We start from the raw sequence: 71,401 nt of genomic DNA on the forward strand, positions 1-71,401 counted from the left end.
CGCTCTCCATAGACAGACTGGAGAGCAGAGTGCCGACCACCCTACTAAAGCCAAGGTTAGCGGAGTAAAAGTTTGAGTAAAACGCCACCCACCTTGATTCTTTCAGCGCTTGCCACAGTCTTCCCTGCTACCACTTCAGTCATGGTGATCTGCCGCTGCTGTGGGTACTGTTCTGACGTTCTCATATGCTTTTCTGATTCGAAGTGACTGTTGATTGTCAACTTTCTCTAGTTCCCGAAAACATTGGAAATTGTTTTGCACGATCGTTAGCTGTTATTTTAGTTGGCAAATGATATTGATTTCTGTTCATTGTTAATTGTATTGGTCAAAATTGAGGGTTCTCGCATAATATGCCCTGATTGGTTGATTTTACATTGAATTATAAGATCGCAGAATCCTGGAGGGACTGATTAATAGGCTAGGTTGTAGCAACCTGATGTAGCAAGCTGATGGGTATAGGGACAATTTGAGTATCATGTAGTAGCCTAAACCTATCGACGTTACATTGAGCTAGGACCTAGCTATTAGGTGAATGGAATATGCATGACAGCCATCCAATAGGCTGTAATAGAAATACAAATAACGCTCATAATTTTTTTTCAAAATCTTAAACGGCACCAACCGCAACTGAGTTGGAACCGCCAATCGGATGCTTCACATTTATACATCCAGTGAAATATCTGTCTAATTTTTCTGTTTGTGGTAGCTATATATCTAACTATCTCTCTGTACCCATTTCTGATGATCCATTGATCTCATCTATGATGTCTTGATGGCTGGTGTCGCCAGCTACATGCCCTTTTTTTTTAACAAATTGTTAGGACCAATGCGAGTAGAGCTACTGAATTCGGACATCATATACATATATGGCATTGCGTTGGCAGCCATATTGGACTTTCTATCCATCCCTGGAACCGGGACCACATTCCTCACCAGTGCGGCAGTATCCTCCTCGAGGGTATTCTTTCAAAGTGTATGTCAGATACTGAGTGTTGATAAATAATCATTAGAAATAAGACATTCTCCTCTTTTCTACTGTATGTATGTTATTCATAATTAATTAATTATGTGGTTGCTAGCTACATTCATAAAAACATTGAAATAAAAAAATGGCAACATATTTTCGCGGACCACCTGCAGTACCTCTAGGTGTCCTCGGACCCCAGGTTGAATACCCGTGCTCTATAGTATTGGCTGGCTGAAACCAATCACAGTATATGACGGCTGAAACTAGGAGACCCTGCTGCCGTAAGGTGTTTCCGCATGTTCATTAGAATAAGTTGTTCCCAAAAAGGAGTTGTTGAATCTTGTCCATAAAGGATATTGCACATATCACTTCCTTCTTTTTCATCCTCTATTCTAGCTGCCACCCGGAACATATTGTACAGTTGCACAGATACAACATCGGCTGTGATTCGTTTTTATTAATTTGCGAAAACATACTGTTTCAAGCCTCTGCCAAGCATTTTATTGCCTATTGTTCTGAACGAACGAAAGCACAGGACACCAGCGGGAATTATAGATACATTATGGCGACATCAAAGGATTGTTTTCAAAGTAAGTGTACGCCGCCCCATAACAATTTGATTTTCATGTAAATGTTGGCTACTATGGTTTACCGTATGGTGAAAAATGTATTTGCATGCTTGTTTTCGCATGCCTGTGCGTCTGTCTACTCTTGTCTCCAATATGTGTGTGCCAACTTTGCGTTGATGCGCGTGCATGTGCTTGCGCCACCAAACAATGTCCGTCTGTTTCTCAACGTTCTCTTTTTCAAACTGCTGTTTTCTCTCGACAGCTATCCTCACAATGCACAAGGAAGCACTGCTGGGCCATAGAAAGCAGAAGTCAGAGGACACATCAACCCTTCTTGGAGGCCAGTTGCCAAATAAAGTTGTGCATGATAATAATTACATTCCGCTCATGACTACTGGTCCTGATGTGTCAGAAAAACAGATGCAAGAGAATCCACAGTCATTTCAACATGCCATTCTAACTGCTTTGCCTGAAGATGGACACCAGCTGAAACCTGTTATAGTGGTTGGTCCAGCTGGAGTTGGCAGAACCACTGCCTTGGAGAAGCTAATAGTGGACTGGGCCACTGGCAAACATCTCCAGCACTTTTCCTGTGTCTTCCATTTCACGTTCAGGGATCTGAATGCCCATAAGGGGGTGCTGTCTCTGCAGGCATTGCTGCTTCAGTGCTACAGTCACCTTTCCCCTGAGTCCCTGGCTCTAGTCTTGCAGAATCCAAAGTCTCTGCTGTTTCTGTTTGATGGGCTGGATCAGTATCAGCACAGCCTGGACCCCCCCACATCCCTGACCATCTGCTCGGACCCTCACCAGCCAGTCTCAGTCTCTATGCTAGTAGCCAGCCTGGTGCATGGACCTCTGCTGAAGGGGGCAGCCATACTGCTGACCTCAAGGCCTACCGCAGCCAGTCTTGAGTCTCTAGATGGCTACTGCGTGGAGCTGTTGGGGTTTCTGAAACCCCAGAGGAAGGCCTATTGCGACAGGTTCTTCTCTAATCCAATTGTAGCCAGTCAAGCGTTTGAGAACATAGAAAGGACAATGGGGTTCTATGATTTCTGCACCTCTCCTAGATTCTGCTGGACGACGTGTTCCATTTACAAGTCTCTAATGGAGGCTGGAGAGAGTCTTCCTGAGACGCTAACCCAGGTGTTTGTTTATATCACCGTCCACCTTATTCGGGCACTGTCATTGGACACGACCAATGCCAGAGACCTGGTGACCTCCCTGGGTAGAATGGCTTCCCATTGCTGTCTTGGCCCGGATTCAAACTGCTCCAAAGAAGAAATGGCCTCCACTGGTGTACAACAGTTCCTAACAACTCCAACATCACTGAAAGATTTCCTGCACGTTGATGGTGACCTGGAATCGGACTACTGCATTTTCTCCTTCCACACCCAGAAGATCCAAGAGTTTTTCTTGGCTGCATCCTTCTACTTAGACGAGTCAGAAGCAGTGAGTGTGGAAGAGATGTTGGAGAACCATGAGGGTTGTGTAGAGTTTCTCGACCTTTACCTGGCAGGGCTTTCTGAGCCCTCTCAGAGGAAGCCTCTGGAATCTGAACTGGGAGAGTTCAACACTGACCACATCATGGACTTCAGCAGCTGGTTTAAAAGCACCTCTCGGAAGGCACTGGAGAGCTATCACACAGACAGACACCTCCATTACTTTCATCTGCTCCATCAACGTCGGAATGAGAAGCTGGTGAAGGAGATCATCACTCCGTCTGCCCGTGGCATCAGCTATGGCGTTCTGGGTGTACATGACTGTGTGTCTCTCAGCTATATAGTGACATGTCTGGGGGAATGGGATCAGCTGAATCTGTACAACAGCAAGGATTTAACTGAGGAAAAAGCCAACCTTTTGGTTCCTGCCATACGTCTCTCTCGTAAAATAATGTGAGTAATTGAGGAAACAGAAAATCAATGTGATTTGTTGTCTAGTATTTTGCTGCTAGTAAGTGTGACCCAATTCAGTTTGGTAAATGATATGATACAGTGGCAATCAATACCTCTCGTCTGCGACTAGAAAATAAAACGGAAACCTAAAGCATGTTTTTCAGATCCTACTGCTGTGGGACCACATACATAAATACAAATAATCAAACAAATGATGTATCTACTGTAACGACCCTGGTTTATAAGTGTGGATCGCTATACTACTATTCTACAGCTATACATATTACTGCCTGGTATGGCAACTGCTTGGCCTCCGACCGCAAGGCACTACAGAAGGTAGTGCGTACGGCCCTGTACATCACTGGGGCCAAACTTCCTGCCTTCCAGGACCTCTATACCAGGCGATGTCAGAGGAAGGCCCTAAGAATTGTCAAAGACTCCAGCCACCCTAGTCATAGACTGCTCTCTCTGCTACCGTTACCGGAGTGCTAAGTCTAGGTCCAAAAGACTTCTTAACAGCTTCTACCCCCAAGCCATAAGACTCCTGAACAGCTACCCAAACTATTCGCATTCGTGCTACAGGTGGGTGCTGCTATGGTGACCAGCGAGCTGAGATAAGGGGGGACTTTACTTAGCAGGGTCTTGTAGATGACCTGGAGCCAGTGGGTTTGGCGACGAGTATGAAGCGAGGGCCAGCCAACGAGAGCGTACAGGTCGCAGTGGTGGGTAGTATATGGGGCTTTGGTGACAAAACGGATGGCACTGTGATAGACTGCATCCAATTTATTCAGAAGGGTATTGGAGGCTATTTTGTAAATGACATCGTCGAGGATCGGTAGGATAGTCAGTTTTACGAGGGTATGTTTGGCAGCATGAGCGAAGGATGCTTTGTTGCGAAATAGGAAGCCAATTCTAGATTTAACTTTGGATTGGAGATGTTTGATGTGAGTCTGGAAGGAGAGTTTACAGTCTAACCAAACACCTAGGTATTTGTAGTTGTCCACATATTCTAAGTCAGAACCGTCCAGAGTAGTGATGCTGGACGGGCGGGCAGATGCAGGCAGCGATCAGTTGAAGAGCATGCATTTAGTTTTACTTGTATTTAAGAGCAGTTGGATGCCACAGAAGGAGAGTTGAATGGCGCTGAAGCTCTTCTGGAGGGTCGTTAACACAGTGTCCAAAGAAGGGCCAGAAGTATGCAGAATGGTGTCGTCTGCGTTGAGGTGGATCAGAGACTCACCAGCAGCAAGAGCGACATCATTGATGTATACAGAGAAGAGAGTAAAATGATCTCAACCAGCTTCATGAGGTAGTCACCTGGAATGCATTTCAATTAACAGGTGAGCCTTGTTATTAAGAGTTAATATGTGGAATTTTTTCCTTAATGCTTTTGAGCCAATCAGTTGTGTTGTGACAAGGTAGGGTGGTATACAGAAGATAGCCCTATTTTGTAAAAGACCCTCCATATTACTTTAATCAAATTACTTTTTCATATTACATCGTTACTTTAAGACGTGAAGGTCAGTCAATACGTACATTTCAAGAACTTTGAAAGTTTCTTCAAGTGCAGTTGCAAAAACCATTAAGCTCTATAATCAAACTGGCTCTCATGAGGACCGCCACAGGAAAGGAAGACCCAGAGTTACCTCTGCTGCAGAGGATAAGTTCATTAGAGTTACCAATCTCAGATTGCAGCCCAAATAAATGCTTCACAGAGTTCAAGTAACAGACACATCTCAACATCAACTGTTCAGAGGAGACTGCGTGAATCAAATCAAATGTTATTTGTCACATGCGCCGAATACAACAGCTGTAGATCTTACAGTGAAATGCTTACTTACAAGCCCTTAACCAATGATGCAGTTTTAAGAAAATACCTAAAAAATAAAAATGAAGAAAAAGGTAAGGGATAAGAATAACAAATAATTAAGAGCAGCAGTGAATAACAATAGCGAGGCTCTATACAGGGGGTACCGGTACAGAGTCAATGTGCGGGGGTACCGGTGTCGAGGTAATTGAGATAATTATGTACATGCAGGTAGGGATGTTAAAGTGGCTATGCATAGATAATAACAGAGAGTAGTAGCAGTGTGTGGGGTGGGGGGGGGGGGGGGCAAATAGTCTGGGTAGCCATTTGATTAGTTGTTCAGGAGTCTTATGGCTTGGGGGTAGAAGTTGTTGAGAAGCCTCTTGGACCTAGACTTGGCAGTCCGGTATCGCTTGCCGTGCGGTAGCAGAGAGAACAGTCTATGACTAGGGTGGCTGGAGTCTTTGACGATTTTTAGGACCTTCCTCTGACACCGCCTGGTATAAAGGTCCTGGGTGGCAAGAAGCTTGGCCCCGGTGATGTACTGGGCCATACGCACTACACTCTGTAGTGCCTTGCGGTCAGAGGCCGAGCAGTTGCCATACCAGGCAGTGATGCAACCTGTCAGGGTTTTATTTTTATTTCACCTTTATTTAACCAGGTAGGCTAGTTGAGAACAAGTTCTCATTTACAACTGCGACCTGGCCAAGATAAAGCAAAGCAGTGTGACACAAACAACAACACAGAGTTACATATGGAGTAAACAATAAGCCAAGCCAATAACACAATAAACAAGTCAATGACACAGTAGAAAAAAATAAAGTCTATTTACAGTGTGTGCAAAAGGCATGCTCTCGATGGTGCAGCTGTACAATCTTTTGAGGATCTGAGGACCCATGCCAACTCTTTTCAGTCTCCTGAGGGGGAATAGGTTTTGAATCAGGCCTTTATGGTCGAATTGCTGCAAAGAAACCAAAACCGGCTGTGATTGGGAGTCCCATAGGCCGGTGCACAATTGGCCCTACGTCATCCGAGTTTGGCTGGGGTAGGCCGTCATTGTAAATAAGAATTTGTTCTTAACTGACTTGCCTAGTTAAATAAAGGTTAAACAAATAAAAAATGTGACAGTTAAAATGTGATTCGATTTTCTGTCGCAAACAAATTATCTGTAATTACTGTTCCTTTCCAGATAGTGGAAAGAGACATATTACAGTATGATTTACTGTATGCATGGATGTAGGTTACATTGTATAAATTAATTCCAAAACATTTCCGTAACAAAAATGCCACATTTTGTCCAATTTTAACATAAGTTAATGATATATACCCATTGATTCTTGAAGAATATAAATCATGATTTTAGTTCAACTGTCTTATTACCCCATCAGAACCCCAAATATAAGCTTGTTTTACTCCCATGTTTGTAAACAACAATTGGAAACAAACACTAGCCTCAACATGGTTAAAACTATAATTTTGATATCATGGATCAGTCCTTGTATCCATAGCTCTGTCTATGAATTTGAGTGGTTACATTTCTCTAGCCCCATTCCTCAGCTTTTTACCAACACTGGTCGAGTGGTTGCTTTGTTATTGTTTCAACTGCGGATTTGCCCTTTAAAACATCACCAGAGCTGCATACTCATGCACATCTCTTCATCTGTTTTGTCCACAGCCTGGTTCAGAGCTCTCTTAGTGCTGGGGCTCTCGCTCACCTGGCCTCAGCCCTCAGCCAGGGAAGGACCACAGAGCTGGATATGTCCTACACCCCCATGGGTGACACAGGCTTCAAAGTTCTTTGCACAGGACTTGGGGACTGCAACATACAAACATTAAAGTGAGTTCCATCTTACTTCACAGAATATGACATTTACAGTGTTTGCATCATGCCATTCAAATGTAATGCACAATCTAATATTGATGGCGGTGTTACAGTAAATTACGATTTCAAAATGTTCTCAACTTCAATAGGTTATTGAAGACGAGGTCCCATACTACTCATACACTGAATATAAAGCATTTAAAACATATGACACCATAAACTTAATTATAACACTATTATCACTTCCTTATAACAGGGTTGTATTGGTATTTGGTGCATCGTATTGAATTACGTAATAGTAAAGTCACTTGGTCTGTTTGTTGTATCTAAATGGATGATGATTGGTTTCTGTAGACTTCCAGTGTGCGGGTTAACAGAGGCTTGCTGTGGGGACCTGGTGGCAGTCCTGACCTCAGAGAAATCCCATCTCCGTGTGTTGGAGCTGAGGGGGAATGCATTCCATGACCAGGGGCTCAGGAAGCTGAGCCATGCACTGGGAAGCCCTCACTGCAAACTGCAGGAGCTTCAGTACGTACTCTAGCAAAGATATTGTAATGGTATCATTTTCAAAGAAGAATAAATCTATGATTGACAGTTCAAATGTCATTATTAGCCTGTAATTAGTTGACTGTTTTGTGAAGGTTACCGAGGTGTGAGTTGACAGGGGGGTCCATGGAGGCTTTGTCAACTGCACTGTGCGTTGGCCAATCAGAGCTGAGAATACTGAACCTGGAACAGAACTGCCTCACCGACCAGGGGGTGGATTGGCTGGCCAAGGCTCTCCAATATCCCTGCTGCCAACTGCAAAGCCTGATGTAAGGACCAGATATATAATGGATGCTGTTATTATAGTTATAATAGCTCACTCAAGTCTCTAGGACAAATAAAAACAACACATTGCTCAGATAGGGAGATTTGTGATATGAGATGCAGAGTATCTCTCCTGATTCCCTCTCTGCTCTATCCCTTGCCAGATTGTTTGATAATGAGTTGACAGCTGCATGTTGTGCTGGTGTGGCTGAGGCCTTGCAGTCAGAAGGCTGTAGGCTGACTGAGCTGGATCTGTCTGTGAATGAGTTGGGCCAGGAGGGGGCACTGCAGCTGTGTAAGGCCCTCAACAAGCCTGGACGCCCACTGGAGAAACTGCGGTACTACAGTCCGCAGCATACTTGTTATGTATTGAGTGTATTATCTGTTGTAGTCTGGGGACCCCTTGGAAACGAGACGATTCATGCCTTTGTATCAGAACCAATTAGGGTTTTCTGTTGCAGCTTGGTCCGCTGTGAGTTGACTCCCCTGGTCTTCAAGGAGTTGGGCGTTTTGCTGAGCAGTGGGACCTCTGGACTGAGAACACTGTCTGTGGGCCTGAACAACATAGGAGACGAAGGAGCCAAACACCTCTGGGTCGCACTGGGAGACAAACGGTGCAGTCTGGAGCACCTGGAGTAAGTGAACAGACAGTGTGTATCGCCAGACTGGTTTTGCTTTGCTACGGATCAGTGTAACACTTGAATCCTCTCACTTTGTGTTTGTGATATGTCACATCAAATATTGAGGTATATATCAAGGTTCAAAACTGAGATAATGGTGTGTGTGTTAGTGTTGAGATGATCCAACTGACAGATGCCTGTGTTGGAGACCTGAGTGTGGCGGTGAGGGCCAGTGGCTCCCTGAAGAGCCTGGTCCTGAAGAACAACCATCTGACTGACACCTCAGTCCCAGCCCTGGTCAAAGTCATGCAGGATAGTCGCACCATGCAGGAGATGAAGTGAGTGAGCCAAGTAGTGGTGGATTCCACTGATGCATTGTAGTAGTATTGATGGTTCTCTATACAATAGTATTCATGTTTTAGTGTTCAGTGCGATTTTATATTTTGATAGGACCACACCAGAGGCTAGTGGGAGGAGCTATAGGAGGACAGGCTCACTAATGGAATAAATGTTAGTCAAACATGTGGTTTCCATATGTTCCAAAGAAATCCATTCCAGCTATTACATTGAGCCCGACCTCCTATAGCTCCTTCCACAGCCTCCTCTGTACCACACGCAAGACACGGTTTCGTAATCCCTACTGCTGTTGTGAAATTTGTGCTATCACAATTTGTCATGTGAAAAGTGTAAGGATTCTTGACATTTCCCTTCCTCTCTTTCAGTCTGCAGTATAACAACTTCAGTGAAGACATGTTTGAGATGATGGACCAGTGTGCAAAAATCAAATACTAAAAAAAGTCACACAAAACTTGACTAATTTAGCCTGAGAAGGCTAAATAAAAACCAATCCATTGATAGTATTTGTTCGATCCCTCCATTCTTTCTACTAGTATAGAGTTACATGACAATGGGCTGAACGGTGTCTGATAGTGAACACATGAGGTCACTTGAGTGCCATTGCTATAATTTTGGTAGTCAAAAGATGTTAACTAATGATTTGGTTCAAATAAAGGTTTTTATTGAGAAAAATACAGATAATTTCTACTTTATTTTTTCCCCTCAGATGAGGGGAGGCAGCATATTCAGTAAGGCACACAATCTCTTACAACCATTAAAATACCACCGGTTTCATCTATAAAGCTCTCTCCAAGTAAAAAAAGTGAGTTATCAAAACATTGTAGAAATGAAAAAGCAGTATTTGACCGGTAAAACTATGAAAACTTTCCTCCCCTATTTCTACTATAAGCAAAGGCAAAGTTGTAAACTTGATACAAAGAAACACACAGTGATAAATAGAGGTCCTCAAGGCAGCAAACATTGTACATTTTATCATCGTCTTCACAACCCACACCAGTCCTGAGAGGGTTTGTTTTTCTGAAAGTGAAAGAAGAGTTGAAGTTCAGTTACACAGAGCTGGGACCCATTTAAGTGGCACACAGCAGAGGGGATCCATTTCAGAGACCCCCCGTGTCCAGTTCATAATCACCTCTCCCTGTGTTCAGTGGTCTTTTGTTCCACCTTTGACGAAGCCATTGGTCCCGGTGTCTTTTTTTGGTGATTGCTCGCTACCGTTGGGATGTGACTTGTTCCTGCTCCTGACATTGGTGTCCGTCTCCTCTTCTGAGCTGCTCTCGATGTCACTGCGGTCATCCTTCGCCACCTTTTAAAAAGGGACAGAGTTTGTGCTCAGTAACATAATGAATAGTCTGCAAAGGAATCATACAAGGAATCAGATCATCAACATATTACTGTTTTTCCTCCCTAAACCTGAATAGGTGGTCTGTAAAAGGACAAATGTTTTGATATTGGCAAATGTTTATTTTTAGGTCTACAACTACAATGTGAGCATATTACACAAACTATCACTGTTGCTACCATAGGTTCATTATTATTCAGACGGAGTAAAGTTACACACACATACACACCTTGCCCTTGAATATTGCTTTGATGGCGATTCTAGCGATGAGGTAGAACCAGAAGACATGAAGAGACTGCAGGACCAGAAGCAGGCCGTTCAACAGCCACCAGGACCTGTACGGACCGACAATCTCCCAGCTCTCCACCAGCACACTGTATATGATCCTTCAACACAGACACACACAACCAAGCACACGTGTTACCAGGGCACCGTCACAAGGAGACGCCAAAGAGCCAAATCCTTTTATAGAAATCTAATTAATTATACATATATCCTATAGTGCTGAGGACAGAATGGCTGGAGTTAGATAACGCAGCTCTGTGCCTTGTTGCATAATTCAATATGTACCCCCCCTTACCAAAAGGGATAGATGACAAGTCGCGTGATGAAGAAGACGATGCTGAATACTACAAAGCCGGTGTCACAAATCCGCTGGTACTTTGCATAATTGGCCAACTTGGCCAACTTGGGGGGGGGAATAAATAGGCACATGAGTACAGATAGCAAACCAGCAAACATGTTTAATTCTCCTTCAATGACACCTCTCTCGCTGTACCTTGGTAAACAGACATGTTAAACAGTCAGATTCCAGTTAAACAGGTATTAGCTAAGTGCAGCAGTAGTGCATACAGCTGTTCAAACACAGAGTAAACACACGCCAGGGTGAAACCCCGTACTCTCACACCCACATACACCATAAATAATATTTCAGTTTTGTGTGGAACCACCTCAGCCAGTAAAAAGACAGCTCTACACATACAGTATAGCATAGGCCGAAGCCATATATGTAGAAACGAAAATAACTATTTGAATATTGTTCTAATTCTAGACATTCAGTTACATAGCATTGTTTAAATATTCCCCATGTAATGTTAATGAGGAGCTAACATGGCTGCCATAGAATGTTGAAGTGTCATGTAAGTACATCATAATGCAGAAACCGCATTGGCCCAACTCTCTAAATACATGGCTCTGGTATAGGCACTTGACATTTTATCTACCTCCAGCACGATGTCGGAAGCATCATGGACACACATGACCATAGTGCCTATTCGCAGCATGTTGTTACAGTAGGAGAAGGTGATGAGAGTTATGGTGGCCAGGTGATGGACAAACATGATGAGGAAATCCTGTCAGAGGACAAAGGTAAACAAAGAAATAGAGGGATAGATAGATAGAGAGGTAGACAAGGGGGGGGAGAGAGGGGGAGGGGGAAATATTTACACACATGCCATTTGATTCCAATAAAACGCATAGAATCACTGAGTGACTGGAACCAAGGTCACAACAACCTGGTCTATTAAACCATCCCAACAAGTTCATTGACCTGACAATGTCGTCACCAGCTTTTGTAAAGGCTGCATCTGCTTGGCAATGAGAATTCTTCCACACATGATTAATGATCTCCTAGAAACTTCACCAGATACTTTTAGTTATATATTAAACTAGATGACATGTACTGAGTATATTTTCTTAACTTGAAACGACTTATGATTTTGCAATGCGTTTGTCTTCATTGCTCCTGCTTAAGGATCTTTGCATTTGTAATGGTGTACAAAGATGCTAGGGTCAAACATAGGAGTATTGGAAACCTTTACAACATGCAAAACTTGCTAAGTGATACAAATAAAAATCTTCCTTTCCCCTTGACCCACTACCAGAGAACAGCACAGTGCTAATGTAATTCTACCTCTTCCAGCAGCACCCATGTGACAATGGATTAGGTCTACTCTCACTAGGATTGGACTCTGGGCTAGTGCTTCATACATAAACTCCTGTCCCAAACTATGCCTCTACAGAAACTCACTGCTGCGTCTAACCTGTTCATCAGAGGTTACACAGTATCGTAGGCCTTCTAGTACAAAACTATAATTACCTTGCTAAACTAGAGTGAAACGAAAGTGTCTCTGAAATGAAGTAACAAAAACAGGACACACTGGCACCAATTCTTGCTAAACGACCAAAGACTTTCCAGAAAATCAAGTGGATTTAAATGGCTTGCATACCAGCTACAATAGATTGGCCAATTAGCATGAATGAAAGCCACTGACTGAAGTGGTGGTAGGATTAGTGTTTTTGAGAGAGGGGAGCACAATAGCTGCAGTTTCAATGTCCACCTACCCCACTACAAGTCCATCCACCGTGCCCCTCCAACCCAGTCACCTGACTCACCTTCCTTTTGATGTCTGTAAACTGGGAGAACATGAGGGACCAGTAGAAGGCCAGCTCGGCTACATAGTAGTTGTACTGGCCAGCACTCAGCGTCTGTGGAAGCAAGGAAGAACAATAACATGGTATCCTTAGCAAAAGTAGGCCATATTGAGAACATGAACAAGCCCTATGGTTAGGAATTGAATCTTCATCTGTTGACTATTTAGATGAATGATCATGGTATTTAGATCCTTCACCTGAAATGGGTAGTTGTACCAGCATTGCCGTGTGTCCCACATCCAAGGAGACTAGAGGAGGACATGCACATGTCAAAGATAATCAAAGAGGATAACAATGCTTATCAATATGACTTCCTCTTGAAAGCGATCGGCATAGTCAGCATGTATATCTTATTGTTACTTTCTTTCCTATAGTAACAACAATTTTAAAAGGGCTCCCTTCAATTTAAAGTGTGTTTGAATTATATTCAAGTTACTTAGTGTAGTGCAGTAGAAGTCAATTCAACTCACCACCCACAGATAGCGAATTGCATAGGTAAATATACAAGTATAAAACGTCAACCTCCACCTATGATGCAAAACAAAGAGCAAAGGAAACATAAAGTAAAGAAACAGAACAGCAATGCTGAAGCTAGCGCATCTAGATTGATAAAGACTTTTCAGAACCTACATGCTCTCGCAGAACTTTGTGAGTGTGCTGGGCTTGTCCTGGTTCCTCCGCAGTCGGAACCATCTCTGGACTTTCCGCACATCCCAGTCCAGCTGCTTAGAGAGCCCCTCGACCCGCCGCGAGTCTGGACTCTGAGGAAAAGGCGCAGGAGACACAGAGACACTTTTAGAGTCAAAAACACTACATTGCTGCCCTGCTAAACAAGTCAAAGGAAAGTTGGCTACAGCCAAAGCAGACTGGCATCAAACGGAGCTAATCGGCTTTGGACAGTAATCAACAAAATCTGATCACACTTTCCCGAGTAGCAAGTAAAAATCAAGTTCATCAGTGTGGAATACATCTACGATAGGTTGGATTTTTATCATTTCCACTTATTTTTTACTTCCACTAATCCACTTGCATTTACAGAACATCCCGTTCATGTACATGTGGTGAATTGCTTTTACATCGTGGGCAATAACATAAGAAACATTTCAGGTCACAATGCTACATTTGTCCACCCAGCAGCAGGGTATGAGACCAATGCCTTAAGTACCGTTGTGGATGTAAACACCCTCTCCAGGACAGCGTTGGGCTGGGCTCGCCGGCTCTCTCCAGCCTGAATCTGAAGTATGTTGGCACAGGGCTTGGCTACTAGCCTAAACACACACACAGCACCAGAGAGAGAGAGAGCAATATTAAACACGGACACAGGGTTGGCTCTACAGTACCTACAGTTCTCCAGAAACCTCAGCAGAGAAGATCATGGCTTTCACCAGGGGCCTATTCCACAAACAGACACGGCGCCTTCACAGTTTACCCACAAATTTACTGTATGTGCAGCGGGTGTGTGTGTGTGTAAGAGAAAAGCAGTTAGAATGAGAAAGGGTTGTGGAGGAAAACAGACAGTCAGAGGGAGAGTATGAGGAGGAATGTAGCACTAACTCTAAACAGAGGAGGCTGATGAGCTGTCATGTGAGAGGGCGGTGGGTCAAGAGGAGAAAGTTCCTTGCTGAGAGTGAGACAGACACTAACCAGCAAAATGAGGTCTATCACAAGACCTCCCCGACCTCAGTGTACTGCCTCTATGACCCATTCAAACAACATTCACTTCCTTCCTATCACACAATCCAATGTACTACCTAGGCCTAAACATATGCCCAGCTAACATTTCAGAAAGCATCTGTTCAGGAGAGGCCTTGCTATGCAGAGAATTCAAATTACCTATTTGGATAAGCAGACAGCCAGCATCCAATTCTACTGTGGTACACAGAAGAGAACACCAGTAGTGCATATCATCAATAATCTTGTTTCCATTTCTTTTACAATAATCTGAAATCATATGGATAGTTAATAGAAAGCAGATGAGGGCGTAGGCAGCCTAGTGATTAGAGCTTTGGGCCAGTAACCAAAAGGTTGCTAGATTGAATCCCTGAGCTGACAAGGTAAAAAAAAATCTATCGTTCTGCCCCTGAACAAGGCAGTTAACCCAGTGTTCCTAGGCCGTCATTGTAAATAATAATTTGTTCTTAACTGACTTGCCTAGTTAAATAAAGGTTAAATAAAATACAAATATGGATAGACACACTGACTATTCACTTTTACCAGTTCCTTTGCTTATTTCACATCAAAACATTCAAAAAGGGACACAAAGATAAGGACTTTGAAAGAAAAGGACACAAAGAGAAGAGCCATTTTAGACGTTAGAGATGCACACAATATAATCCAATGGACGTCACTTGCAGCAGTCAGTTTGCGTGAACTTCGTCCCTCTACAAAGATTAGCATCAGTGCAGCTGACCAAATTACTCGCGAGATTGTATTTATTGGTTACAGAGATTACTCAAAGCCTGGTTACTAAGTGACTGTATGGCGTTTAATAGAACACAGGTAAATGAAGCCAGAAGGGTTACTGCTTCTCTCACACCAGTAGGCTACCCTTCAGGTTAAACAAGACACCTATGATACAAACGTTGTATACTCAGTGGCTATTCGTAGCCTACTGTTGGCCTACACACAGTAGCATACTAATAGTATTTTCCACAATAGTGTTTGTGTCAATAGTCTAAATCATATAGACTAGAGTAGTGTTGGGAACCTATCATCAGAAAACAATGCCTCCTTATAGCCCAAGGGTAGTTCGCTAATTAGTTCCTCTGACTGGTACTTACTAAGCGCGCGCGCGCCCACACACACACACAATCAGTTTAGCCAAGGACTTGGCCTTGGTTTATACCGCTAAATCTTTGGTTTACAAAGACAAGTCAATACACGTTACTTTGTTACATAGCATACCTCTCAAATAACACCCTGACAGCCAACACGCCAAAAGCAAGCGGTAAGCATGAGAGTAGCTGGTCAGCTCTGGGGTACTCCTCTCCTGGTGGTGGGTGCTCGAGTTCCGCCCAAGTAACATTCGGTGGAAGCCAGAAACTCTCACTCCAAAACCAAGCGGAGAGCGAATTCATTTTGTGGTGATGCCGGTCCGTCTCAGAACAAAAAAAAAAAAAATATGTTGTGTGTAGCTGTGCGAAGGAGAATCCACCTGTTTCAGGCACTACTTTAGTAGACTTCCCATAAGTGTGTGGAGCTAGAGAGTATGCTACTCCTGGATAAGTTGAGGAAGTAGGCTAGGTGCGCAATGTCACCTCCTTCTTCCCCAGCACCATCAGCTCACTGGCATTTTTGGAAACTCTCATTCCCATAAGACCGCGTAGTCACGACGACACATTACAGGTAACGCCCATAACTGGCAACGCCCACGATGTGTCAGAGTTTTCGAGCATCCCTTTGTGTGTCATGAATTGCATAATAACTAGTTTACGCAAAACTAAAAACAATAATGTTAGTAATAATTTAACAACAAAAAAATACAAAATATGGAGAGAGGCAGCAAAACGTAGGGTGTTTTCACATATAGTCCACAACAAAATAACCGATCTCAGACCTCTTTAAAGAGAATTCTGGGGTAAAAAGAACAATAACTCAGTTATCTTTGTACTCACACTGCATTTGCCTTTGAATAAGGACTCAACTCTTGCCAGTTCACTTCACATATTTGTGGTCCAGTCCTATTTGCATTCACATTGCTATGTTTAGAAAGGAACCAATATATTTGTCCAACATTCACTCGATGCAATCAAGGTTTTTACAAAGTAAAGGACAAGCCATTCCATCAGAACGTGTAATCGGAAAGCTAGATATTGTACCTACTTATATTTGTAAGTTAATAGATTGCATTTAGTTAAAATGTGATAATTGTCATCAGAAGATACTATTAACATCTAAATACACTGCTCAAAAAAATAAAGGGAACACTTAAACAACACAATGTAACTCCAAGTCAATCACACTTCTGTGAAATCAAACTGTCCACTTAGGAAGCAACACTGATTGACAATACATTTCACATGCTGTTGTGCACATGGAATAGACAACAGGTGGAAATTATAGGCAATTAGCAAGACACCCCCAATAAAGGAGTGGTTCTGCAGGTGGGGACCACAGATCACTTCTCAGTTCCTATGCTTCCTGGTTGATGTTTTGGTCACTTTTGAATGCTGGCGGTGCTTTCACTCTAGTGGTAGCATGAGACGGAGTCTACAACCCACACAAGTGGCTCAGGTAGTGCAGCTCATCCAGGATGGCACATCAATGCGAGCTGTGGCAAGAAGGTTTGCTGTGTCTGTCAGCGTAGTGTCCAGAGCATGGAGGCGCTACCAGGAGACAGGCCAGTACATCAGGAGACGTGGAGGAGGCCGTAGGAGGGCAACAACCCAGCAGCAGGACCGCTACCTCCGCCTTTGTGCAAGGAGGAGCAGGAGAAGCACTGCCAGAGCCCTGCAAAATGACCTCCAGCAGGCCACAAATGTGCATGTGTCTGCTCAAACGGTCAGAAACAGACTCCATGAGGGTGGTATGAGGGCACGACATCCACAGGTGGGGGTTGTGCTTACAGCCCAACACCGTGCAGGACGTTTGGCATTTGCCAGAGAACACCAAGATTGGCAAATTCGCCACTGGCGCCCTGTGCTCTTCACAGATGAAAGCAGGTTCACACTGAGCACGTGACAGACGTGATAGAGTCTGGAGACGCCGTGGAGAACGTTCTGCTGCCTGCAACATCCTCCAGCATGACCGGTTTGGCGGTGGGTCAGTCATGGTGTGGGGTGGCATTTCTTTGGGGGGCCGCACAGCCCTCCATGTGATCGCCAGAGGTAGCCTGACTGCCATTAGGTACCGAGATGAGATCCTCAGACCCCTTGTGAGACCATATGCTGGTGCGGTTGGCCCTGGGTTCCTCCTAATGCAAGACAATGCTAGACCTCATGTGGCTGGAGTGTGTCAGCAGTTCCTGCAAGAGGAAGGCATTGATGCTATGGACTGGCCCGCCCGTTCCCCAGACCTGAATCCAATTGAGCACATCTGGGACATCATGTCTCGCTCCATCCACCAACGCCACGTTGCACCACAGACTGTCCAGGAGTTGGCGGATGCTTTAGTCCAGGTCTGGGAGGAGATCCCTCAGGAGACCATCCGCCACCTCATCAGGAGCATGCCCAGGCGTTGTAGGGAGGTCATACAGGGACGTGGAGGCCACACACACTACTGAGCCTCATTTTGACTTGTTTTAAGGACATTACATCAAAGTTGGATCAGCCTGTAGTGTGGTTTTCCACTTTAATTTTGAGTGTGACTCCAAATCCAGACCTCCATGGGTTGATAAATTGGATTTCCATTGATTATTTTTGTGTGATTTTGTTGTCAGCACATTCAACTATGTAAAGAAAAAAGTATTTAATAAGATTATTTCTTTCATTCAGATCTAGGATGTGTTGCTTAAGTGTTCCCTTTATTTTTTTGAGCAGTATATTATTTGTAAAAAAATAAAATAGCAAAAGAATAACTGCAGATTAAATAATGCTAAAATTGAAAACTGTCCCTAGAATAGAATTGACTTTGTACCATATGTTGTGATTCTCACCAAATATGTTGTTGACTTCTCACACTATTCAAACCCCACAATCGAATAAACAGTTTATGAAGCTCTCTTAGTCGATAGAAAACATATAGATTTTTTTTATCTGACAATAGCTAATCAACAGCACACTTTTTTTCGCGGATGTGCACATCGTCGTTTTCTCTCGTTTGTGGCACCAATGTTTTTTTTCGTACCTTTATTTAACTAGGCAAGTCAGTGAAGAACAAATTCTTATTTACAATGAGGGCCTGGTAAAAGGCCTCCTGCGAGGATGGGGGGCTGGGATTAAAAAATATATACAGTTGAAGTCGGAAGTTTACATACACTTAGGTTGGAGTCATTAAAACTCGTTTTTCAAACACTCCACAAATTTCTTGATAACAAACGTTAGTTTTGGCAAGTCGGTTAGCACATCTACTTTGTGCATGACAGAAGTAATTTTTCCAACAATTGTTTACAGACAGATTATTTCATTTATAATTCACTGTATCACAATTCCAGAAGTTTACACTAAATTGACTGTGCCTTTAAACAGCTTGTAAAATTCCAGAAAATGATGTCACGGCTTTAGAAGCTTCTGATAGGCTAATTGACCTCATTTGAGTCAATTGGAGGTGTACCTGTGGATGTATTTCAAGGCCCACCTTCAAACTCAGTGCCTCTTTGCTTGACATCATGGGAAAATCAAAAGAAATCAGCCAAGACTTCAGAAAAAAAAATTGTAGATCCCCACAAGTCTGGTTCATCCTTGGGAGCAATTTACAAACACCTGAATGTACCACGTTCATCAGTACAAACAATAGTATGCAAGTATAAACACCATGGGTCCACGCAGCCGTCATACCCCTCAGGAAGGAGACGCGTTCTGTCTCCTAGAGATGAACGTACTTTGGTGCGAAAAGTGCAAATCAATCCCAGAACAACAGCAAAGGACCTTGTGAAGATGCTGGAGGAAACAGGTACAAAAGTATCTATATCCGCAGTAAAACGAGTCACATAACGTGAAAGGCCTCTCAGAAAGGAAGAAGCCACTGCTCCAAAACCGCCATAAAAAAAGCTAGACTACGGTTTGCAACTGCACATGGGGACAAAAATCATACTTTTTAGATAAATGTCCTCTGGTCTGATGAAACAAAAATAGAACTGTTTGGCCATAATGACCATCGTTATGTTTGGAGGAAAAAGGGGGAGGCTTGCAAGCCGAAGAACACCATCCCAACCGTGAAGCACGGGGGTGGCAGCATTATGTTGTGGGTGTGCTTTGCTGCAGGAGGGACTGGTGCACTTCACAAAATAGATGGCATCATGAGGATGGAAAATGATGTGGATATATTGAAGCAACATCTCAAGACATCAGTCAGGAAGTTAAAGCTTGGTCGCAAATGCGTCTTCCAAATTGACAATGACCCCAAGCATACATCCAAAGTTGTCAAAATGGCCTAAGGACAACAGTGTCAAGGTATTGGAGTGGCCATCACAAAGCCCTGGCCTCAATCCCATAGAATATTTGTGGGCAGAACTGAAAAAGCGTGTGCGAGTGAGGAGGCCTACAAACCTGACACAGTTACACCAGCTCTGTCAGGAGGAATGGGCCAACATTCACCCAACTTATTGTGGGAAGCTTGTGGAAGGCCACCCGAAACGTTTGACCTAAGGTAAACAACTTAAAGGCAATGCTACCAAATACTAATTGAGTGTATGTAAACTTCTGACCCACTGGGAATGTGATGAAAAAAATAAAAGATGAAAGAAATCATTCTCTCTACTAGTATTCTGACATTTCACATTCTTACAATAAAGTGGTGATCCTAACTGACCTAAGACAGGGAATTTTTACTTGGATTAAATGTCAGGAATTGTGAAAAACTGAGTTCAAATGTATTTGGCTAAGGTGTATGTAAACTTCCGACTTCAACTGTATATAGGACAAAACACACATCACGACAAGAGACGCCACAACACTACATAAAGAGAGACCTAAGACAACAACGTAGCATGGCAGCAACACCACATGACAACAACATGGTAGCAACACAACATGGCAGCAGCACAACATGGTAGCAGCACAAAACATGGTACAAACTTTATTGGGCACAGACAAAAGCAAGAAGGTAGAGACAACAATACATCACGCAAATCAGCCACAACTGTCAGTAAGAGTGTCCATGATTGAGTCTTTGAATGAAGAGATGGAGATAAAACCTTCCAGTTTTAGTATTTCTTTTTTTTGCAGCTCGTTCCTGTCGCTAGTTGGAGCACACTGAAAAGAGGAGCGACCCAGGGATGTGTGTTTTTTGGGGACCTTTAACTGAATGTGATTGGCAGAATGGGTGTTGTCTTTAGAGGATGAGGGCTGCAGTAGGTATCTCAGATAGGGCCGAGTGAAGCTTAAGAGGGTTTTATAAATAAGCATCAACCAGTGGGTCTTGCGACGGGTATACAGAGATGACCAGTTTACAGAGGAGTATAGAGTGCAGTGATGTGTCCTATAAGGAGCATTGGTGGCAAATCTGATGGCCGAATGGTAAAGAACATCTAGCCGCTCAAGAGTGTTTTCTGGTCTGTAGAGTTTAAACCACTTTGTAAGGTTCAGCTCACGCTGTATGTCAGGATGGTCTAATGTACATTTTGTAGGGGGGGTTTTTAAAAACTCTGGCCAAAGGGGGCATTCCGTCATGCTGACACGAACTCTGAGCTCACTTGGGCATGGCTACTGACTGGGCACAAGTTTATATGAAAAGCAATTATCTAATTTAGAAGGCTAAAATCACATTGCTATCTTCACAAAAGTATTTTCATATTTAACCTATTAGGGCTAGGGGGCAGTATTTACACGGCCGGATAAAAAACGTACCCGATTTAATCTGGTTATTACTACTGCCCAGAAACTAGAATATGCATATAATTATTGGCTTTGGATAGAAAACACCCTAAAGTTTCTAAAACTGTTTGAATGGTGTCTGTGAGTATAACAGAACTCATATGGCAGGCAAAAACCTGAGAAGATTCTGTACAGGAAGTGCCCTCTCTGACCATTCCTTGAGCTTCTTGACTCTTTTTATTGAAAACTTGGGATCTTTGCTGTAACGTGACACTTCCTACGGCTCCCATAGGCTCTCAGAACCCGGGAAAAAGCTGAATGATGTCGAGGCAGCCCCTGGCTGAAAAACATTAGCGCGTTTGGATAGTGGTCGGTCAGAGTACTATGAGACTGAGGCGCGTGCACAAGGCGACTCCATGTTTTTATTTTCTCTCTCTTTGTACTAAAACGCAGATTCCCGGTCGGAATATTATCACTTTTTTACGAGAAAAATGGCATAAAAATTGATTTTAAACAGCGGTTGACATGCTTCGAAGTACGGTAATGGAATATTTAGAATTTTTTGTCACGAAACGCGTTGTGCGTGTCACCCTTCTTTACACTTCGGATAGTGTCTTGAACGCACAAACAAAACAGAGGATATTTGAACATAACTATGGATTATTTTGAATCAAACCAACATTTGTTATTGAAGTAGAAGTCCTGGGAGTGCATTCTGACGAAGAACAGCAAAGGTAATGACATTTTTGTTATAGTAAATCTGACTTTGGTGAGGGCTAAACTTGGTGGGTGTCTAAATAGCTAGCCCTGTGATGCCAGGCTATCTACTCAGAATATTGCAAAATGTGCTTTCACCGAAAAGCTATTTTAAAATCGGACATAGCGAGTGCATAAAGGAGTTCTGTATCTATAATTCTAAAAATAATTGTTATGTTTTTTGTGAACGTTTATCGTGAGTAATTTAGTAAATTCACCGGAAGTTTGCGGGGGGTATGCTAGTTCTGAACGTCACATGCTAATGTAAAAAGCTGGTTTTTGATATAAATATGAACTTGATTGAACAAAACATGCATGTATTGTATAACGTAATGTCCTAGGTGTGTCATCTGATGAAGATCATCAAAGGTTAGTGCTGCATTTAGCTGTGGTTTGGGTTTATGTGACATTATATGCTAGCTTGAAAAATGGGTGTCTGATTATTTCTGGCTGGGTACTCTGCTGACATAATCTAATGTTTTGCTTTCGTTGTAAAGCCTTTTTGAAATCGGACAGTGTGGTTAGATTAACGAGAGTCTTGTCTTTAAAATGGTGTAAAATAGTCATATGTTTGAGAAATTGAAGTAATAGCATTTCTAAGGTATTTGAATAACGCGCCACAGGATTCCACTGGCTGTTACGTAGGTGGGACGATTTCGTCCCACCGACCCTAGAGAGGTTAATCATATATTTTAAACAACATTTGATACATAGGATTTGTACACTTTCAGAGTTACAGTAACTTTGTCATACCGTCCTTAATGACATCACAAAATAATAAACCATATGACAGGATTGTTCTTTAGATCCTAACGGACCGTTCTTACCATTCCTGTCTTATGAATATTGTTCCAAAGTTAATTCTTTGGCCGTTAGAGTTTTTGGCGGCAAAGGTCTTCTGTAGATAAAGGAATTTCTTTCCCAATACTGCAGGGCAAGGAAGGAGAGTTTCTGCAAACTATTTATGACCGGCTGTTAAGTCATAAAACCGGCCCAACTCCCACTCTCCTCTCCTGTGGGAGAGTGGGGGTCTGGCTATCTGTCAGCCATGTGCCAAGTTGATCTGGCACCTTTGATCCTCACAAAGGAGAAAGAGTCATGACACTCTATAGCACCTTACAGTCAGATGCCAAGCAGTTGCCATACCAGGCGGTGATGCAACTGGTCGGGATGCTCTCAATGGTGCAGCTGTAGAACCTTTTGAGGATCTGTGGACCCATGCCAAATCTTTTCAGCCTCCTGAGGGGGAATCAGTGTTGTTATGCCCTCTTCACAACCATCTTGGTGTGTTTGGACCATTATAGTTCATTGGTGATGTGGACACCAAGGAACTTGAAACTCTCGACCCATTCCACTTCAACCCCATCAATGTTAATGGGGTCCTGCTTGGCCCTCCTTTTCCTATAGTCCACGATCAACTCGCTTGTCTTGCTCACATTGAGAGGTTGTTGTCTCGTTATTGTCCTAGCACCACACTGTCGGGTCTCTGACATCCTCCCTATAGGCTGTCTCATCGTTGTCGGTGATCAGGTCTACCACTGTTGTGTCGTCAGCAAACTTAATGATGGTGAGTCATGCTTGGCCACACAGTCGTGGGTGAACAGGGACTACAGGAGGGGACTAAGCACGCATCCCTGATGGGTCCCAATATTGAGGATCAGCATCGCAGATATGTTGTTACCTACCCTTACCACCTGGGGGCAGCCCATCAGGAAGTCCAGGATCCAGTTGTAGAGGGAGGTGTTTAGTCCTAGTGTCCTTAGCTTAGTGATGAGCTTTGTGGGCACTATGGTGTTGAACGCTGAGCTGTAGTCAATGAACAGCATTCTCATATAGGTGTTCCTTTTGTCCAGGTGGGAAAGGGCAGTGTGCAGTGCAATTGAGATTGCGTCATCTTTGGAACTGTTAGGGCGGTATGCGAATTGGAGTGGGTCTAGGGTATCCGGCATGATGGTGTTGATGTGAGCCATGACCAGCCTTTCAAAACACTTCATGGCTACCGACGTGAGTGCTACTGCGCGGTAATCATTTTGGCAGGTTACCTTAGTGTTCTTGGGCACAGGGACAATGGTCTGCTTGAAACATGTTGGTATTACAGACTCAGACAGGGAGAGGTTGAATATGTCAGTGAAGACACTTGCCAGTTGGTCAGCGCATGCTCGGAGTACACGTCCTGGTAATCCGTCTGGCCCTGCGGCCTTTGAATGTTGACCTGTTTAAAGATCTTGCTCACATCGGCTACGGAGAGCATGATCACACAATCGTCTGGAACAGCTGGTGCTCTCATGCATGCTTCAGTGTTGCTTGCCTCGAAGCTAGCATAAAAGGCATTTAGCTCGTCTGGTAGGCTCGCGTCACTGGGCAGCTCGCCTCTGGGTTTCCCTTTGTAGTACGTAATATTTTTCAAGCCCTGCCACATCCGGCGAGCATCAGAGCCAGTGTAGTAGGATACAATCTTAGTCATGTATTGATGCTTTGCCTGTCTGATGGTTCATCTGTGAGAGAGAGAAAAAGGGGGCAGTATGATGCTGGCCCTTCAGGCCAGGGTTCAGTGGAGATCGCTGGAATGAGGACACTAATAAAGGGGGTAGACAGGCCTATATGAAATTGAGTTCTTCCTCTGTCTAATATTGACGCAGGCTTATACCTTATTGTCGCTTCCTCGACTAGCACAGAAAAAAAGGGGTTTGGTAGTGGGTTAATGAAGATATTTAGATTGTTGAAGAAAGGATAAAAATATTGGTTTTGTTTGGGATTCATGCATTCATTATTAAGAAGGGATTTTTTGAGATTACTTAGTCTTGAGTTTTTCTAGCGATAGTTCTACAAAATCTCATCATAAGACACTCCCAAATGGTTCAACTGGGAAATTAATTGAAGTGACCTTGTTCTTTTTCCTAGTTTTTTTTGTTCATACTATTCTGTAGGCCTATGTATAAGAGCACTCTTGCTTTTCTACCTCTTTTGCTTTTCTACCTTTTCTCACAGGATACTTCCAGGAAATATAAAAACATATATTGTGTGTCTCCAGCATAAAGACAATACAGTATAAGTTGTATAAAAGTGGACATTGATGAGATTTTATTGATCTGGTAGGGCCTAATACAGATTTAGTTACATGTTTAAGGGTAACCACATGACCTGACTAGAACAAACTGGGCCCTAGTTCAACCCTTTAATTAGGTCACATCACATGGTCAGAAAAAACTTGGGTCCCTACAGGAAATATTTTATTAACTCCCTTCTTCATTTATACTCATCTGTACATGGATGATCAAACGTATCCATTCAGTCTAGGAGGAAAAACGTTGTAGTACCGTGGAAGTCACAGTACTTGGTTGTCACACACACACACACCAGAGTGGCAGTATTATCCTGGGGTATTTACGTTTTATTTTTTTCATTCTGTTTTGGTCACAGTTCTCTAGGTTGTCCTTGAGACTGTGTAGTTTCATGTTTTATTAGTTGAATGTACAGGATACACGTGGTATACACTGTCCGATGAAATGCTTACTTGCAGGTTCCTTATCGACAATGCAACAACAATAAGAAATAATAAAATGTTTTAGCATAAGTATAATAAAATAATGCACAATTTATATTACAATATTTACACATGTATCAGGGAAGTGTACTGGCAGTATTTCCCTCATTCGTGGATTTCCTAGATTAGTCTCTGTGGTTTTGCTAAATCTCTTTTATTATTCTGTCCCATTCTGAACTTCTGGCAAAGCCTCCTAACCTTTGTAATGTCACACGACATTAGTTCAGTGTATTAGTTGCATTCTCCACTTCTAACATTACACCAGTTTATATTATGTCATACTCCACATCATTTGTTTCTGTTAATTCTATGTCCTGCTTTCATTGTCAACAGTACCCCTTTCAGAGCTCAAAATGTTGCCACATAATTTATCCTTATGGAAACATATGGTCAGCATGGAGTTAAATTAAAGGGAAATGGCAGTGCCCTACTTGGCATATCAAGGGCACACACACACAGACACACATACACACACACACTCAGAAACTCATACACTCACACACTACCCACTCTCACACAATCTCACATTGGAAGGTCCTATTGTTAGGCTAAGCCCCCATTTCTACATCAGTACCAACTGGCCTGGGAGCAGCTCATTCCCTGAACAAAACCTCCCTCTGTTTCAGTATGCAGCTGCAGCTTCCGAGATGCCCTAGTCAGATTCATGACCTAGTGTGGAAAGACTGGGACCCTCCACCATGAAGAGGGGGGACTATTTGTGACAATTATTGTTTTGATCTGGATGACCTCTATCATTAGATTTTGACTACCCTCAAGGTAATCAACCAGTCATTTTTACTGTACCAGTGGTTCTTTTCCTAACATGCCTTGGAAAATAGCTTGGCAGTCTGATGGATAGTCTTTGTTATTGCATTTGATGTCCCCCTCTTCAGATGGACTATTCCATTTCGCATCTGAAAAATCAGATAGTTGGAAAGAATTCTTCATGCCAGGGACTGCTGTAGCCCCAGCACTGATAATAGCAGAGAACACCTGACCTGAGGTAATATCACATTATTATATGTTTTGAAATGTAATGTACTTATATAGGCTTTATTATTTTCAATTATTATCCTTTCATTTTTAATTCCTTTCATAGAATTGTAATACAACATATCTTCATAAAGTCCTCAATGTATGTTGTATGCACATTCATTTCACATTCAATTACATTTTTCAGTCTTGTGCTTCATATGTTATGTTATTGATTTCTTCTTCTGCTATGATATCTTGTCAATATTTTATTCTCAAGTTAGCTCATCTCTCACCCCGAACTGTTTGCAAAGTCACTGTACTCATATGGAATGATAATGTATCCTTTTTTGCAGATAAGCAAATGGATCACCAGGAGCTGAAAGAACCCATGAAGGTCTCACTCATTAAAGGTGAGTGAGACCTTCTCTTTATTCTTATTACATGTAATTGGACAGATTATAATAACTGACCGGGATCTGTTAGATCAGTTCTGATGTCTCTAACCAGTCACCTCCTATTCTATTACTGACTTGTGCAAGTCATCCCGGACCTCGTTGCCGAGTGAGGAGGAAAGGGTCAAAGAGAGAGAGACTTTGTAAAGGAAAGACTGGGTGTGGAAACAGGACATTTAAGAGCTCACATTGCTATAAAAGGCATTGTGTTTAGGGCCACAGTTCTCTGGTTTCAAGTGGAATCAAACCGTAATCTTAAGGAGCCTTTAATACATTAGGGATCAACTCAAATGACTGTTAAATGACAGTATTAACATTTAGGTTGACGGGATTGACAACCAATTCTAACAAGAGAATAACATTTGAGAGAGGACACGAGTACCTTGTGTATGTTTCTGATGCATGTCTGTGAGTGAATCAATTGTGCATGATCAATTAATTAGTAATGCCACTAGTCACATAGGCTATACAGAACACATTGGCTATTCACCATAACAACAATAACACATTTGACTTTAGGGCTATCTTTTTTCCCAGTTTATAGTGTAAATCTCATCAGAGCTTTATAATATGAAGTTACCCTTATAACATAGGAATCATTACACCTGCAGTACATTATGTAGCTGTAATCCAAAGCATCAGGCCTAGACCAGAAGATTTCTTTGTGAGTGTTAATGTGTACAAATACAGTACCGATCAGGGAATCATGAAGCCTCTGACTCAGTTTTGAATGGCTGCCACAATGGTAGCGGGCTTAGACATTAGGGTGGATGGAGCATAACGGCTATAGCCTTCAGCATGATGAGATGTAAAAATAGAAAAAGGGTTAGAAGGATTCTCATTACATTCATTCTGTGGTGCCTATGAGGGAACGTAATGGTCGATGAACCAGCAAGTCTGAGAAATATTTTTAGACGTAGAAAGGAATATTCCATAGTTGTGTTTTTTCATCCGGCATCATTTGATGACACCAAATATCCCAAGAATGAATGGCCAACCATGATGTGTCAGTGACAGATAAACCTTTAACATAGGGATGTCAACAAAAAAATACATTCCGGGGGCCGTGTTCGGTTTTTAACGAGATCCGGAGGGCCGCACTGAAAATTGGTTATATTTCCTCGCGGTCAGAATTTGCATAGCGAGCTGAACACAGTCAGAAAACGGTATGGTAGGTCCATTATAATTTGTACACAGTTTCAATTTGGTTTTAGTTATTTTAAATTAAATATAGTTTTTTATTTGTATTTTTTTGGGCCCACAGGCCATATGTTTGACACCCCTGCTCTAACACATCCTGTTACTATCAGACACATTCTCTCACACACACAGCCTCTCTATCTCTCTCCCTCTCTTGCTTTCTCTCTCTCTATCTTGCTTTCTCTCTCTCTTGCTTTCTCTCTCTCCCTCTCTCTTGCTTTCTATCTCTGTTTCTATCGCTCTCTCACAGACACTGACACATTTAACCTCACTCAGCTCCTCACGAAGAATCCATTTCCTCAGAGAAACACACACAGCGAAACTCACTCAGCTCCTGACATATGCTCCGCGCAAACATCCATACACACACCTACACACGTTCTTATGCTCATTCAGCCATTTACAGACATGCACACACATGCACACACACACAAACACACACATGCACTCTCTCAGATAGAGGCCAGAGCATTCCTCCCTGTCTTCACACACAGTGGGAGGTCATGTGCCTGAACAGGGGGGGGGGGGGGGGGGGGGTGCACCACCAGCCTCCAGCAGACTCTAAACACTGCTTTGTTTATGGACATTTATTAGCATAACTAACATCTCTGATTAGTTCTCTGGTTTGATGTCAAAGCTAATATTCCACAGTAACGTTTGCACATGTGTATTTAAATGAGCTAGCGAGTGTGAGAGGTTGTGTGTGCATGTATGTAATCTGAAACACCCATATTGTTAGTTTCTGCACTGATACAGTGTCTGCCACAGTGATGTCATAGCCCTCTGATATCTCCATTTATGGTGCACAGGCTCCATCTGTTATGGCGTCTTGTTTTGGCCTCTGCCAAATGCTTGATCTAGGATGAGGTCGTCTCTTTTTACAGCCCTGGCAGATTAGAAGAAGAGTTTTAGCTGGGCTTTATTCCGTCTATTTTGAGAGAGAGTTATGCGTTGCTTTCTCTACGGGTCATCTTTTCGACCTATGAAACCATAGTCAGTAGAGGTCATTGCTTTGAAACTGTGAGAAATGTGATTACTTTGAGGGTACATCAAAGGGCTTGACTACTATAAGTGCCCGCTAATATAAGGGGACCCCAATACATGAGTTCAGATGACATTATTAATTATTCTATTTTTGGGATGTAATTAGTTTATGTAATAGTCAAATTTTTGGTTATCTTGGGAAATTATCTCACATTTCATCCATGGCTAAATGTAATCTGTTGGCCGGAAGTGGGGAGGCAAAATAGTCCAGAGAGTCAGACATTCAGTCAAGTTTGACATTAGCTTTGGAATCTCGCAAAGGCCTAACGAGGGTCATAGAAAGTACCAGACCACATGTGGCTAATGTCAGTCATTTATAATTTTATGAGAATATTTGTCCTCTTTTGCCCCTACTGTAGATACAGTGGATTGGGAAAGTATTCAGACCCCTTGACTATAGCCTTATTCTAAAATGGAATAAATCGGGCAAAACAGCAAAAACAGGCTTTTGAAATTTTTGCACATTTATAAAATATTAAAAACAGAAAGGCCTTAGTGTAAGTATTCAGACCCTTTGCTATGAGACTCAAAATTGAGCTCAGGTGCATCCTGTTCAGTGGTGTAAAGTACTTAAGTAAAAATACTTTAAAGTACTAAGTAGTTTTTGGGGGTATCTGTACTTTACTTTACTATTTATATTTTTGACGACTTTTACTTTTACTCCACTACATTCCTAAACAAAATAATGTACTTCTTACTCCTTACATTTTCCCTGACACCCAAAAGTACTAGTTACATTTTGAATGCTTAGCAGGACAGGAAAATTGTCTAATGCACGCACTTATCAAGAGAACATCCCGTGTCATCCCTACTGCCTCTGATCTGGCAGACTCACTAAACACAAATGCTTCATTTGTAAATGATGTCTGAGTGTTGAAGTGTGCCCCTGGCTATCTGTTAATTAAAAAAATATAGAAAATTGTGCCATCTGGTTTGCTTAATTTAAGGAATTTGAAATGATTTATACTTTTACTTTTACTTTTGATACTTAAGTATATTTTAGCGATTACATTTACTTTTGATACTTAAGTACATTTAAAACCAAATACTTTTAGACTTTTACTCAAGTTGTATTTTACTGGGTGACTTCCACTTTTACTTGAGTCATTTTCTTTTAAGGTATCTTTACTTTTACTCAAGTATGACAATTGGGTACTTTATCCACCACTGATCCTGTTTCCATTGATCATCCTTGAGATGTTTCTACAACTTGATTGGAGTTCACCTGTGGTAAATTCAATTGATTGGACATGATTTGGAAAGGCGTACACCTGTCTATATAAGGTCCCACAGTGCATGTCAGAGCAAAAATCAAGCCATGAGGTTGAAGGAATTGTTTGTAGAGCTCCGAGATAGGATTGTGTAGAGGCACAGATGTGGGGAAGGGTATCAAAACATTTCTGCAGCATTGAAGGTCCAAGAACACAGTGGCCTTCATCATTCTTAAATGGAAGAAGTTTGGAACCACCAAGACTCTTTCTAGAGCTGGCCCCCAGGCCAAACTGAACAATCGGAGGAGAAGGGCCATGATCACGGACGTGACCAAGAACCCAATGGTCACTCTGACAGAGGTCCAGAGTTCCTCTGTGGAGATGGGAGAACCTTCCAGAAGGACAACCTTCCAGAAGGCCAGACGGAAGCCACTCCTTAGTAAAATGCACATGACAGCCCGCTTGGGGTTTGCCAAAAGGCACCTAAAGACTCTCAGACCATGAGAAACAAGATACTCTGGTCTGATGAAACCAAGCTTGAAACCAAGATTGGCCTGAAAGCCAAGCGTCACGTCTGGAGGAAACCTGGCACCAACTGTACGGTGAAGCATGGTGGTGGCAGCATCATGCTGTGGGGATGTTTTTCAGTAGCAGGGGCTGGCAGATTAGTCAGGATCGAGGGGAAGATGAACGAAGCAAAGTACTGCGAAATTCTTGATGAAAACCAGCTCCAGAGCGCTAAGGATCTCAGACTGGGGTGAATGGGTAACGACCCTAAGCACACAGCCAAGACAATGCAGGAGTGGCTTCGGGACAAGTATCTGAATGTCCTTGAGTGGCACAGACAGAGCCCGGACTTGAACCTGATCTAACATCTCTGGAGAGACCTGAAAATAGCTGTGCAGCGACGCTCCCCATCCAACCTGAAAGAGCTTGAGAGGATCTGCAGAGAAGAATTGGAGAAACTCCCCAAATACATGTGTGCCAAGCTTGTAGAATCATACCCAAGAAGGCTGTAATCCCTGCCAAAGGTGCTTCAACAAAGTACTGAGTAAAGGGTCTGAATACTTATGTAAATGTAATAGTTCAGTTTTTTATATTTTATAGATTTGCAAAAAATGGGGTATTTGTCATTATGGGGTATTGTGTGTAGATTAATGAGGGGGGAAATTATTTTATCAATTTTAGAAGAAAGCTGTAACGTAAAAAAATAGGGAAATGTCTCGGGGTCTGAATACTTTCCGTGTGCACTGTAAGTCTCCACCCTGTCATGTTGGTCTGTCCTCTGCTGAACACTGTATTTACCTCCATTCCTTTCCCAGATGAGATGAACCGATCCAACACGGGAACAAGTGACTCAGAGAAAGTCATCAAGCATCTGAACGAGGAGCTTCGTGAGGCCCAGGAGCTCTCCAACACAGGAAAACTGAAATGCATGGAACTGCAAGGTAATGGAAAAGCTTTGGGAATGACACTCACACAACAGTGGATTATAATATAATAGTAATATATGCCATTTATCAGACGCTTTTATCCAAAGCGACTTACAGTCATTACCCAATACTGTATAAAGTTAAAAGAACAGGCACAAGCATACACACCTTCACAACAGCTGCAGCAGTGAATGTTCATAGTTAACTTATTGTATTATTTGTGTCATACATTATAGGTCTCCTGGAGGAGGAGAGGAGAGCCAACAAGCAGCAAGCTGACGAGTCTGCAAAACAGTTGAAACTCCTACACGGTAGCTATAGACCAAAGTGTGTGTGTGTTTGAAGTTGCCTTGGATCTTCCTTACTAGAATTACTTTTGGGGTGTGTGAGAAATGTGTAGGAATGTGTGTGGGTAGAGCTGGGTTTTTGTTTATATGCGTGACTGTTCATGAATCTAGGCTACTGTATATGTGGTTAAAGTTTGTGTAGTTGTGTTGTTGGTTCAGTCCTGTGAGATAGAGAGAGCTTCACCGCCTTTTGGATGTCTTTTGTTGGTGCAGTTCTGGACTGGCCTTGATTTCCACATCCAAAGATGTCTATGTTTGGTTCAGATTTTGTCCGAACTGGACCAGCCTTGATTTGGCCCAAACATAGACGTCTATAAATTACATATTTTAAACTTTCATTCAGAACCAAAAATGAGCTTCATTTCAACGTCTGGAAAATCGCTTTCATTCAGAACAGTGATAGTGATGAGGATGTGACTAAGAAGGTGACCAGCGCTGTGGAGAGGGTGACGTCTGACTACCACTCCGGTTCATCCTCAGATGAGGATAGTGGCCTCAGGGAAATTGCCACACATACCAGGTGATCTACCCAGCTGCTCCTTTGTGGCGTCCTCCAGTGCCCAAGCAGAAGAAGATGGGGCCCGGTAAAGGATATAACGGCCCTCCACATCCTCCTCACTATGGCTTCAGACCCCAAGGCAGACCCACCCAGCCCTTCGGACACAATGGCTGGGTTCTGCCTGGCCAGAGACGGGGGCATGGATACTGGGGTGGCACTCCAGGCCTGACTTACTGTTAGGGACCACTGTAGCAAGTGTTGACGTTAGTATTAGCCTTTTCCATGTGCCCAGGTTTCCTGAGCTGTTGAGGGTAACCACTAGAGCAAGCAATAGTTCATGGGTGGCAGGTAGCCTAGCGGTTAAGAGCATTGGGCCAGTAACTGAAAGGTTGCTGGTTTGAATCCTTGAGCTGAGTAGGTGAAAATCTGTTGATGTGCCTTTGAGCAGGGCACTTAACCCTAACTGCTCCTGTAAGTCACTCTTAGACAGTCTGCAAAATGACAAAAAATGTAAAATGTCAACAGAAAATGTACCTGATTTCAATGTATTTTAAACATGGAAAATATATTTTGCTGGGGCAGAACAGCAAGGACCGGCCCTGATATAACTCTTCTCATTCTTAAAAATTGTCCACTGTCTTCTGTGAGAGCAGGCCAGCTGCGACAGCTACAGGACGAGCTGGGGGTCCTTAGAGAACAGAAAGACAGCGCCTCCCTGAGTTCACAAGATGAACTGCACAGATCCCGAGAAGAAGTGAAGACGCTGCGTCGCACCCTTGATGCTGCCACCGCCGATTGGAAGCGGGAGGTCTCTACGGTCCAGGGTAACCTAGCAACCGTCTCCAAGGATATGGAGAAGTGGCGAGAGACAGCCAGCAAGTACGAGCGTGAGATTAACGGCCTGCAAGGTGACCTACAGCAGCAGAGCAAGCAGTGGCAGAAGGCTGCCGAGTCACAAGGTACCAGTGGTGTAAAGTTCTTAAGTAAAAATACTTTGAAGTACTACTTAAGTCGTTTTTTGGGGTATGTGTACTTTAATTTACTATTGATATTTTTGATGGCTTACTTTTACTTCACTACATTCCTGAAGAAAATAATGTACTTTTTATTCCATACATTTTCCCTGACACCCACAAGTACTTGTTACATTTTGAATGCTTAGCAGGACAGAAATTGTCTAATTCACGCACTTAAAGAGAAAATCCCTGGCCATCCCAACTGCATCTAATCTGGCGGACTCATTAAACACATGCTTTTTTTATGTCTCAGTGTTGGAGTGTGCCCCTGGCTCTCCAGAAAATCGTGCCATTTGGTTTGCTTAATATAAGGAATTTGAAATTATTTATACTTTTACTTTTGATACTTTGGAATATTTTAGCAATTACATTTACTTTTGATATGTAAAGTATATTTAAAACCAAATACTTTTTTACTTTTACTCAAGTAGGGTTTTACTGGGTGTCTTTCACTTTTTACTTTAGTAATTTTCTATTAAGGTATCTTTACTTTTACTCAAGTATGACAATTGGGTACTTTTTCCACCACTGCAAGGTGCTACATATACAGTGCATAGAAAATACATAACAAATATTGATATTCTGTACACACAATGTTTATCTGTAATAATGAGTGTTATTTATGTGATTTATAAACCATTTGTACACAAAGTTGCATCCATGTGAAAGTATATCCACATCAATTTAGTTTGGGCAGCTAACCAGCCCCGAATAGACTGACTAAATAGTTTTACTTAAAGTATCAAGGAGTTGGCTGAAGCAGAAACAGACTATCACCCAGGCTGTGATATAATGCCATGTCTGAGCATCTCTATGGTTTTCTACAGCAGGTGAAATGGAGTCTATGCAGAGGGAGTGCACCAGCCTCCAGAGGGAGGTGTCATCCCTGCGCTTGGAGAAACAGGAAGTGCTGAATACACACCAGAAGGAGAGTGCTGCCCTCAGGGCAGAGAAGGAGGAACTGCTCAGGGCTCACCAGAAGGAGAAGGGGAACCTACAGAATGAGAGTGCTGTCATGCGCTCAGAGAAAGAGGCCATGCTGAAGAAGCAAAAGGAGCTAGAGAAGGATTTGGCCAGGTCAGTCTGTAGTCTGAAACACAACTGGCAAGAGTATCTGTGCCTAAACATCCTACACAGATTTGATGTTGCTCAACTCAACTCAAAAATGGTCCCAGTATTTGCACGCCTGTCTCTGCCACTCTCAAACTCTCCCTTACTCTAATGCCCATTTATCCTTCATTCTTTTTTTTGTGCACACACCGACATACACAGACATATATGTATATACAGTGGGGAGAACAAGTATTTGATACACTGCCGATTTTGCAGGTTTTCCTACTTACAAAGCATGTAGAGGTCTGTCATTTTTTATCATAGGTACACTTCAACTGTGAGAGACGGAATCTAAAAGAAAAATCCAGAAAATGACATTGTAGGATTTTTTTTAGTAATTCATTTGCATTTTATTGCATGACATAAGTATTTGATCACCTACCAACCAGTAAGAATTCCGGCTCTCACAGACCTGTTAGTTTTTCTTTAATAAGAAGCCCTCCTGTTCTCCACACATTACCTGTATTAACTGCACCTGTTTGAACTCGTTACCTGTGTAAAAGACACCTGTCCACACACTCAATCAAACAGACTCCAACCTCTCCACAATGGCCAAGACCAGAGAGCTATGTAAGGACATCAGGGATAAAATTGTAGACCTGCACAAGGCTGGGATGGGCTACAGGACAATAGGCAAGCAGCTTGGTGAGAAGGCAACAACTGTTGGTGCAATTATTAGAAAATGGAAGAAGTTCAAGATGACGGTCAATCACCCTCGGTCTGGGGCTCCATGCAACATCTCACCTCGTGGGGCATCAATGATCATGAGGAAGGTGAGGGATCAGCCCAGAACTACACGTCAGGACCTGGTCAATGACCTGAAGAGAGCTGGGACCACAGTCTCAAAGTAAACCATTAGTAACACACTACGACGTCATGGATTAAAACCCTGCAGCGCACGCAAGGTCCCCCTGCTCAAGCCAGCGCATGTCCAGGCCCGTCTGAAGTTTGCCAATGACCATCTGGATGATCCAGAGGAGGAATGGGAGAAGGTCATGTGGTCTGATGAGACAAAAATAGAGCTTTTTGGTCTAAACTCCACTCGCCGTGTTTGGAGGAAGAAGGATGAGCACAACCTCAAGAACACCATCCCAACCGTGAAGCATGGAGGTGGAAACATCATTCTTTGGGGATGCTTTTCTGCAAAAGGGACAGGACGACTGCACCGTATTAAGGGGAGGATGGATGGGGCCATGTATCGCGAGATCTTGGCCAACAACCTCCTTCCCTCAGTAAGAGCATTGAATATGGGTAGTGGCTGGGTCTTCCAGCATGACAACGACCCGAAACACACAGCCAGGGCAACTAAGGAGTGGCTCCGTAAGAAGCATCTCAAGGTCCTGGAGTGGCCTAGCTAGTCTCCAGACCTGAACCCAGTAGAACATTTTTGGAGGGAGCTGAAAGTCCGTATTGCCCAGCGACAGCCCCGAAACCTGAAGGTCTGTATGGAGGAGTGGGCCAAAATCCCCGCTGCAGTGTGTGCAAACCTGGTCAAGAACTACAGGAAACGTATGATCTCTGTAATTGCAAACAAAGGTTTCTGTACCAAATATTAAGTTCTGCTTTTCTGATGTATCAAATACTTATGCAATAAAATGCAAATTATTTACTTAAAAATCATACAATGTGATTTTCTAAGATTTTTGTTTTAGATTCCGTCTCTCACAGTTGAAGTGTACCTATGATAAAATTACAGACCTCTACATGCTTTGTAAGTAGGAAAACCTGCAAAATCGGCAGTGTATCAAATACTTGTTCTCCCCACTGTATATATATACACACTCTCATTAACAGACCAATACATTTGACATTGAAAGGGTCACAATTAGAATACATTGGTCTACAAATCATTCATTGACAGTAACACTGTTCCTGAACCTCTGTCTCTCGCTATCTTTCTCCTCTCTCTCTCTCTCTTCTTCATCTCTCTTTCCCCCTCTCTCTCCCCCAGCTCGCGTGTCCAGAGTGCTGAGCTGGGCAGCATTCTGAAGGCCCTGGAGCTCTCTCAGGGGGAGATGGAGAAGAGGCTGGAGGTCCAGCAGGAGCGACACCAGCAGGACAACACCAAACTTCAGAGCCAGCTGGACCAGTCAGACGGCCGCACCAAGGACCTGCAGAGAGAGGTGGGCACATGCATGCTGTCTTCCTCCCTTCCATGAAGTGATCTATGATCTGACATGACTGGATAGGCTATGAAAGCTACATTATAAACTGGGTGATTTGAAACCTGAATGTTGATTGGCTGACAGCTGTGGTATATCAGACCGTATACCATGGGTATGACAAAACATTTGTTTTTCCTGCTCTAATTACCTTGGTAACCAGTTTATAATAGCAATAAGGCACCTCAGGGGTTTGTGGTATATGGCCAATATACCACGGCTAAGGGCTGTGTCCAGGCACTCTGCTTTGCGTCGTGCATAAGAACAGCCCTTAGCCATGGTATATTGGCCATATACCACACCCCCTTGGGCCTTATTGCTTAAGTGTATAATGGAACCCATAATGATCACAATCCTATCTTGTTAGCCCAGTGGTCACTTCATGGAAGGGAGGAAGGAAGTATTTGTTCAAAGTATTAGATGAGGGCCTGGACTTTTACAACCACCATTTTATTCCATTTGAAACAGAAGCCTTACGGTTGCTCAAACTATGCATGTTTTATGAATGCCCTGTAATATTTATAACCTCTCTATTTTCAGTACGAAGAGACGCAGACCGAGCTGTCAGACCTGAAGGAGAAGTTTGAGAGGACCGAACAGGAAAAGCAGGCGATCACGGATGAGCTTGAGGAGTGTAAAGCTGACCTGAAAATGCTGCGGGAGAAAGGAAACAAAGTGAGTTATCCACTATCAAGACTTAAAGAAATATACTGCGACTAAGAAGAGGGAGGAATATTGCATGAATCATCTTCAACATGCATACTGTAAATATATATGTTTTGGAAATGTTGGGTTGAAGTTGAGAGTATCTCTAAGTTGAATTCAAATGTTGAGATGAGTTAAGATAAAATTGACTTCAAGCAGCACCAGTAGCAGGCTACCCCTTCCTTTGAGTTTCAAGTTGAAAAGTTTCCGTTTTTTTGCCACGTGCACAGGATACAACAGGTGTTCACCAGAGCATTTCTAATCACACCACAACTGCTCCCTCCCTCCTCCCAACCCGCTTGTCCCTTCATTATTGCTTCTAGACTTAGACACGCTTGGACACGCTTGTAGTATGTTAGAATATGGTCAGATACATATTGTGTTGTGTATTTTATGTACCAATATCAATATACGCTGAGTGTACAAAATATTAGGAACACCTTCCTGATATTGAGTTGCATCCCCTTTTGCTCTCAGAACAGCCTAAATTCGTCAGGACATGGACTCTACAAGGTATTAAAAGCGTTCCACAGGGATGTTGGTCTATGTTGACTCCAATGCTTCCCACAGTTGTCAAGTTGGCTGATGTCCTTTGGGTGGGGGACCATTCTTGATACACATGAGAAACTGTTGAGTGTGAAAAACCCAGCAGCGTTTCAGTTTTTGACACACTTAAAACGGTGCACCTGGCACCTACTACCATACCCCGTTCAAAGGCACTTAAATCTTTTGTCTTGCCCATTCAACCTCTAAATGGCACACATACACAATCCATGTCTCAATTGTCTCCAGGCTTAAAAATCCTCCCATTTAAAATACACTGATTGAAATGGATTTAACAATTGACATTAATAAGGGATCATAGCTTTAAGCTTTCCTGAGTGGCGCAGCGGTCTAAGGCACTGCATCTCAGTGCAAGAAGCATCACCACAGTACCATGTTTGAATCCAGGCTGTATCACATCCGGTCGTGATTGGGAGTCCTATAGGGCGGCGCACAATTGGCCCTGCGTCGTCCGGGTTTGGCCGGAGTAGGCCGTCATAGTAAATAACAATTGGTTCTAAACTGACTTGCCTAGTTAAATAAAGGTTAAATGTAAAAATAAAACTGGATTCACCTGGTCAGTCAATGTCATGGAAAGAGCAGGTGTTTCTAATGTTTAATACACTGAGTTGACCCGCTCTCCTGGGGTCAAACTCGCCCATTCCCAACGATGTCTTTATATCCCTTCCCTCCTGTAGACCTCCCTATTGCTGCCTGTCCAAGCCATACTCATCGGCCTTATCCTGGCTTTGCTGTATTGGTGCTTCGGCGCATTGTGGTAGAAAGGTACACCGTACTCCTGTCCAGTCAACCCGGCCTACATCTCGCATTGTTTGTCTCTGTCAGCACACTGCATGAAACAAATCTCAAGTCTCTATCGTTCCTCTGAAATACTGAGGAAAATACGATGTCTCCCCATGACAGAACTAACATTTCTAATATGACATCTTCTCCTCTTGCCTAGATCATTAATATCTAATGAATCTCTCTTTCTCTGGGCTGATTTTTGTCTTGTCTTGCTCTACGTGAACATGTTGCTTTTAACCGTCATTGTTCTCTGTGCATTCCATGACGGCTTTGGTCAATCAGGTGCTGTTAAAGGGCTAGAGCAGCCTGTCAGACGGTGCAGAGGTCAGTGTTTCAGTTTGTGTCACTTCCTATTTCAGAGTGGATGGATCGTCTGGGTGCCTCATGCAGTTGCCGTGGTAGCGACTATGACTGTTGCCATGCTCTACGCCAGGACCTGAGTGTGAGACACACACACACACACACACACACACACACACACACGGATATATGAGTGCAAACATGCACACATACGTACATATGGTCAGACTTCTGTACACTAAACCTATTAAATTCATTGCCTCCTGATCTGTTCAGTTGTTTAATCATGTTCAGATGTTTTAACAAGGAGAGCACTTTAGTTGGATACTTATATAGTTTCATTGATGGAGAGAAATTTGTGAAATGAATATCAAATATACTGTACAATTAAAGACAAGTTCAATCTTCCTAAAGTTATAATTTCAGAAAGTCATAAATGCATTTTGGTTTTTCTCTTTATGTTTTACATTAGGACTCTATCTTCTCATAGGATTTCAACAATGAATATAGGCTAAAGATACTGTACACTGTTATCCTCACTGATAATGTTTAATATTACTGCAGAAAGACCTTCTGTCTTCGAGGTCCAACTGCCTTAAACACTTTCTTTGTTTTAGAGTCCAGTAAAATATGTAAATTTACCTTAAACTTTAATTTTCTGCGTTGCAACGCCTAAGCTATGTGTGACTACATGGTGAATGATCTTAGATCATTTGCAAACACTCACTCACATAATTCTGGTAAAAAGGGTTAAGGAATACCCAGAGATTAATGATGATCTTGAGCCCAAAACATTAGAAGTTCCCCCTCAATTTGATGTTAACTGTTGACTATTCAGTAGGCCTACCTCCCTTTTGAATCAATGTTTGCATGCAATTTAAACCTCTAGTATCAATTCATTTGTCATCCAATTAAATTCACCAGAAAATATACTGTAATTCAAGCATTGCTTTTTCCAATGTAAATAATTGTGCAAAATGTACTGTATTTGAAAAAGATAAGAGGTGATAGTATAGTTTAAGTGAAGTAAAACTATTTGCTCTAAAATGTACTTTGTGACCTTAATTAAACATTCTAAATCTCATGATCATGATTATTTTTCTCCATTACCCTGATAGTACCACATTAGACAATAAGTGGAGCCACATGTTAAGTTTGGGTTGGTAGAAACCTCTCATTGACTGTATGAAATCAATGTTTACAGTATGGTATGTGAGTCATGTTGATCATGCCATAGGCAATCATGCCAGGTTCTTTGAACTTCTCCAGGCATTTCTGATGGATATTACTTTACTATTGATAATCAGAAAAGGTGCTTTTGGAAGAAACAGAGGAAAGTACTTTAAACTTGGACATGTGTTTGGTGTTTAGAGGACTCGTTTCAGTATTTTGCAAAGATGTAGAGTCAACATTTTTCAATAACACGCATGCACACACACCTCAATGCCATCCTGCAGTCAATCTCAATGAGGACGGGGGCCAGGACAAGACCAAAAAAACAGACCCCTGAGCTATGGCTGCTACACCGGCAACATAAGGTGAGACGTTACTAGCCCATCAAATTATGTAATAGTCTTATCCTGATATTAATAATGAATAACATCAATGCAGGCAGGGGGTGTAGGGATGAAATCAGGCCTGGATATTAGTTATAGTGTAATGAACGAGGGGAGACAGAGCTGGTTTCAAGCGCAGGGCGCAGCAGGTGTTTATTGCAAAGGACCACAGGAGGCAGCAGGTATCTGGGTCCAGGGGCAGGCAGAAGGTCATACACTGGAGGTCCAAAAGGGCAACAGTACAGGCAGGGAAAAGGCTAGTAACGTAGTCCGGGAGCTCAGGCAATAGGTAGATAACAGGAAATCCGATAGGCTAAAGTACAGGCAGGGAATAGGCAAACAGCATCGTTAGTGAGGCAGGCAAAAAACGATCATACATAGGAGTAACTCACGGGAAGCCCAGTGCTCTGAAAGACGTGTCACAAAACAAACAATACCTCACAGTGATGGGGTCTAAAGAACTGAACTAAGTAGTGTGTGATAATGACATGCAGGTGTGTGAACAGGTGATTAGAATTCAGGTGATTGGGATCTGGAGAGTGAGCTGCGTTCAGGGGATCTAGGTGTTTGAGAGTGTGAGCTGGAAAGTGGGCTGGAAAGTGCGCTGTGTTTGAGGGTGTGAGTTGGAAGCAGATGTTACACATAGGGCCCCCAGATGGGGATCAGCTTTACATCTGAGGGGTAGTCTTACTGACCTCCATCCAATAACCCTCAATACACATCCTAGTGAGGTCATGAAATCTAGTGTCTGATGCACTTCTTTCTATGCTAACAGTTTGGACAATGTTTTGTGTTAAGATAACATGGAGAGGGAATATTTTGTCCCTCCCCTCCAGCAAAAACTCCTAAAATCTGTGAGGTTATCGCTTCTCATATTCTACACCTCGCCCTCCTTTAAAAGCTCCACCGCACCTTGGGGAGACAGACAGATCTGATTCTAAACAACAGAGGAAGGGGAAAAAAGCAACAAGGAACAAGCAACGTTAGTATATTACAGTATGCCATTTACCAAGAGCGAGGTCTCTCTGGCTGAACACAGTATGTGTGCCGCTGAGTGTAACCTGGCAGATGATGCACCATTGAAGAATATCCAGAAGAACACCATCACACGGTGGTGCAACGAGCACCTGAAATGTGTAAACAGGTTCATAGGTGACCTTCAGTTTGACCTAAACGACAGGCTGACTCTCATCACCCTACTGGAGGTCTTGAGCCATAAGAAGATGTTCAGGAAGTACAACACCAGGCCCACATTCAGACAGATGAGGCTAGATAATGTCTCTGTTGCGCTCGAGTTTCTGGAACAGGAGAATGTCAAGCTGGTGTCCATAGGTAAGTTAAATACTCGGGGATCAATTTCAGTCTGGCAGCCAGGCCAAGATAAGGAAGAAGATAAAGTCACACTTCTTTGGTTACACTTTACATGAGGTTGCATGGGGTTGCGTTGTGCAGATACCATATTTATTTTTACTTCTAGGTACCATTACTTGTAATTATACAGTATACAATTTGGCCAGTTTTCTATGATACAGTTCAGTCTTTGTTTAATGTACCTCACAGTTACTGTGTACAGTCATGTCATTGCACGTGTTGCCACAATTTGTTATATTATAAAAGTGAAGACTATAGGACTGTTTGATTTACCCTGGGAGATGTGTGATACTGTTTGTGTTAGATAACACTGGTTCTCCCATCCATTCTTGTGGGTATAATATGGTGCTGCCTCAACAGACAGTAAGGCCATCGTGGACGGGAATATGAAGCTGATTTTGGGGTTGGTGTAGATCCTACACTACTCCATCTCTTCTCGTTTACTGGAAGACGACGGCCAGGACAAGACCAAGAAACAGAACACTGAGCTACGGCTGCTGGGTGGATCCTGGACAAGGTGCCCGAACTGCCTATCACCAACTTCAGCCAGGACTGGCAGAATGGCATGGCTCTTGGGACACTGGTGGACGGACTGGCCCCAGGTGAACTATAACTGGATTTATGAAAACAACATCCAGCTTTGTTGTTACTGGGTAAGGCATACTTCCTATAGCTTATTTAGTCTATAACCTGATCTTTGATACTCTGTCTTTCTCCCTGCCTGCATGCCTGTGTCCAGACTGGGAGAGCTGGGACGAGGTACAGCAAGTAGACGATACCAGAGTGGCCAAGCAGCAGGCTGACGAGTGGATGGGAGTGCCACAGGTGAGTCCTTGGACTATCAACACTCTTGTGGTTTCCACATATTACATACTGAATAAACCCCTAAATCACAGGGGAACAGGGCTGACACTTCAAAACGTATGTGCCCTGATTTGTTATGAGAGTGGTCAGCACCCCTCAAGATCCCATATGGTTCCCATTACATTGGTAAACATTGGTGTAACTCTAGGAATTTGTACAGATTTCATTTTAGGTTTTAACTTCTCGGAACAGCCTCTGGGGGGTAATCTTTTGGCCTAGACATCATCACTCATTACAGAATTCACCACACAAACAAAGCTTTCAGGAAGTAGAGTCCTTTGCTCATAGTGAAAGGAAGACATGAAATGTAGCAGATTTACATCATGCACGTTGTTTTAGCTTGTAGGGGCGATGTCACTTTGCATGTGACCTGAAGAGGCCACTTTGGGGAATAATTGGTGCTAGCATAATCATCAGGAAAGGACATACAAACATTTACATAACCATTGTTTCTCTTTTGCATCCAGGTCATTGCCCCAGAGGAGTTCATCGACCCTGGTGTGGATGAGCAGTCCATCATGACTTACCTCTCCATGTTCCCCAAAGCTCAACTGAAACCTGGAGCCCCCCTCAATCCCCAATCAGGTTTGTCACTGCTCTACCCATCTTATGTTAATCAGCGCTCATAACAGGCAATCTGGCTAGCCTTGTTTTTACACAAAGGTGATTTGTGTTTTGAGGTTCTATGGACAAATCCTGGGCAATACGCTGTGCATGTGACCTGTGATGAAGATGAGATCGAGGACAGTCCTTTCATGTCCCACAAATGCCTGAATAAAAATAAATGCTACCCACACAAGACAAGTGCCTCCCTGCAGTTACTGGGTCCATTTGTTCTGCTCTATTTAGCATTTGGAACATTCTGCGCTTGTCCATGTATTTGGGTCATTCTGCGCTTGTCCATGTATTTGGGTCATTCTGTGCTTGTCCATGTATTTGGAACATTCTGCACTTCTCCAGAATTCGCATCTGCAAATAGTCTGGGTAGCCATTTGATTAGGTGTTCAGGAGTCTTATGGCTTGGGGGTAGAAGCTGTTTAGAAGCCTCTTGGACCTAGACTTGGCACTCCGGTCCCACTTTACTAAAGTTCTTTGCCATAATGAACTGTGCTAGATATGATGTACATTAGTATTCACTACAGTTATTACTGTTGTATATGGCCTTAAAGTAGGACTTATTCTATGTGTATATAATTCCTCTAACCCATTGATGAAGTCCCAGTCAATGTGGAGGTGGTTCGTAAAGAGCGGAGCCTCTATACATGCTACTACACTCCAACCACTCTGGCCAAACATGCTATCTGTGTGATTTGGAGGAGGGGTCAGTGTCCCTGGCAGTCCTTTCAAAGTAAGTAAAAATAGAATGATTAAAATATGAACCATTCAACAAGACAAATATATATATTTATTTGTCTTTGTCTGAAATTGTTGTCTATTTTAGGTGACCCCTGACAGAGTTAGAATAGAACCATAATTAAACTGCTCAAACATTCCAGCTAAAGGGCCAGGGAAGCCTGGTGAGCTGATTTTACACATAAACTCTCTATCTTCATTCTCATACTAATTGTATTGCATGCTGTACTGCAGGAGAGACGGACCAGGGATTTTCAGACAGCACTGATTTGTTGTACAAGCTTGATTTGCATGTAACCGGCCCGGCAGACTGGTCAGCTAATGCCTCCAATGTATGATGTCCACTACATCCAGAGACATTGCATTACTCTTCATTTAAAGTATATACTAACAGCTTTTATGATAACATTTGATGCTTTCATCCTTTTTTTAGGTCAAGGGTGGTTTCGTGGGAACCCTAGCAGAGTTCACCATAGACATAAACAGCTCCGGCAGCCATCGGCTCAAGGTGACAGTAGACGGCCCCAGCCCGACGAAAATAAAGTGTTCCGATAATGAGGATGGAACTTGTACAAGATAGTTCCTATAGGGTGGTATATCTGCTCCTCATCGCTGGTGTGTACACGCTACGGCTGAAGTATGGTGGGAAAGTGGTAGCCAATTTCGCCTCCGAGGTTGTTGTGCATCCGGCTGTTTACAAGAGGCAAGTGAAGGTGTCTGGGACTGGAGCTGAAAGGGAAGGTATAGTAGATTTGTCATAAAGCCTGGTGACTACGCTTATTGCAATGGATAGGAGTTCATAAGGCCATCGTAATGGATAGGAAATGTCTTAAGTTTCTCTATTTTTTTAATGTCACTATAATATTTTCAGTAATGTTGTTACTGTGACGTACTTTGTTGAATGATCTGAATGGTATATATTTTGACAGCAGGTCTGAATGGCCTTGACAGAGAATGTGACCCAGCCAGATTGTTTGCAAATGGCATAGGACTTCTAGGTCAGAGTAACAGTTTCAACATCACAACCAGGTGAGGCAGCCTTATGTTAGGGCCAACACTTCATTACAAAGCAATTGATTCCCACTGATAGAATAGCCATTTCAAAGGTATCTGCACAATCAGTATGTTATTATGGACATCTCTTGTCATTGTACATTGAAGTTGGTTTCTGACAAATTATATTGAATTCACAGGGGTACTCGAGCAGGTGGCTTGGCCATCACTGTGGAGGGCCCATTGGATGTGCAGGTCACCTTCACAGAGAAACAAGATGGATGCTATGTTATAGAGTACATCCCCAGTGTGCCGGGGCTTTATGACATCACCATCACCTATGGAGGAGAACACATTCTAGGCAAGCGTTTTCAGACTGGGAATATGTTAGTGGTTTGTGTGCCATTGATGCCCTTTATGTTACCATTGTTGTTAACGTGAGAATTGTAAAGAGACATATTTATCAGATAAGATTTCAACTTAATTTAAACTCATCATATATGAGCCCTACTAGTATTGAGTAATCTAAAATGGATGATATTTATTCAGAACATTAGACAAGCGTAACATACACACTGGGAGTTGAGAAGCAGGTGGTAAATTTAATAAAACAAAGAACATTGAATGATACACCATAGGAGTAGCGTCTTGACATGAGACACAATACTGGCTGGGGAAAGGACCTAAGGAAGTGCCTGATAAAGGGGAGGTAATGAGTGAGGTAATGGAGTCCAGGTGTGTCTCATAATGAAGCGCAGGTGTGCGTAATGATTGATGACAGGTGTTCTTAATGATGGTTGCCAGGACCAATGGTTAGTAACCCGGCGGAGGGGAGGAGTGGGAGTAGACGTGACATGAAGCTCATGTAAAGATTTGGTTGATTCCATCTATCAAACAGGTAGCCCTTTCAAAGTATCAGTGAAGAATGCTTCTGATGTCAGTGAAGTCATAGTGTCTGGGTCAAGCTTGGAGTCAGGAGTTTGTGTCAAAACTCCTCAGACCTTCACCATAAACTGTAGCAAGGCTGGAGAAGTACTAGCATCTGTGGCTGTTATGACACCAAGTGGTGGGTACAAATTATATCAAGATACTATACTCATCTTTCTATAATCACTCATCTATTTCAAATATACAGACATTTTGGTTGTTGCTTGACTAACCAGGTAAGGTAGAATTTTTGGAGGTGACAGACAATGGTGATGGGACATACTCAGTGGCCTACTACCCTTCTATGGTGGGTCCTCACTCTGGTGGTCAAATATGCCTATGAAGAGGCATTCTCCAGGTAAGATATCAGGGGGGAGGGGGGGTTTCAGAAGGGAAATGTTTAGTGTACATTTTTAATATAGTTATGCTGTACAGATGCAGGATCCTAATCTGACCAATTTTCCACAGCAAGAAAATGAATCCTGCAGCAACAGAAACTGGATTATAATTAACTGACATTTTTACAGGGGTTGGTACTTTTTTTGTTAGGGCAAGTCAAGACTTTAGAAGCCCTTTACACCTTGAATACAGAGGACATTTGCTGCAACAACAGGGTGATAAAATTTAAGATCTTATATCTGTATGTGAAGCATGATTTTTACAAACCATATTGCATTTCAGTTCTGTCATTTCTTATATGTTGCAGTCCAGTTGTGTTCCAAGTGTTGTGTGCCTACTAATGATGCCAACAAGTTGCATGTGTCTGGATCAGGCTTGGAGTCAGGAATTTGTGCCCACATTCCTCAGACCTTCACCATTGACTGGAGAGGCCCCAGAATCTGTGGCTGTCATGACACCTAGTGGTATGCATTTGGAGGTTTTATGCAAATCAAATTCACTACCGCATATCTGGTAATTTTATTGCTCTGTTCATGACATTGGATGCTATTTCTATTTACTTTACTATCTTTCTAATAAGGTAATATAGAGCTTGCAAAGGTGACAAAGAATGGGGATGGGACATACTTAGTGTGCTACTCCCCTTCCATGGATTCTCTGGTGGCCAGATGATGAGTTTCATAGGTGAGGCAATAGGATTTCATATTTTAGTTGCTGTTAATGTAGACTAGTCACATTGTCATTTTGTGATAAATTCAACTAGATTTTTCTGTATTTAACTGTATTGTAGTCCCTAAAACTTCCAAGTTCTACTAACCAATGACTGTAGCAAGCTGAAAGTTTGTGGGCCAGGCTTGCAGTCAGGAATTTGTGCAATGTTCCCTCAGATATTCACAATTGACTGGAGAGCCCCCCAGAGTCTGATTGTTATGACACCTAGTGGTGAGTATCTGTGTTTTGCAGTAATCTCTTGAGTTGGTTTCAATTAAGCTTAAGAATTTTACATGGGTGAAGTATTATGCTATTTTGATTTAAAATAACCAGGTGAGCTTGTGGCAGTAACAGAAAATGGGGATGGGACATACTCAGTAGCCTACTCCCCTTCCATGGAGGGTTCTCACTCTGGTTGTCAAGTATGAAGATGTGTTTTGCAGGTAAGACTTGTAAAAATAAAAGATTCATGGTATTTTGCACTTTGAAAAAAAAAATCAAGGAAATAATCATTTTATTTAACTAGGAAAGTCATTTAAGAACATTCTTATTTACAATGACGGCCAAACCTTTACGACGCTGAGCCAATTGTGCTCTGCCCTAATGGACTCCCGATCACGGCCGGTTGTGATACAGCCTGGAATCGAACCATGGTCTGTAGTGAAGCATTGAGATGCAGTGCCTTAGATCGCTGCACCATTCGGGAGTGTTAACATGTTCTTTACTGCATTTCAGTCTTTCCAACTTCCAAGTGCTGCCAACAAGTTGATAGTCTCGGTGTCAGTCTTGGAGTCAGGAACTTGCGCCCAAACTTCCCAGATCTTTACAACTGATTGTAGCAAGACTGGAGAGGCCCCATAGTATGTTGCTGTTATGACACATACCAGTGAGAAATGTAATTTCTATCTGACTTTAATCTTTTTTTATTTTATTTGACTGCCAGGTGGATTTTGTCTTACTTTATTTAGGTAAGATGAAAAGTGTTTCTTTATTGTATCTATGCAGGTAACATGGAGCTTATGGAGATAGAACTTACTCAGTGGCCTACTTCCCTTCCATGAAGGATGCTCACTCTCTGGTTGTCAAATATGGTGACGAAGATGATTTCTGCAGGTAAGATATGGAACAGTTAGATTCAATGTAAATGCACTTTTGTGTGCCTTTTTGACCAGTCTGTTTCAGTTCCTTGCCTTGTGCTCTCATGATGCCAGTAACGTGAGAGCCAGAGGTCTGGGCCTGGTATCTGGGTTACCTGCCAGCCTATCTTCACAAATCACCATAGATGCTACTGATGTAGAAGGCCATTAATCAGTGAAGATTACTGTGAGTTATAAAATGTTTTACGTAAAAGCCATATAAGCTTGAATCCCTTGTGGAGGCCACAGTCTAAGGTTTTATCACCAACACATTTTTACATAACATGAAACTACACTTAAACTTTTGATGCTATCACATGTTGCTTTACTTGTTACATGTTATCACAACTTCAGATAAGATCACATGAAAACATGTGTTTTTGGAACACTTCACATGTGAAATTAAGATCTATTTTTTTCAGAAGGATCTTCATAGCAAAAATGGCTAGCTATTATAGCTAGTTATATTAATCTCATCAACACAGTATTTATATTCCATAAATTGAAATGACACTGGCTCAATCTGCATGGTTTACAGTGGGTCACCTACAGCCCAGATCTACTGCCAATCATACAGCTGGACAAACGGCAAGAAAGCAACTTGCTCTAAAAGTGCAAGTTCCCTAGTAGTGAAATGCTAACTAGATTATTCATGAAGGGGAAAGCTAATTTCATATTATGCAAATTAACGTTGATAATACTCACGACCAGTCAGTCTCCAAACAAAAAAAACGGTTCTGCTTCTGTCCTGGACCTAGTCCACAGAAATCCACCATCCATAGAGGTAAGCCTGCTCGAGCTAGCTACCTTGTAGTTGTAGAACTAGCTAGCATTGGTAAGTTGATCCACTCATCGACGTCTCCGACGATATTGTAACTTGATTTGAGTTCTGACTACTTTGCTTTATTCATAGTTACTGTGAATAGCATCTAACTAGCTAGCTACAACTGTGGCTGTAGTCTCTCGACAGCTAGCGTTTTCTGTTCCTGTCTTCTGACTTACTGGTTAGGTTAGTAAGTGGGTAAAGCAGTAAGTGAAAAGACAGGAATAACAGCTATACCTAGTAGTCTCTCGAGGCTACTGCAGTTCGTGACATGCTCCGTCTGTTCTGCGTAGCTGCAATGCAACCTCGGTCAGCACTTCTATCCATTTTTCCATGTGTTAACATTTGATGTCTCATCCTAATATCAGGATCCAGAAGGGAGATCTAAAAAAAAAGCAAGCTGCTATGATATCCAGGATGGCACCCATCAGGTGTCCTATGTCCCTGACAAAGCAGGTAAATACACAATAACCATCAAATATTTAAATATAGTGGTGAGATCCCGACTTCACCATAACATGTCTGGGCCATTGCAACTGGGGATGCTGACAAGTGCATCATAACAGTTGAGAGACATGGCTGGTGCTGTATTGGCTCCTCTTTCAGAATCAATGTATTATTTCAAAGCAGGGTATTTTAGAATTATTTTGAGCTAAATTAGCCCCCGCCTTCTGCACCTCACCTTGTTAGCAGGTTGAATATCGTATTGATCAAATTCAAGTGATTGATCTATGATTGACCAGGTCCTCGATTAGGCTCCATCAGCACCGTGTAAGGAGATTGGCTTTGTGGTGAACATGTAGTCTGCCGGGATGGGGGAGGTCTCATGTTTGGTGCAGACCCCAGATGGGAAGGAGGTGGAGGCAGACATCCTTGAGAAGGAGGATGGGACCTTTGAGATCTGCCAGGGAACTACATCATATCAGCTGGGTTTGGAGGGGGAGTCTCTTTACCAGTCCCTTTGAGGTTGTGGTGAGGAACTGGTGCTGATTTCTGCACCTTTAAGTATTTTTGATTTGTCAATTTTATTAGGATTCCCATTAGCCGACACCAATGGTGGCAGCTAGTCTTAATTGGGTCAGTCATCCGACAGATAACAAAAAATACTTTAGACCAAAGACTTCACTATTTACATTTTAATAACATAAACATATGGTGTGTGCGCATCTATCAGTTACTCATGCATGTACAAAAAGTAGATCACATGGGGGCGAGGTGTTGCTTATTTGGTTTTTGAAATCAGGTTTCCTGTTCACTTGCACTAAATGAGTTGGGAGTTCTATGCAATCATGGTTCTGTATAATATTGTAAGTTTTTCCTAGAATTTGTTCTGGACTTGGACTGTGTGAAAAGACCCCTGATGGCATGTCTGTTGGGGTAAGTGTGTCAGTGCTGCAGCTTAAATTGTTTCTCCTTTGCACCATTTCACCATATGACTGGACAATAATCAAGCTAAAACTAGAGCCTGCAAAACTTGCGTTTTGGAGAGTGGGGCCCAAAAAAGCAAAGCATCTCTTTGTCACGGACAGACCTCACCCTATCTTTACAATCATTGAGTTCATATTTTTTTTACCATGACAGTTTATAATCTAAGGTAACACCAAGTAATTTAGTCTCCTCAACTTGCTCAACAACCATACCATTCATTACCAAATTCAGCTGAGGTCTAGAAATTAAGGTATGATTTGTAACAAATAGAATGCTCCTAGTTTCAGACATGTTCAGGAACAGTTTATTACTGGCCACCCATTCCAAAACGGACCAACTCTTTGTTTAGGTTTTCACTAGCTGTGATTGCTGACACATAGGGTTGAATCATCAGCATGCATGGACACACAGGCTTTGTTTAATGCCAATGGCAGGTCATTGGTGAAATGAGTAGAGGGCCAAGAGAGCTGCCCTGAGGTACTCCACACTTTACATATCTAACATTAGGGAAGCTTCTATTAAAGAACTCTCTATTCTATTAGCTATCATGGTTTCAGAGCTGATGTTGAAAAGCCATAACATGTTTTTTTTTTTTCATCAGGTAGTCATTATCGAAGGCTGCACTGAAATCTAACAGTACAGCTCCCGCACACTTATCAATTTCTTTCAACCAATCGTCAGTGCAGTACATGTTGAGTGCCCTTCTCTATAAGCAGGCTCAGTCTGTTTAATTTGTTTACAAAGAAATGGCATTGTATTTTGTCAAACACAATGTTATCCTACAGTTTACTAAGAGCTGGCAGTGAGCTGACATGTCGGCTGTTATATCAGTAAAGGCCGCTTTAACATTCTTGGGTAGCGGAATGACTTTGGCTTCCCTTCAGGCTTGAGGACTGTCAGTAGCTTTTCATCTAAGTTGTCAATGCCATGTTTGTCATTGTTCCATAACTATTTTTCCAACTCTCCCACACTTACATTGCTTTTCTTTCATTACATTTTTTTATGCATGAATATGATGGCTCACTATTCGTTGTTGGCATTTCCTGTCTAGGTTTGCCCACATTACTTAAATTGGCAACATCAATTGTCAATATTAAGGTCCCCAAGAAAGTAGACCTCTCTGTTTACACCACATACATGAACAAGCATTTTGCAAATTATCTAAATACTGACTGTTACTACTTGGTGGCCTATAGCAACGCCCCAAAATAAAAGCCTTTAGATGTGCCAGGTGAGCCTGCGACCACAACACTTCCATAACACTTGACACATGATCTTCTCTGAACATTATAGGGATATGGCTCTGAAAATAAAAAATAAAAAATTGTGTGTATTCAGAAGTTGGGGGACTTAAATGTCTTTCCCATGAAAACATGCATGAAATGAGTTGCAAAATGAATAGGAAATATACTCAGGTTGAAGGTTAAATGTTTTTAATTGAAGGACACTCTTTCAAACTTTGCTTTTGTCAAAGAACCCTCAATTACAACCTTGCAGACCTTTAGAATTCTAGTTGTCAATTTGTTGAGATAATCTGGAAAGATTTCACACCATGATTCCTGAAGCACCTCCCACAAGTTGGATTGGCTTCTTACGTACCATACGGTCAAGCTGCTCCCACAGCAGCTCAACAGCGTTGAGATCCGGTGACTGTGCTGACCACTCCATTATAGAAAGAATACCAGCTGACTGCTTCTTCCGTAAATAGTTCTTGCATAGTTTGGAGCTGTGCTTTGGGTCATTGTCTTGTAGGAGGAAATTGGCTCAAATTTAAATGCCATTCACAGGGTATGGCTTGGCAAAATGGAGTGATAGTCTTCCTACTCCAAGATCCCTTTTACCCTGTACAAACCTACTTTACCACCACCAAAGCACCCCCAGTCCATCGCATTCTCTCCACCATGCTTGACAGCATCTTTTATTTTGTGATCCAAACACCTCAAACTTAGATTTGTCTCCATAACACAACTTCCTCTGTCCAGTGTCTGTGTTCTTTTGCCTAGCTTAATCTTTTTTTTTTAATTGGCCAGTCAGATGGCTTTTTCTCTGCAACTCTGTCTAGAAGGCCAGCATCCCGGAGTCGCCTCTTCACTGTTGACATTGAGCCTGGTGTTTTGCAGGTACTATTTAATGAAGCTGCCACTTGACTTGTGAGGCGTCAGTTTCTCAAACTAGACACTAATGTGCGTGTACTAATGTACGTGTCCTCAAGTTTTGCCTTGAAGAATGGGCAACAATCCCAGTGGCTAGATGTGCCAAGCTTATAGAGACATACCCCAAGAGACTTGCAGTTGTAATTGCTGCAGAAGGTGGCTAAACAAGTATTGGCTTTGGGGGGGTGAATAGTTATGCATAAAGTTCTTTTATTTATTTTTTTTTCACAAATAAGATTTTGCATCTTTAAAGTGGTAGGCATGTTGTTTAAATCAAATGATACAAACCCCCCAAAAATCTATTTTAATTCCAGGTTGTAAGGCAACAAAATGGGGAAAATGCCAAGGGGGTGAATACTTTCACAAGCCACTGTATATTATGTATATAAAAAAAGGTGAATCTCAAGCCTGTGTGTCTTTTTAAGGTGATGTTTTTTTTGTTGCATGCTGGATCTGTTCTGTGTATGAGCTCAGGCTCCAGACAATGACTTGGACTCAGGATGTGATGGGCAGTAGTCCAAATGGAAGCAAAAAGCTTCTCTCAGAGATGGCCAGCCTTTGGTATGGACATTCTTCCCTTTCAGAGCGGCAGGAATATATACAACTTTTGGAGCTGTCTGTTTAATTGATGATTAAACCTGACCACTATGGGTGTGGGGCTCCCAAATTACTCTAACATCCTTTCTATAATTTTCTAGTTTTTATATAGTGCTGTTCATAAACATTTTAGCCCTTTGTTGCACCTTCTAGACAGCTTAATTTAAAAAGTTGTTGTAGCCCATCTTAGCGCCTCTCTCTACAAATGACACACAGCTCTTACATTGCCCTTAGCCGTGTAAACTGGACTGATACCCATCAACATTGTTCTGGCATACAGCTTGACAGAGGGGGAAATCAAAGGTGAGACATGGAACCCTGCATTGACGTTTTTCAACTTTTCATGTATCCTAGAAGTGATTTACCAGAGATTGGTGGAAAATAACACCTTTTAGCTGTATTCACAATTGCTCTCAAATTATTTCTTAAGTGAAGTACGTATGTCATCTGGTTTTAGAGCCCTGGCTGATGTAACTGATAACTGAGATGGAATGTTCACACTGATGTATGATCACAGAAGAAATCCTCCAAATGCACATCAAGGTTCATGGCACTGCTCTCCCTGGTAAGAATGTCAGGTTTATTAAACCCATTCCTTACATATAATAGAAAGGCAAACCATAAGCTATCCAATGTCTGATTACCCAAATCTGCATTTTAGAGCCCACTCCAGTTCTACTTGAACAATGCCAGTAATTCTGACACTGTGGCACATGGGGCAGGCCTAGTCTATGGCATGGCAAACAAGATCGCAGCTTTTACCATCTTCAACAAAGACTCAACACACTAAGAGTCCCATCATTAGCAAATGAGAAATACTTACTTTTGAACTTAAAAGACAAAACACACAATGAAACTAATACCACACCAAAGGTTTCTGAATCATACTGGAAGGCAGATACTATACATGTTCTTTAATCACCAGATGAACTGGACTTTTCCCTCGAGGGTCCGTTTAAAGCAGAGATTCACCTCACGAACAACAGAGACGGTACATGTACGGTCACCTACCTGCCAATGGTTTCTGGTGACTACAGAATCCTAGTACGACACCAGCAGGAGTATCTACGGTATGTGGTTGGTAGGTCTACAGGGTAGGAAGGGTTGAACTAAAAGTGAAATTAAGATTAAGAGAATGTAAGTACTTCACCACTTCACCTTTTGCTTTCTCACCTGTCTCACATATTCCTGTGCAGAGGCTGGTGACAGTGTTGATCCCCGGAGGTCCCGCAGGGTGATGTTGGGCACAGCGACTGACTTCAGCCTGGACATCACAGAAGAGGATATCTGCCTGCTCACAGCCAGCATCGTGTTTCCATCAGGCCTGGATGTGTCCTGCCTGCTGAGGAGGCAGCCTGACAGACACACAGGTCAGGGTTGAGGGCACTGGGGGCTAAGAGTGAGGACCAAAGCCTCGTGGACTACAGGAGAAGGCAGGCCGAAACAGGCCCCCATTGACGGGGCTGCAGTGGAGCGGGTCGAGAATTCCTCAAGTTCCTTGATGTCCACATCACCATCGAACTATCATGGTCCAAACACACCAAGACAGTTGTGAAGAGGGCATGACAACTTTTTTTTTTTTCCCCCCTCAGGTGCCTGAAAATATTTGGCATGGGTCCCCAGATTCTCAAAGTTCTACAGCTGCACCATTGAGAGCATCCTGACCAGTTGCATCACCGCATGGCATGGCAACTGCTTGGCATCTGACCGTAAGGCGCTACAAAGGGTAGTACGTACAGCCCAGTACATCACTGGGGCCAAGGTCCCTGCCATCCAGGACCTATATACTAGGCGGTGTCAGAGGAAAGTCCAAAAATTGTCAGTCACCCAAGTCATAGACTGTTCTCTCTGCTACCACAGGGCAAGTGGTACCGGGAGCTAAGTCTAGGACCAAAAGGTTAACAGCTTCTACCCCCAAGGCATAAGACTGCTGAACAATTAATGAATCAAATGGCCACCCGGACTACTTACATTGTCACTTTACCCTTACCTACATATAGAAATTACCTCGACTAACCTGTACCCCCGCACATTGACTCGGTACCGGTACCCCCTGTATATAGCCTCGTTGTTATTTATTGAATGTTTAAAACATAAAATTATACTTGCAGTGAAGCTGCTCAACAAACACATCCCATTAGTCGTCTAACAGACTCCCATCCAGAGCGACACACAGAAGCAACCAGGGTCAACAGATCTCCCACAAGGTCAAAAAACGGGGACCTGAACCAGCAATCCACCGGCCCAGGTGCCCAACTGTCAGCCCTCCAAGATCCCCCACCCCCACCACAGTTCCCCAAGAGCTGCCCCTCAACCATCCGAGACACCCCCCCCCCCCCCCAACAGCTATTGTTACTTTTATTATTTTTTACTTTAGCATATTTGGGAAATATATATTTTTTTACTCTTTCTTGAATTGAGTTGTTTAAGGGCTTGTAAGTAAGCATTTCACACTAAGGTCTACACCTGTTGTATTCGCAATGTGGGACAAAGTTGGATTTGATTTGGGGAAATTATTTCTGTGGGATGAATGTACAATCCCTTGTTTTAAAGAACAGTCTCACTCTTCTGCTGTGCAGGTACATCCTTCATCCTGAAAGAGGTGGGAGAGCATCTGGTCGACGTGATGAAAGATGGACAGCATTTGGCCAGCAGTCCCATCCCTCTCACCATCACCCAGTTAGAGATTGCAGACCCCAGATGGGTCAAGTTCTTTAGACCAGGGCTCGTGACGGGGAGCGCACTTTTGAAATGTCAGACTTTGTTGTAGATAGACAAGATGCAGGTGAGTCACAAATCTCCCCCTGAAACAAAAACATATCACCATGTGAATATTTTCAGAAATTCGACTAAGACTTTGTGGCTGAACAATTTATCAGCCTATGGGAGACTGACTCTGGCCATCAAGGGTCCCAGTACTGTGTAGGTCCAGACGGAGGATGGGTTCTGTGTCGTCTCCTTCTGCCCCACGGAGCCTGGGGCCTACACCCTCTCAGACAAATTCACGGAGGAACATGTGCCAGGTAGCTACACTATTTCTGTGAAGAAATGTTAGTAAATAGATTAGTTTGAAAAGAGAAGCTGTGTTTGTATTCAAACCGTATGTAATGTACACTACATGACCAAAAGTATGTGGACACCTGCTCATCAACCATCTCATTCAAAAATCATGGGCATTAATATGGAGTTGGTCCCCCCCCCCTTTGCTGCAATAACAGCCTCCACTCTTCTGGGAAGGCTTTCCACGAGATGTAGGAACATTGCTACGGGGACTTCCATTCAGCCACGAGCATTAGTGAGGCCGGGCACTGACGTTGGATGATTAGGCCTGGCTCCAATTCATCCCAAAGGTGTTTGATGGGGTTGAGGTCAGGGCTCTGTGCAGGCCAGTCATGTTCTTCCCCACCGATCTCAACAAACCATTTCTGTATGGACCTCGCTTTACGCATGGGGGCATTGTCATGCTGAAACAGGAAAGGGCCTTTCCCAAACTGTTGCCACAAAGTTGGAAGCACAAAATTGTCTAGAATGTCATTGTATGCTGTAGCATTAAGATTTCCCTTCACTGGAACTAAGGGGCCTAGCCCGAACCATGAAAAACAGTGTTCCGGAGTCCAATGGCGGAGAGCTTTACACCACTCCAGCCGACGCTTGGCATTGCGTAGGGTGATCTTAGGCTGGTGTGTGGCAGAGGTGACAGAGTGGCTATGTCAGAGAAGGCATAACCCACTTCCAGGGATCTGCAACTATCGCCAGTGTGAGCAACGTGTATGGGATTAACCTCAACATAGCAGGTAGAGGAGGAGCCTTCTGACCTAATCTTTTTTTAATGACGTCACGGAGTCAACCTGAGTGAGCTCTGTCTGCCATTTTACAGGTCTGGATGCCCGACACATTTCTGCCCATGTGTCCAGTCCCTCTGGGGCCATAGAAGAAGCAGACATCACAACAACAGAAGATGACATCTACTCTGAGCTTCATGCCCAGTGAGACGGGTGTCCATGCACTTAGTGTGAGGTACAAAGGCCAGCAGATCCCTGGCAGTCCTTGCCAGTACACTGTGGGTCTACTATGGGAGGGAGGACCAGAGAAGGTGCAGGCTTGGAGACTGGGACTTCAGAGTGCTCAAGCAAGCTTTCCAGTTGTATCCCTAGATAAGTTACTTATCTTCTTATGGACGCTAGCGTCCCACCTGGCCAACATCTGGTGAAATTGCAGAGTGCCAAACACAAAATACAGAAATAGTCAAATTAAACATTCATAAAAATACAAGTGTTATACATCAGCTTAAAGATGAACTTCTTGTTAATCCAGCCGCTGTCAGATTTCACAAAGGCTTTACGGCGAAAGCATACCATGCGATTATCTGAGGACAGCGCCCCGCTTACAAAAGCATACAAACATTTTACAACCAAGTAAAGGAATTACAAAAGTCAGAAATAGCGATTTAAAATTAATCACTTACCTTTGATCTTCATATGGTTGCAGTCACAAGAGTCCCAGCTACACAAATGTTTGTTTTGTTCAATAAAGTCCCTCTTTATGTCCCAAAAACTCAGTTTGGTTGGCAAGTTTTGTTCAGTAATCCACTGGCTCAAAGGCAGTCATGACATGCAGACGAATACATCCTAATAGTACCGGTAAAGTTTGTCGAAACATGTCAATCGATGTTTATAATTAATCCTCAGGTTGTCTATTGTCTAAATAATCGATAAAATTTCAACCGGACAATAGCGTTTTCAATAGAAAGGAAAAATAACGAAGGGCGCGCAATCGGTCACCCGCGCAAACCAGCTCTGCTTCTTTCTACAGTCCACTGAAAGTGAAAGAATGGTCTGATTCTTCCTTATTTTTCAGAAAACAAGCCTGAAACAGTCTAAAGACTGACATCTAGTGGATGCCATAGGAACTGCAATCTGGGTCCTATCCTATTACATACTGTATAGGCATTCAACTGAAAAGTACCCACATCAAAAATATCCCACTTCCTGGATGGATTTTCCTCAGGTTTTCGCCTGCCATATCAGTTCTGTTATACACACAGTCATTATTTTAACAGTTTGGAAACTTTAGAGTGCTTTCTATCCAATACTACCATGCATATGCATATCCTAGCTTCTGGACCTGAGCAACAGGCAGTTTACATTGGGCACCTCATTCATCCAAAATTCAAAATACTGCCCCCTACCCAAGAGGTTAAAGTACATATAAATGCATGTGGTTCTATGGTACTGTATGGAGTGCAGACGTTCTAGTTTGTGTGTGCCTTGCACATGTGTTGAATCTCTTTTTTTTCTGTGCAGCTGATTTCAGTATCTGGGCTCGAGGCAGGTGCCGGTAACAATGGAGGGCCCAGGTCAGGCAGAGCTCACCTTTGAGGACAGGGAAGATGGCTTCTGTGGGATCTCCTACATTGCTCAGGAACCAGGTATAGAAACACAGGCCTCACCTCCACATTGTCCCCTGACACATTCAATGTAAAACAGAGATTCACCAAAAATTATGCGTTTTCCTCTTGGTGACTTTTTTCATTTAACTAGGCATTTAACTAGGCAAGTTGGTTAAGAACAATTTCTTATTTATAATGACGGCCTACCCCGGCCAAACCCTAATGACGCCGGGCCAATTGTGCGCTATGGGACTATGAAGTGTCAGTCAAATTCAATGACGAGCACATTCAGGACAGTCCTTACCTGGTGCCAGTGTATGGCTCTGCTGGAGATGATGCATCAGGGTCGGGACAGACCAAAGGTATCTATCAGTACTATTATTTTATGGAGATTTACTGTCTCAAATGTGTCTTTCCATATCTCATTTAGAGGGGGAAATTAGGCGCACAAACTACATACGGATCATATCGTAACATTTTATCACCCATCACAGGTCATCTGATGAGGAAGGGTAATCAATGGCTGATTTGCATCCTCTCTATGGTCCTCCTTCCAGACTGATGCCTATAAGGTTGTCAGTAGCGGGCCAGGCCTGAGTGAAGCCTGTATGGGAAGGAGAAACATCTTCAATGTGGACTGCAGTAAAGCTGGTGAGCCTACATGGAGCTAAAGATGGGGACAGAGATCAAATATCTCCTTTTACAGATTGTACTTTAGGTCTCAGTTTTTGACTTCTTGATCATGCAAGTGTAACCCTCTCACCACAGGCTCGGATGAATCAGCATGGGAATAATCTCAGTAAATTAACTAAATTAACTTTTCCCCTAACTGTGCTCGTTAGGGGAAAACAAATTAGAGACTAGGTATATAACTAATATATATTTAAATCATAGATTACTGTTTCCAGAAAGTTCTCCCATGCAATTCAAAAGTGACTCAAGGAAAATACAACCACACACTGAATACAATTTGACTTGGATACTAGTAAATCTAAATTATCAGTCACACAATCAATCACACTATAAGGAAATACAAATCTAAGACTAAGAAACAGGCTTTCTGCTAAATGCAATTCGAAATCTCTCGATGTAAAAGTTTAAGCTCAACAACAATAGTGTAATCTTCTCCTCACAGCTTGAGCAGAGGCAGGAGTCCCAGAGCCCCAAAAAGTTCCTTGCAACAGCAAACCCAGAGTTCACGTAATTGGCCCAAAAACTTAACCAGGCTTCTAATTGACTAAACCAAGTCCGATTACTTCACATGAATGTAAGGTCAAAATAATTAAGTAGACAGTACAGTAAATAATTAAACCAACCTCTCAGGTAGCCTAGTGGTTAGCGCATTGGGCCAGTAACCAAAAGGTTGCTAGCCCAATCCCCGAACTGACAAGGTAAATATGTCGTTCTGCCCCTGAACAAGACAGTTAACCCACTGCTCCTAGGCCGTCATTTTAAATAAGAATTTGTTCTTAACCGACTTGCCTAGTTAAATAATGATTGACAGGTTGTTTATTTGAAGCTTGTACATGAAAGCCACACAAGTGTTTGATGCATTTACAAAATTATGCATTTTATCTAAACGCACTGAACTTTATTACGGCCGACAGGTTCAGTACACATCAATGCATTCTGTATTTGAAAGTAGGTTCTTTGAGTTCTCGTACGAAAACTTTACCTAACGTCATTCATTAATAACTTAGTTACCATACCCGGTCTTTGTTTTTCTTTGACTTTTTAAAATTTTTTATCTCTGCTTTGCTTTTCATATTGTATTAATGTGTATGTTTTTGTTATTAGAGCTCATCTGTAAAAGAGACCTTTGTCTCAAGATGACTCCCTGCTAAAATAGTCTCAACAGCAAAGGCTGTAGTAAAACGTAATGTTTCTAATACATGGTTTTAACATTGTATTACACAATAATTAGTTATATTGTAAGTTTTAAACACTAATGAAAGAATGGTGAGGACAACAATCGGAACTTCACTTCAACTTTAATACCATAAGGTACACTGGAGGAATATACACAGAAATGGCAATGACATATTGTACCTGTAATTTTTAGGTGAGGCCATAAAATCTCCTCCCTCGGTTGACATACAAGATTCTACTTGATTGGTCAATTCAGAAAGGTGGGTAGGCCGTGTGTAAAATATGAATGACATTGAACATAGACTAGAGAAGATAAGCATGTCTGAGACAAAAACAAGCTTGCAGCTGTCTGATAAGAAACAAGGAAGCGTTCAAATAATCATCAAAACAAGATTTTATGGTCCGGGAATATATGTGAAAAGATGCATCAAACTATTCAACTATTGTGAGAAACAATTTTTAATAAATGTATGAGTAGCATCTGGAGAAGTAGCCTTATCTTGGTGAGAGAATAACACCAGTCTCATACGAGCCATCTGTCTTCTCTATTACCAGCCCCTCCCCTTCTAAATCAGCCTATTCCTCTCCTGACTGTGACACTAGATGTTGCTTTTGTTAGTAATACGCTGGTTATTATAGGTCATAGTTAATAATTACCCAATTAATATATGTTGTTAGTATCTAATCATGGCATGCATGTACAGCCTAGAGAGCCTCAGAGCATGCACAGACCAGCTGGCTGGTGTGTTTACGGACATATTCAATCAATCCCTATCCCAGCCTGCTGTCACCACATGCTTCAAGATCGCCACCATTGTTCCGGGACCCAAGAAGGAAAAAATATCTGAACTAAATGACTACTGCCCCATAGCACTCACTTCTGTCATCATGAAGTGCTTTGAGAGACTAGTCAAGGATCATATCACCTCCACCTTACCGGCCACCATAGACCCACTTCAGTTTGCATACCGCCCCAACAGGTCCACAGACGATGCAAGAATGCTGTTCATTGACTGCAGTTCAGCATTCAACACCATAGTACCCTCCAAGCTCATCATCAAGCTGGAGGCCCTGGGTCTCAACCCCGCCCTGTGCAATTGGGTCCTGGACTTTCTAATGGGCTGCAGCTGTCCAGGTGGTGAATGTAGGAAACAACATCTCCACTTCGCTGACTATCAACACTGGGGGGGCCCACAAGGGTGCGTTCTCAGCCTTCTCCTGTACTCCATGTTCACCCATGACTGCGTGGCCATGCATGCCTCCAACTCAATCAAGTTTGCAGACGACACAACAGTTGTGGACTTGATTAACAACAACGACGAGACAGCCTACAAGGAGGTGGTGAGGGCACTCGGAGTGTGGTGTCAGGAAAATAACCTAACTCAACGTTGCTGCCTACATTGAGACTCAATCACTGGACACTTTAATAAATAGATCACTGGACACTTTAAATAATGCCACTTTAACAATGTTTACTTATCTTACATTACTCATGTGTATATACTGTATTTTATTGCACCTTGCCTATGCCGATCGGCCATCGCTCATCCATATATACTACTCAAAAAAATAAAGGGAACACTTAAACAACACATCCTAGATCTGAATGAAAGAAATAATCTTATTAAATACATTTTTCTTTACATAGTTGAATATGCTGACAACAAAAATCACACAAAAATAATCAATGGAAATCCAATTTATCAACCCATGGAGGTCTGGATTTGGAGTCACACTCAAAATTAAAGTGGAAAACCACACTACAGGTTGATCCAACTTTGATGTAATGTCCTTAAAACAAGTCAAAATGAGGCTCAGTAGTGTGTGTGGCCTCCACGTGCCTGTATGACCTCCCTACAACGCCTGGGCATGCTCCTGATGAGGTGGCGGATGGTCTCCTGAGGGATCTCCTCCCAGACCTGGACTAAAGCATCCGCCAACTCCTGGACAGTCTGTGGTGCAACGTGGCGTTGGCGGATGGAGCGAGACATGATGTCCCAGATGTGCTCAATTGGATTCAGGTCTGGGGAACGGGCGGGCCATTCCATAGCATCAATGCCTTCCTCTTGCAGAAACTGCTGACACACTCCAGCCACATGAGGTCTAGCATTGTCTTGCATTAGGAGGAACCCAGGGCCAACCGCACCAGCATATGGTCTCACAAGGGGTCTGAGGATCTCATCTCGGTACCTAATGGCAGTCAGGCTACCTCTGGTGAGCACATGGAGGGCTGTGCGGCCCCTCAAAGAAATGCCACCGCACCCCATGACTGACCCACCGCCAAACCGGTCATGCTGGAGGATGTTGCAGGCAGCAGAACGTTCTCCACAGCGTCTCCAGACTCTGTCACGTCTGTCACGTGCTCAGTGTGAACCTGCTTTCATCTGTGAAGAGCACAGGGCGCCAGTGGCGAATTTGCCAATCTTGGTGTTCTCTGGCAAATGCCAAACGTCCTGCACGGTGTTGGGCTGTAAGCACAACCCCCACCTGTGGACGTTGTGCCCTCATACCACCCTCATGGAGTCTGTTTCTGACCGTTTGAGCAGACACATGCACATTTGTGGCCTGCTGGAGGTCATTTTGCAGTGCTCTGGCAGTGCTTCTCCTGCTCCTCCTTGCACAAAGGCGGAGGTAGCGGTCCTGCTGCTGGGTTGTTGCCCTCCTACGGCCTCCTCCATGTCTCCTGATGTACTGGCCTGTCTCCTGGTAGCGCCTCCATGCTCTGGACACTACGCTGACAGACACAGCAAACCTTCTTGCCACAGCTCGCATTGATGTGCCATCCTGGATGAGCTGCACTACCTGAGCCACTTGTGTTGGTTGTAGACTTCGTCTCATTCTACCACTAGAGTGAAAGCACCGCCAGCATTCAAAAGTGACCAAAACATCAGCCAGGAAGCATAGGAACTGAGAAGTGGTCTGTGGTCCCCACCTGCAGAACCACTCCTTTATTGGGGGTGTCTTGCTAATTGCTTATTTCCACCTGTTGTCTATTCCATTTGCACAACAGCATGTGAAATGTATTGCCAATCAGTGTTGCTTCCTAAGTGGACAGTTTGATTTCACAGAAGTGTGATTGACTTGGAGTTACATTGTGTTGTTTAAGTGTTCCCTTTATTTTTTTGAGCAGTGTATTTATATGTACAGATTCTCATTCACCCCTTTAGATTTGTGTGTATCAGGTAGTTGTTGGCGGTGTTAGATTACTAGTTCAATATTACTGCAATGTCTGCACTAGAAGCACAAGCATTTCGCTACACTCGCATTAACATCTGCTAACCGTGTGTATGTGACCAATAAAATTTGATTTGTGTGAAGCTCAATAACCTTGAATCTCTGTGAGCTGTAAAGGAGGGGCTCATTATCTCACTGAGTCGCTGAGGTGTGTGTGTGTGTCTCTGTCTGAGGGAGGGGGAGAGATTCCTCTTCAATTTAGTAACATTAGTCAATTTCCCCAACAATATCACTATATGCAGCGGAAGTGACTCTTTTGTTTAAGACAAAAATATAAATGTATACAAAACACTAATGCATTAATTATTTTTATGATCTTGTCTTAGGTGTTAACTTGCTTCTGGTGGGGATGCATGGTCCCACTGTGGTGTGAGGACATGTCAAACACCTTGGCTATGATGTCAACTATGTTATCAAGGAGGGGGCAGCTATATATTGGCTGTGAAGTGGGGAGAGGAGTATATTCCAGGGTCTCCTTTCCATGTCATTGCCTCTGTTGGGGTTTGTTTCCTTGTCAATCATTGATTCATTGGTGAAATTATCATTATGACTATCTTTAATTAAATAATTCAAAAACCTTTAACGCAATTGCAGACAGAAGTTGACATCAGGAACATAGCGCATGTTCCTGAGTAAGTTCTGAAAATATAAAAAGTCCCAAGTTATTTTATTAAACCCAAAGTCCAGCCCTTGTGATGTCACTGCATACGTCATTACCTTCTACTCTTCAGACCAAGCCCATGCATACACAGCTATATAAGCTTGCAAGAGAGATATAATAGTTCCAGTGTTTTCTAAGGCCTAGGCAATAAATGTCCACTCTCCAAAGTTATTTTATTGTGGTCCTACACTCCCCTGCAGAGTTCTGTCTCAGTCACACATTTTTCAGAGGGGTCTCTTTTATAAGAGGCAGAGAGACCAGAAAACAACTGTGGAAAAATACTAAACCTCTTTAATGAATATATATATTGTTAATTTGTAGTCTAGGACCCTATAAATGTAAGGAGGGCGGGGTCTTATAACCCCTCCCCTTCTATTAATACAACATAAGCATAATCAATTATTATAATACATCAAACATTTGATACAGCCCCTATCATGACCCCTAGGTGAACTCCTGACACCTCATAAAGGTGTCTCATTCTGTGCCTAGACAACATAAGTCCCAGGGCCAAGAGATTATAAGGAGAGGGGGAGAGTGGAGGAGTTTGGGAAGTTGAGTGCATGAAAGCAATTGTTTACAGCAATTAATTATAATACTTATCATGGAGAGAAAAAATGATGTATATCCTTCTGAATCTGATTCTTGGATGTATAGCAATCATTGCACTCTTTCTGCTGTTATATTTGGCCAACTAGAGTTCTTAGTCAATAGATGTTTTTATACTGTAAAAAAATACTATAAACACTTTTTTTTACATGAAATATTTTATTTCAACACTTTGAATGGACTTAGTTTGTTTTGTATTGCATAAATTACGTCACTCAGACTATAGACACATTTAAATGAATGTTTTAACTAACCCTTTAACTGTCTGTCACGTCTACTCCCCTTCTCCAGTGCTCAACGTCGCCGGTTTACTAACCACTGGTCCTGGCAATCATCATTACACATGCCTGACATCATCATTACGCGCACCTGCGCCTCATTATGAGGCACACCTGGACTCACTACACTGATTACCTCCCCTATATCTGTCACTCCCTTGGCTCCATTGCCCAGGCAGTATTGGTTATGTGTTACATGTCCAGACGTAACTTCTGTTTTGTATCGTTCTGTTACTTGTATTATTAAACTCACCTGCTTCTTGACTCATTGTTTCTCCGTTACACTGTCTCTTCTGGAAAAACATACAGAGCTCTACCAGGCGGTTGAGCTGTCAAAAGATGGTGATTAGAAATACCACATTAGAATGGCAATTTGCGAACACTGAACTGCAGCAACCCATAAGGATACAAATTATGGAAATTGGTGCAGGAGGGCTGGGGGAGTTAACCAATCAAGTTCAAATGAATATTTGTGTCCACTGACAACATGCTCTACCAGCCCATAGAGAATAGGGTTAAAGATTGACTGATTCTATGAATGATGCGTAATTTGGAATAATATGAATTTACTTGCGAATAGAAACATTTGGAGTCATATTGTAAAACATTAAGTGAAACATGCAACTAAAACAAAGCAAATTATTTCCCTAATGTGAAGCAATAAAGGTCATGAACATGGCATGATTGAACTGTAATACGTCACAGAGGGAAACGTGTGCGTCCCCTTTAAAAAATTGACACAATTATTTAGCGACAGATCAATAGGAGTTCTCTATAAACCAGTGACTAGTAGGACTGTCCGCCGTCAACGTACTCAATTCCAGTTGAACTTATCAACATTCAGGAGAAGATAACCAGGCAAATAAATAATTTCCACGCATCTCACATCTGGGTCGTTAGACAGACAGATCAACGAAGCTGATTGAGCTCTTCTGGTAGATTCCCATACTAAACCGACCCATGACAGTTATTCAAAGGGAATAAAAAACACATCACCATATCAAGTAAGTTTCTTACTTCATTTATTACACAATTTATAGCCATTTTAGTAGGATTAAATTGATTAGGCCTACTACCTATTGTCCCATGTCCCTCCCCTGACCCCCCCCCCCCCCCCCCCCCCAGGGAAGGTCAAATCAGAACTACTGGTACTAACCCATAACTATACAATAGGCATAATGTGTATAACAGCGTGTGTGTTGATTTTGAACAGGTGAGCCATGGCAGCGGATTTAGATATGGTGAACTTGTTGGTCATTGCTGGTGCAACGTTGGCCATTCCTATTCTGTCTTTTGTGGCCTCTTTTATCCTCTGGCCCTCGGCCCTCATCAAAATATATTACTGGTAAGGTATAGTGCTGTATTTCACTCCTCTTGTGTGGTGTCGAATTCTTATAGACAGTTTTATGGATTAGAAAGGAAGGTTGCTAAAGGGAGAGATTATTTTTTGTACCCTTTTCACCTCCTTTAGACATCTGCATAAAAGAGATCCCACCCACCACTGAATAAACTGCACTATAATAGTAGAAAAGATTGATTCTAGCCTTCAGTCCCCCTATAACCACATCCTGCGCTACACCACAGCCAGATTCACGTCTCTTTTTCCTGCTCAGGTGCAACATGCAGCATGAGTCATAACAAAGCTCTAAAGACATTCTTGTTCTTGCTAAAAGGGAAATCCAAAATAGAAACAGTAAAAAAGCAGAACACTCATCTTTCTCTACATGTTGCAGAGAGAGACTCAGAGAGAAAGAGAAACAGTATTTATCAATTCCTCAATAGGTACTGGAGGAGGACCCTGGGTCTACAGGTGCGCTACGCAGACTGTGGGGGGTACCGCTTCTGTTACTCTTACAGAGGGAAGCCAGGGTTCAGACCATCCATCCTCATGTTACATGGTTTCTCTGCTCACAAAGACACATGGCTCACTATGGTCAAGGTAACATAATCCATACATCACCTAGCATGATGTGGGCTGGTAAAGTAGTTGTGGACAAATGTAGGTTTATCTTTACTACTGTAATAGTAGGTATTAGCATGTATAGTTGATTCCCATAAAAAGGTAAATATCAGGTTTTGTAACATGTATCTATGGCATGCAGTATCTACCCAAACACCTGCACATACTGTGCGTGGATATGCCTGGCCATGAGGGAACCACTCGTACCAACTCAGAGGACTACTCCATCCAGGGCCAGGTCAAGAGGATTCATCAGGTGGGTCTTGGTCCTGTCGCCAGATTGGAACAACATGCGCTCACCCGATACACAGCATGAAGGATCATCAAAGATTGCATTGGTGACCATGAATGTGGACAAGAAGAGTTGTCTTAAGTTATGTCACAATAAGTAACCACGTGCCGTAGCATCAGAGTTTCTATGCTGTACTCCTTATGCAGTTTGTGGAGAACGTTCGACTGAACAGGAAGCCCTTCCATCTGGTCGGGACCTCCATGGGGGGCAATGTGGCAGGGGTGTACGCAGCCAGCTTCCCCTCCGAAATCTGTAGCATCACCCTTATCTGTCCAGCAGGTCAGTCATACGTTATCACAATATTGCGATATCACTGTGTGTGTGTGTGTGTGTGTGTGTGTGTGTGTGTGTGTGTGTGTGTGTGTGTGTGTGTGTGTGTGTGTGTGTGTGTGTGTGTGTGTGTGTGTGTGTGTGTGTGTGAGAGAGAGAGAGATTCAGGGAAAAAAATCAGTCTCTGATCAGAAAAAAAGTATCAATATGTCTTCACCCCCTAGGTATACGGTACCCCTGTGAGACAAAATTTGACAATCATCTGCAGGACCTTGAGCACAGCCATTACACTCTGAGCATCCCACTGATTCCGTCCACACCAGAGGAGATGGAGGATATGCTCAGGCTTTGCTCCCATGTCCGCTTTAAGATCCCTCAACAGGTGGAGTAATCCGACTGATCCATAGGTCTAGGCCTACTTTATTCAAAAAATATATTACTTTTTTTAACCCCTCCCCCACCATTTGCCTTGATGACAGTGTTGCGCACTCTTGGCATTCCCGAGTGGCGCAGCAGTCTAAGGGGGGTTAGGGGAGGGTTTGGCTGGGGTAGGCTGTCATTGTAAAATAAGCATTTGTTCTTAACTGACTTGCCTAGTCAAATAAAGGTACATTTGTACTTATTTATATCGACCAGCTTCATGAGGTAGTCACCTGGAATGCATTTCAATTAACAGGTGTACCTTGTTAAAAGTTAATTTGTGGAATTTCTTTCCTTCTTAATGTGTTTGAGCCAATCAGTTGTGTTGTGACAAGGTAGGGGTGGTATACAGAAGATAGCCCTATTTGGTAAAAGACCAAGTCCATATTATGGCAAGAACAGCTTAAATAAGCAAAGTGAAACGACAGTAAATCATTACTTTAAGACATGTTGGTCAGTCAATCCGGAAAATTTCAAGAACTTTGAAAGTTTCTTCAACCGCCACAGGAAAGGAAGACCCAGAGTTACCTCTGCTGCAGAGGATAAGTTCATTAGAGTTCATTAGAGTTATATTGAGCTCATTCTTCAAATAGCCACCCTTTGCCTTGATGACAGCTTTGCACACTCTTGGTATTCTCTCAACCAGCTTCACCTGGAATGCTTATCCAACAGTTTTGAAGGACTTCCCACATACGCTAAGCACTTGTTAGCTGCTTTTTCTGCGGTCCGACTCATCCCAAACCATCTCAATTTGGTTGAGGTCAGGGGATTGTGGAGGCCAGGTCATCTGATGCAGCACTCCATCACTCTCCTTCTTGGTTAAACAGCCCTTACACAGCCTGGAGGTGTGTTGGGTCATTGTCCTGTTGAAAAACAAATTGTAGTCCCAGTAAGCCCAAACCAGATGGGATGGCGTATCGCTGCAGAATGCTGTGGTAGCCATGCTGGTTAAGTGTGCCTTGAATTTTAAATAAATCACAGACAGTGTCACCAGCAAAGCACCCCCACACCATAACACCTCCTCCTCCATGCTTTACGGTGGGAAAAACACATGCGGAGATCATCCGTTCACCCACACCATGTCTCACAAAGACACGGTGGTTGGAACCAAAAATCTCCAATTGGGACTCCAGACCAAAGGACAAAGTTCCACTGGTCTAATGTCCATTGCTCGTGTTTCTTGGCCAAAGCAAGTCTCTTCTTCTTATTGGTGTCCTTTAGTAGTGTTTTTTTGCAGCAATTCAACCATGAAGGCCTGATTCACACAGTCTCCTCTGAACAGTTGATGTTGAGATGTGTCTGTTACTCTGTGAAGCATTTATTTGGTCTGCAATTTCTGAGGCTGGTAACTCTAAGGAACTTATGCTTTGCATCAGAGGTAACTCTGGGTCTTCTATTCCTGTGGCGGTGCTCGTGAGAGCCAGTTTCATCATAGAGCTTGATGGGTTTTGCGACTGCACTTGAAGAAACTTTCAAAGTTCTTGAAATGTTCTGTATTGACTGACCAACATATCTTAAAGTAATGATGGGCTGTCGTTTCTCTTTACTTATTTGAGCTGTTCCTTCCATAATATGGACTTAGTCTTTTACCAAATAGGGCTATCATCTGTATACTCCACCACAACTGATTGGCTCAAACGCATTAAGAAGGAAAGAAATTCCACAAATTAACTTTTAAGAAGGCACACCTGTTAATTGAAATGCATTACAGGTGACTACCTTGGTTCTCTGTATCTATGATACAACATCTGGCACCGACAGAGATGGCCGCCTCGCTTCGCGTTCTTAGGAAACTATACAGTAATTTGTTTTTTTATGTATTATTTCTTACACTATTACCCGAGGAAATCTTAAGTCTCATTACATACAGCCGGGAGGAACTATTGGATATAAGAGTAACGTCAACTTAGCAACATTACAACCAGGAATACGACTTTCCCGAAGCGGATCCTCTGTTTGGTCCACCACCCAGGACAATGGATCGGATCCCAGCAGGCGACCCAAAACAACGGCGCCGCAGAAGGGGCAGACGGAGCGGTCTTCTAGTCAGGCTCCGTAGACGGGCACATCGCCCACTACTCCTGAGTATACTACTAGCCAACGTCCAGTCTCTTGACAACAAGGTAGACGAAATCCGAGCAAGGGTTGCCTTCCAGAGAGACATCAGAGATTGTAACATTCTCTGTTTCACGGAAACATGGCTCGCTCGGGATACGTTATCAAAGTCGGTACAGCCACCTGTTTTTTTCACGCATCGCGCTGACAAACAAACATCTCTCTGGTAAGAAGAAGGGCGGGGGTGTATGCCTTATGATTAACGAGTCTTGGTGTGATCATAACAACATACAGGAACTCAAGTCCTTTTGTTCACCTGACCTAGAATTCCTTACAATCAAATGCCGACCGCATTATCGACCAAGAGAATTCTCTTCGATTATAAATCACAGTTGTGTACATCCCCCCCAAAGCAGACACCTCGACAGCCCTGAAAGAACTTAATTCGACTCTATGTAAACTGGAAACCACATATCCTGAGGCTGCATTTAGTGTAGCTGGGGATTTTAACAAGGCTAAGCTGAAAACAAGGCTCCCTAAATTTGATCAGCATTTGAAATGCGCGACCCAGGCTGGGAAAATTCTGGATCATTGTTACTCTAACTTCCGTGACGCATACAAAGCCATCCTTCGCCCTCCTTTCGGCAAATCTGACCACAACCCCATTTTGTTGCTCCCAGCCTATAGACAGAAACTAAAACAGGAAACGCCCATGCTCAGGTCTGTTCAATGCTGGTCCGACCAATCTGATTCCACGCTTCAAGATTGCTTCGATCACGTGGACTGGGATATGTTCCGGATAGCGTCAAACAACAACATCGATGTATATGCTGATTCAGTGAGCGAGTTTATTAGCAAGTGCATCGGTGATGTTGTACCAACAGCAACTATTAAAACCTTCCCCAACCAGAAACCGTGG

At 42.8% G+C, this 71,401-nt stretch overlaps 4 protein-coding genes and 2 long non-coding RNA genes across 7 annotated transcripts in view; 4 read left to right on the top strand and 2 right to left on the bottom strand.

Moving 5' to 3' along the window:
* The first annotated feature begins 1,304 nt into the window (after positions 1–1,304).
* On the top strand, positions 1,305–9,525 carry si:ch73-233m11.2 (NACHT, LRR and PYD domains-containing protein 3). Its single transcript, XM_014134903.3, has 9 exons — positions 1,305–1,557; positions 1,799–3,428; positions 6,911–7,072; positions 7,412–7,585; positions 7,699–7,872; positions 8,032–8,205; positions 8,329–8,502; positions 8,658–8,825; positions 9,210–9,525. Exons 1-9 carry the CDS (start codon positions 1,530–1,532, stop codon positions 9,277–9,279), a joined length of 2,754 nt encoding a protein of 917 aa, XP_013990378.2. The 5' UTR covers positions 1,305–1,529; the 3' UTR covers positions 9,280–9,525.
* Positions 9,526–9,973: 448 nt separating this feature from the next.
* Positions 9,974–15,915, bottom strand: LOC106566664 (ceramide synthase 5). Its single transcript, XM_014134905.3, has 10 exons — positions 15,521–15,915; positions 13,782–13,884; positions 13,247–13,377; positions 13,087–13,144; positions 12,814–12,864; positions 12,578–12,670; positions 11,407–11,535; positions 10,764–10,870; positions 10,413–10,569; positions 9,974–10,147 (listed from the first exon to the last, which is right to left on the bottom strand). Exons 1-10 carry the CDS (start codon positions 15,691–15,693, stop codon positions 9,986–9,988), a joined length of 1,164 nt encoding a protein of 387 aa, XP_013990380.1. The 5' UTR covers positions 15,694–15,915; the 3' UTR covers positions 9,974–9,985.
* A 10,285-nt stretch (positions 15,916–26,200) lies between these two features.
* Positions 26,201–40,218, top strand: slmapb (sarcolemma associated protein b). 2 transcript variants are annotated; one of them, XM_014134900.3, is made up of 10 exons: positions 26,201–26,330; positions 26,656–26,712; positions 31,532–31,657; positions 31,879–31,953; positions 33,142–33,447; positions 34,332–34,581; positions 36,569–36,740; positions 37,320–37,454; positions 38,726–38,813; positions 39,194–39,401. In XM_014134900.3, exons 2-9 carry the CDS (start codon positions 26,664–26,666, stop codon positions 38,807–38,809), a joined length of 1,197 nt encoding a protein of 398 aa, XP_013990375.1. In that variant the 5' UTR covers positions 26,201–26,330; positions 26,656–26,663; the 3' UTR covers positions 38,810–38,813; positions 39,194–39,401. The 2 variants fall into 2 exon arrangements, with proteins under 2 accessions (XP_013990375.1, XP_013990376.1); XM_014134901.3 differs by lacking the exon at positions 38,726–38,813 and having other exon boundaries at positions 39,194–40,218.
* Positions 40,219–40,820: 602 nt separating this feature from the next.
* On the bottom strand, positions 40,821–49,532 carry LOC106566660 (uncharacterized). Its single transcript, XR_001319921.3, has 3 exons — positions 49,150–49,532; positions 48,345–48,415; positions 40,821–45,007 (listed from the first exon to the last, which is right to left on the bottom strand). It is a non-coding gene; the product is annotated as an uncharacterized LOC106566660 (long non-coding RNA).
* A 123-nt stretch (positions 49,533–49,655) lies between these two features.
* LOC123726197 (uncharacterized) lies at positions 49,656–59,991 on the top strand. Its single transcript, XR_006758506.2, has 5 exons — positions 49,656–54,010; positions 54,371–54,515; positions 54,642–56,468; positions 57,323–57,462; positions 58,749–59,991. It is a non-coding gene; the product is annotated as an uncharacterized LOC123726197 (long non-coding RNA).
* A 6,674-nt stretch (positions 59,992–66,665) lies between these two features.
* Positions 66,666–71,401, top strand: part of abhd6b (abhydrolase domain containing 6, acylglycerol lipase b) — an 11,106-nt gene continuing 6,370 nt past the window's right edge. Inside the window, exons 1-5 of the mRNA XM_014134898.2 lie at positions 66,666–66,830; positions 67,268–67,424; positions 67,588–67,701; positions 67,884–68,016; positions 68,232–68,389. Of these exons, the coding sequence (XP_013990373.1) occupies positions 66,706–66,830; positions 67,268–67,424; positions 67,588–67,701; positions 67,884–68,016; positions 68,232–68,389 (687 nt within the window). The 5' untranslated portion in view covers positions 66,666–66,705. The remainder of the gene's footprint in view (positions 66,831–67,267; positions 67,425–67,587; positions 67,702–67,883; positions 68,017–68,231; positions 68,390–71,401) is intronic.

The sequence above is a fragment of the Salmo salar genome, chromosome 13 (genome assembly GCF_965601325.2).
Source record: "Salmo salar chromosome 13, fSalSal1, whole genome shotgun sequence".
NCBI lineage: Eukaryota > Metazoa > Chordata > Actinopteri > Salmoniformes > Salmonidae > Salmo > Salmo salar.

What these genes read in the sequence shown, in the direction of transcription:
- LOC106566664 (XM_014134905.3), bottom strand. Translation starts at nt 15,693, where the DNA reads ATGAATTCGCTCTCCGCTTGGTTTTGGAGTGAGAGTTTCTGGCTTCCA. An exon ending in TTACAGACATCAAAAGGAAG is followed by an intron (nt 11,536 to 12,577) that starts GTGAGTCAGGTG and finishes GTCCTCTGACAG; the next exon opens with GATTTCCTCATCATGTTTGT. An exon ending in CTTCCGACATCGTGCTGGAG is followed by an intron (nt 10,871 to 11,406) that starts GTAGATAAAATG and finishes CCCCCCCCCAAG; the next exon opens with TTGGCCAAGTTGGCCAATTA.
- si:ch73-233m11.2 (XM_014134903.3), top strand. Translation starts at nt 1,530, where the DNA reads ATGGCGACATCAAAGGATTGTTTTCAAA. An exon ending in CGTCTCTCTCGTAAAATAAT is followed by an intron (nt 3,429 to 6,910) that starts GTGAGTAATTGA and finishes TTTTGTCCACAG; the next exon opens with CCTGGTTCAGAGCTCTCTTA. An exon ending in CGCCCACTGGAGAAACTGCG is followed by an intron (nt 8,206 to 8,328) that starts GTACTACAGTCC and finishes TTTCTGTTGCAG; the next exon opens with CTTGGTCCGCTGTGAGTTGA.
- slmapb (XM_014134900.3), top strand. Translation starts at nt 26,664, where the DNA reads ATGGATCACCAGGAGCTGAAAGAACCCATGAAGGTCTCACTCATTAAA. An exon ending in GAAGGTCTCACTCATTAAAG is followed by an intron (nt 26,713 to 31,531) that starts GTGAGTGAGACC and finishes TTCCTTTCCCAG; the next exon opens with ATGAGATGAACCGATCCAAC. An exon ending in CCAAGGACCTGCAGAGAGAG is followed by an intron (nt 36,741 to 37,319) that starts GTGGGCACATGC and finishes CTCTATTTTCAG; the next exon opens with TACGAAGAGACGCAGACCGA.